The 72,089-nt window shown below is 37.0% G+C and overlaps 1 long non-coding RNA gene across 2 annotated transcripts; it reads right to left on the bottom strand.

Moving 5' to 3' along the window:
* Positions 1 to 25,056: 25,056 nt before the first annotated feature.
* Positions 25,057 to 41,060, bottom strand: LOC116421375. 2 transcript variants are annotated; one of them, XR_004231717.1, is made up of 3 exons: positions 40,953 to 41,060; positions 26,925 to 27,320; positions 25,057 to 25,565 (listed from the first exon to the last, which is right to left on the bottom strand). It is a non-coding gene; the product is annotated as an uncharacterized LOC116421375 (long non-coding RNA). The 2 variants fall into 2 exon arrangements; XR_004231718.1 differs by having other exon boundaries at positions 25,546 to 25,565; positions 27,104 to 27,320; positions 40,953 to 41,053.
* Positions 41,061 to 72,089: the final 31,029 nt, after the last annotated feature.

Raw genomic sequence — 72,089 nt, 5'->3', positions numbered from 1 at the left:
TGATCTTACTCCTTCACCATCTACATGACATTTATTACAAGAACAAAAAAAGGCAATTGAGAAAAGATCAGTAACTACCAAACTATATGCCTATGTTCCCATCTCTAATATTCATGTCAAAAGAATGAAAAGAAGGGCTATTACAAGTTATATTCTACAAATGATATTTCTGTTTCTGTGAAAGACATCATCATTACCTTCCAGTATTTTTCTATACTCCTTTCTTTCTGTCATACCATATATCCAATCAGTTGCCAAATTTGCTATTTCTTTCTTCACATCGTTTGTAGCTGACTTCTCTCTATGCACACAACTACCACCTTAGTTCAGAATTTAATTACCATACAATTACATTATTGAATTGGTCTCCCTATCTCAAGTCTCTCTCTAGTTCTATTCATCCTCCACATAGCTGCCAAAATGATTTTTCCTTAAGTTCAGATATATCATGTCATCCCCTTAGTCAGTCTTTCTAGGAAAATAAATATATCTGTTTAACTTTCACAGTCTGCCCCCAACTTATCTTTCTAGAATAATTTTATAGTATCTCTCCTCTACTTTATGATCTAACCTCTTCCCCTTCCCAGCTCCCTAGTTTCTTAAATGCTAGTGTGGAAAAAGTTTAAGCCAGGCTTTCTCTATGTTCCAATTACATATCATTCCCTTATCTATGTTAAATTGCACTGGCTGGCCCCTCTGCTTGGAAGGAATACCTTATTCATATCCAACCCATGAAATCCTTCTCTTCCTTCAAGACATGGCTTGGGGATCAACTCTACACAATATTTTCCCTAATCCCTCCATTTCTAGTGTCTTCCCTCTTTAATGGCTTTGTATTTGTCTACTTTATATTTATTTTTTATGTATCACTTCTCTCTTTAAGATAGACTTTTTTCTTCCTCATTAGACTATAAGTTCTTTGGGTGTGGAGATTGTTTCATTCTTTAAGAAGTATTTGAATCCCTAGTGTCCAGCTCAGTTTCTGACATAAAGTTGGCACTTAATAAATGCTTGTCGATTGGTTTATAAAGGCAACTACAACTTTCCAGTCACTCAGGTGACTAAAAGGAACAGAGAAGACAAAATCCTACAATACTTATTGTTTGTGGACTTAGAATCACATCTTTCATTGAAGCAAAATGCCACTTAAAGGCTATCAGCCAACAAGGTGTTTGCCATGCATATGTTAAAATAATACAAGATTCCTTGAAAGATTCAACAACAGAAAGGACTTTGTTCAGTTTCCCTCTGATTATTATTATCAACTGAGGCATAAAAAAGATGTATTTTTGCCAAAAAATTTGTCACTGCTATAGGAGATATGACACAAAATCCCAATAGAAGAGGGATTTTCTGGATATGGTGAAATCCTCTTATTTATAGACCACACTGGGATAATTGCACTAAGTCTTAGAACATTGAAACTTTCCCTAAAAGGGATCCAAATTCCTTCAAGAGACTTCAACTTTCCACATGAGAAAAAAAACTAAGGAAAGGAAGAATGTTTATTGTTTGGTCAAGTCATCAAGCATTTATTTGATATTTACCATATTTAGCATATTTTTATGTTAAAAAACTAGGGATATGAATAAGAGGAAAAAGAAAGACAGGTCTATCCTAAGGGAGCTCATTTTCTAATAGAGAAGACAACACATAAAAGGAAGCTGAAAAATGGGAGAAGGGAGGGATGAATTATTGGCATTGGAGCATGATGGTGAAGTCAGGAAAGTATATCATGGGTAGTTTGGGACTTTTCTCAAAATGAAAGTTAGGGGAGGAACCCTACAATGGGAAGAGAGGATCATAAGGGCAGAGAGACTAAGCCTAGTCTTTCATTACATATATCTTAGACAAATAGTTCAGATAGTCAATGAACTGAACCAAAATTGATTAAGAAAATGAGAATAACCAATTGCTTTGGGAAATTTCTCAGTGCTTTTTAATGACCTCCAACTTCTCTTTGGAACAAAATTTTTAACACCACTATCTGCCTGATGATGGCATATGGCCATGTGTAGAGATACATGGCTCTTATGAATAGGCTACAACATAATAGTAACATAGTCTTCAAGGGAAGTAATATAAAAGATATGAAAGAAATATATAGGAAATAGGGTAGTTTTGATCAAGAGTGGAGAATAACTGATGCATAATAGGCACTCTCAATTGATATCCATTCAATGTCAGATGTAGAGAAAGGCCACCAACACATTGGGTAGCGTAGTTCTCTTGTAGAGGTTTTATGAGAGAACATGGAGAAAAGCCATATGGGATGGAGAAGTTATGGGTGGGTTAACTGTATTGCCAGAAGGAGAAATCACAGGAGATCATAGATTTATAAAAGCATGGTTCAACACTAATATTTAAATACTTAGATGGAGCTATGGTCTTACTATTATAAATGTGATCCATTGGTACAGATTGCAACCTTTTTTTTGCCATCTCAATCTCTGTGATTCTTGTATATGTCTTAGAAAACATTCAATTCTCTAGAGGGTTTTTCTGGCTTTTTTAAGATCTTGGGGATTCCACTGGTAGCCAAGAAGGCTAATGGATATCAGATTTTGGGTACTTTGAAGGGTATATAGTTCAGGACCAGTACTTGACAGAAATAAGGAAGTTTGGAAGAAGTGCAAATTTGAGGGTGGGGAAGATAATGAATTCTGATTTGGCCATGTTGTTTTTAGATATGTGGAACATTCAGTGTGAAATGTCTAATAGGTAGTTAGTGATGCTCAGCTGGAGCTCAGAAGAAGGATTAGAATGCACTATAGTTTTGGGAGTAATCTACATAGAGGTGATAATTAAATCTATGGAAGCTGATGAGATCATCAAACAAGAGAACATATAGAGAAAAGAGGGCTAAGGAGACAATTGTGAAGTGGACTCATAGTTAGGGAATATACTGTGAATGATGAGATGTCAAACAGGTAGGATGAGAAACAAGAGAAGAGGGTCATGAAAACCCAAAGATGAAAGAATATCCATGGAAGAGGGTAAGCTACAATATCAGTTGCTGCAGAGATGTTGAGAAGAATGTGGATTGAGAAAAACAAAACAAAACACTGGATTCATCAGTTAGGAGATTATTGCTAACCTTGGGGAAAGTAATTTAAATTGAGTGATGAGATAGGAGACCACATTGCAAAGAGTGAAGAAATGCTAAGAGGGGAGGAAGTCAATTATATAAATGAGTTTTTCAAGGAATTTGCCTTTAAAAAAGAGGAGGGATATAGAATAAGTTGAGGGAATGGTAGGGTCTAGTGGGTTGGAGCAGGGAAGAAGGAAAAATGGGGAGGAACAGAAGGGAAGGAAGGACATTTTGCTGCACAAGTTGAGAAAAAAATGGGCTCAATGGTGCACATAGTGCAGGAATTCTTAAGCTTATTTTTGTCTCATGGACCTTTTTTTTTAGTAATGAAATGAATTCAAAATATTCAAAATAATGTTTCAAAATGCATAAAAATACATAGAATTACAGAGGAAACCAAAGTTAAGTAAAAAATAAAGATGTAAAATTTCCCCCATCTCAGTTCATGGGTTCCCAAGTTAAGAACCACTGATTACAGGAACAGGAGAAAGACAAGCAGCAGGAGGGAACTTTTCATTTGATTGAGGTTGGGAAGAAGAAGGAAAAATGGGAAGGGAATCCTCTCTTATAGAGACAAAATTACCAATGAGATTCAAATGGAAGGGGATACATTAATACATTCCGATCTTATTATTGTCAAGTGGCCAATGATATTCACCTAGGCTCACTGATTAGGAAATCATTTATATTAAGGAAAGGGTAAGAGAATTTAGGAAAATCTCAGTTATCAGAAGTAAAAAAAAAAAATCTACATTTAAAAAGTTAAGGGAATTGATAGATGAGAAAACATGCAAGAAATACTTAGTTCAAGAGGAGAGATCATGCTAGGCTAACCAAGGTATACAGCATGTTTCAAAAGTCAGTGCAGTTTAAAGTTCTAATCACTTAAGACTGGGGATTAAGACTTTTGGGACACATTGTATATGTCTTATTGGCTAATTGTGTATATTTTAAAATAGATATTAAAACTTACTTTCATTTTGATCATTGGCTTATAGAAAATATGACAAAGATGATCTGTTCCCTTAGAATTACTGAATTATATAGGCTATCAACAATAATCCCCAAATAATTAATACATATAAGCAGATTCATCTGGTATTTGCTGCCCTGTCTAGTTTCAACTCTGGGGAACAAGATGGCCTTCCCTGGTTAAGTTCATCAGTTCTAAACTCACCACCACACTGCTACTTTCACCCTTGATTGACTTTGACTCTCCTTTCCCTTCTGTATGGAGTGGTGGAGTATGGAGTACTAGATTCCTCCCAATATCTTCCTTTATAGAAGGCAGAAATTGTACTCTCAGAGTGTTTCACTTTGTATTTGTTACTTTACCTGGTTTCAACTTCATAGAACAAAATACCCTGATTCTGGGTCTTCCTGGTGTCCCATTCTATCCCACTCCTCTGTTTTCCTTCTGCCTTTTATATATTGTTTCTGCCTTTAGATTGAAATCTCCTGCCTTTCTTTTTGTTAATTTCATCCTTACCACTTTTTATAATGTCTGATGTGATAGGTACTTAATAAATGTTTATTGGATTCCATTGGATGTGCATAAATGATTTGAATTTGATGGTGGCCTTGGAGTTTTATTAATACATATAACTAACTAAACCATTTAAAACCAAGATACTCCAAATATGTAATAATCAAAAAAAAAAGATTGCTTAAAAGGTTCTATCTGCTCCAAATTCTAGCATAGAAGACTGCTAAAACTAATCACACAGAATGTAATAGGTGTGATTTTCTGGTAACCAGAGGAAGGACTTTTGATTGGAGTGATATAGTATATAAACTTCTGGATCTGGAGTCAGAAAGATATGGGTTCAAATACCACCTCTAATTAATTTTATGAAGTTACTTAATCTTTCTGAGTCTCTTTTTTCCCCTCATCTTCAAAATGAGATAATAGAACTGTTCTATTTGCCTCACAGTGTTGTTACATAGTTCAAACAATTGAATACAGATGAAGTACTTTACAATATGAGGTTATATAAATATCGAGTATTATTATTTCCTTTATGTGTTATAATATTATATTTTTCACTTCCTCTTACTATTTCCTTTTCCTTTGTTTATATTCAGAAGAGCCCATTGGTCCTGGGATTGGTCCTGCTATTATGCTTTTATATTTAGTATTTAGCAAACTATCTTATAGGTAGATTAAAGCAATTGATCTTTGGAAATTGACTCAGTATAATAATGATTCAGGTTTCTCTGTAGATTTCCTGAAACCATCTTTGGGATAATGCCAGTAACATTCAAGGAAGCAGGAATGATGTCTACCTTTTCCCATTCATACATAGTTTTGACTTCTGCTAGTCTTCTATATTTTGAGGACCTTTCATTTGATGTGATTTGAACATAATGAGTGTCTGATATAGAGTATCTATTAATTCCATTACTACCTGCTACCACCAGTACCACAGCCTCTTCCACTTCCATGTTACTAAGAAACAGGAATTTTTCAGCTATTGTCCTAGAGGTCTGAAAGAAGTGATACATTTTCTCAAAGCACCAATGTCAAAAGATGTTGACATATTGGAATGTGACCCCAGGACAGCTAGGATGGTGAGAGGATTAGAAATCGCATCATTCAAACACTGATTGAATTAACTGGGGAGGTCTAATTTGGAGAAGGTAAAGGAGACATGATTACAGTCTTCAAACTTTGTGAGGAGATGTAATGAGGAGCAGGGATTAAATTTATTTTCTTTAGCCCCAGAGGGCAGAACTAGAAGCACTGAATATATGTCTAGGAGAGGAAATTTAGGTCTGATGTCAGGAAAAAAACCCCAAAACAAAACTCTCTGTACTACCAGTAGGTCTATACCCAAAAGAAATCAAAGAAAGAGGAAAAGGCCCTTTATGTATAAAAAATATTTATATCAGCTTTTTGTAGTGGCAAAACCCTGAAAATTAAGAGGATTTCCAATAAATGAGGGAAGGTTGAATAAATTGTGGTAGATGAAGGTCATGAAATGCTCTTGTGCTATAAGAAATGAGGAAAAGAATGATTTTTAAAAACCTGGAAAGACCTATATGAATTGAAGCAGAGTGAAGCAAGAAGTATCAAAGGGATGATTTATACAATAAGATCAATATTATAAAAAATGAACAATTTTGGAATCTTTACAAACTGATATATGAAGAGAACCAGAATAGCTTATACAATATACAACCTTATAAAAGCAAATAAGTTTGAAAGCTGTAAGAACTATGAAGAACATAAAAATCATGCATGATTCCAGAGGCCCAATGATGAAAATATATTAACTGTAGAGGTGATGGTTTTGAGGTACAGAATAAAACACACACAAATATGTGTATGTATACACACATCATGCAAATATGTTTATGTACTTATATGCAATAAAACTACCCCATTGTGCATATATGTACATACACATTTAAAAACATACATACCTATAATTTCAGCCACTGGGATTATTTATTTTGCTTGATTATGCATATTTATTATAGGATTTTTTCTTTCTTTTTTTCTTCAATTGAAGTAGTAGAGAGAGAAAATAGATTTCTGCTAATTAAAAAAAGTAAAGGTGGGGGTATACTTATAGATGTGAAATATTGTATGAACTTTCAGATGAGATCACTGTACTATTACTTTTACTTAACTGTTTTACTGTGTTATAGAAGACCGTTCGCAAAATAAGAGTAATCTGAAAATGAATATACTGTAACAACAAAACTCAATAAAACTTTCAATAAAACTTTCAATAAAAACTTTTCAATAAAACCAAAAGTGACAAAAAAGAAATGATCTAATAGGTTAGTGGAATGGGCTGCTCTGGGAAGTGATAGATATTTTCTTTACTGGATAATCACTTGTCAGAAAGTTTATCAAGGGGATTCTTGTTCTGATATGGCTTGCATTGGATGACCTCTGAGGTCCTTTCTATCTCTGAGATTCTTTGATTCAGTGATCTTACTCTCTTTGGTCTTAGCAAGGCTTCCAAGGATCAGGATGGATCCAAGATGAATTTCTGCCACATAGCTGCCAAGGTGGCATTTGAAGGACTACAAAGGGATATATTGGAATATATAGGTCTGGCAACTGCCTGTCTTCAGTTGGAAAGGATATAGATCCAATATCTCTAATGAAGAATAGCAAGTTGTGGCCACTCCCCAAATCTGTACCTGTCAGAGAGAGGTTGGCAACCTGTGACAGGTATAATCTGATTCCCACATGTCTCATGCAGAACCAGAAGGAATGAATCACATCAAGATGAATCACATCAGCAAGACAGTCAAATGTCAAGAGATTCACCTTGCAGCATGAAGACACTGAGAAATGATGTGGGGGGTAGAATGAAGAGGAAGGGGAAAAAGAGTATTCAAAGTTGCCTCTTAAAAATATACACCACACTGAAGAACTAAACAGGGACAGTGGTCTGTTAACTGTTGGCAGGTACCAGCTGTGAAGCAGTCTTACATAATGACACCCCCATCCCCAATACCAAGCTTCCCTTAGCTCCCACTGACCTGACTCTTCCTGATGGTGTGTGTGTGGTTAAGTCTGTTACAGCTGGAGGGACTTGTGTGTTTGTGCTGTGACAGGCAGGACCTGCTGTCCCTGCTTGGGTTTTAGTGACAGGCAAAAAGGAAGAGGGCTGGTGTTCTCAGTTCAGATAATCAACCCCAAATTTGGATGCATATTTGAACTGTCAGCACCTCTTGAGGCTGCCAGCTTGGGCTAGAAATTTTCTGAGAAACCAAACAACTCTTGGCATGTTGGCAAGATCCCTTAGCAAGAGGATCAGAGGCAGAACTTAATTCAGGTAACCTTTTGAAACCAAAAGGAACCCTTGGTTCAAAGGAAAAGGTTTGATTTGTATGGAAGCTCTAATTTGCTAATTGGGATCCATGTAGACTTCTTTCCTCCAATGCTTCACTATTACTATGTAATATAGTCCTGCACCACAATAAAACAAAAGAATCGAGCTTCCTAAGTAGACTTTCTTAGGACTGAAGCCACACCTGATTTAAAAAGAAATCTCTTAGGAAGCTGGATTCTTTTGTTTTAATGCTTATCCAGTGCTCCATTAGAGTAATTATGATGTTGTCCTTTCTATGCAAAGATGATGGAGTTGGCCCACTATTCCCAGACTAGATGCTTGGGATTGTTTTTTCAGGAGAGTCAGGGAAGCTTACACTGATCCATCTTCTTTCTCTCAATCTCTCCTGTGACATGTCATGTGTGAGAATGCTGCCTGGCAGTTAGTGTGTGATTTTTTGACCATAAATGATTCCAAAAAAGTCATTTACTTTGTGCAAGGTACTAAGATTACAGATACAAAATTGAGACAATCTTTGCCCTTAATTAGCTTACAATTTATTAGAAGGAGTGGTAATGACCTATTCAAGAGAATTTTGGTCTAGGGAGTCACAGAGTGGGTGAGTAGAACTATAAATGGATATTGTCAGTCCCTTTTTAGAAGTGTTAATATTTTACTACTATGTTGTGCTGTAGGAAGCTAATAAGTTGATGCAGCAATTAAAATCATGACCTTTAGTATTCATTCAAAAGACATTTATTGAGCACTTGTGTGTTGTTTAACGTGTCAGGTACTGGGGGATATATAAAGGTTAGATAAGCCATAGTTTTTGACCCTTGTGAAGTTTACAATCCGGTAGGGAGATTGAGGCATAGAACTACAACACACACCATTACTTTATAAATCTGATAGAAAGTTGCTTAATGAAATTTAACATTGAGAGCTGACCCAACTGGGCCTTTATGGAATATAAACTTGAGTGCTCTGGAAACATAAGGGATGAAGGTACTCAACTTGAAGCTAGGGCTAGCTGATAACTCGAAGAGATCTAAGCTGTTACCTCCAAAACAGCTTCATCTCTCCTGTGTTGGGTTAGGTTGACTTTATCCCTCAGGAAGTCTCCCGTATTCACAAACCTCCGGGATGATGCTGACTTTCATGCCTGCTTCTGACACAATCATGGTCCCTCTGGGGACTTGTCAGAGGGAAATTCAGCTTGTGTTCAAGCCTGTGTAAGGGGCTTCCCCTTTCATCTTTGGGAGGCCAAACTCCAGTGACTGCTTTTGATGAAACCAAATCCTTCCGATTTCTGTTTGATTTGGGGATTTAGTTCCGTGGTAGAGGCAGCAGTGGGATACATTTTTTGTTTTCTTTACTTTCTATGTGACCCTGACTCACTTTGTGAGTCTAAAATTGACCTTCTGGGGAAAACAATAACTTCTTTTGACCCCTTTTTCTCTGCCTCTAGAAATATTGGGTGTATTCTCTAAAAAATACCCAACACAAACACACACTCTCCCACCAAAATCTTTCCAATTTAACTCAACTCAATAAACTGTTATTCAGTTGTATTCTGTCCAAGACTCTAACCAAGCAAGGGATAGGAGCCATTTGTTGCTGAAGAAACATGAAAGTAGCTAATTATCTATATAGCAGATATAAATTCAAATTTATAAGAATAAGAGCTATTTCTCCAATTGATAAATGGTTTAAGAATATGAACACACAGTTCCAAAGGGCAGAAATCCTGTGGATCTATAACCATATGATAAATTGTTTCAAATCACTACTAACTAGAGATAGAAAAATTTAAGTAATTTTAAGATTCTATCTCTTACCCATCAGATTGCTGAAGAGAACAAAAATAGAAAACAACAAATGTCGATAGGACTGTGAGAAAACAAACAAACTGAATACACTATTGGTAGACCTGTGAATGTGTGCAGCTGTTCTGGAAAACAATTTGGAACTATATACACAAAAAGTAAATGCATATTTTAAAATCCATCTATACTAGCTAGGTCTATATCTCCAAAGGATCAAAGAAATAAAAAAAAGTTTAATGTATACAAAAATATTTATAGTGGTTCTTTTTATGATGGCAAAACTCTGTTAACTAGAGGCATGATCACCACTGAGGGAGGGCTCATGTTGAGGTGGGAGACTATGATGGATTGCTATTGTGCTTTAAAAAATGAGGAAATAGACAATCTCAAAGAGACATGAAAAGACTTATATGACCTGATGCACAGTGAAGTAAGCAAAGGAAGAACAAGCCTTTGATACCAACCTTATATGAGTGAACTACTGTGAAGATTTTTATAGGCTGATGAAGAATGAAATGAACAGAACCCAGGGGAACAGCTCATACAATAATAACACTGTTGAAACAAAACCAAACCAAAAACTCTGAAAGCTGTATGAACTTTGATCATTAAATATAGTGAGTATTCATGATTCTAGAGGACTGTGGATGAAACACTACATCCATCTCTTGATAAAAGAATGATAGATTTAGGGTACAGAATGAGATGTTTGTGTACAGTCAATGAGGGAATTTATTTTGCTTGACTATGCACATTTATTTCTTAAAAATTGTCTTTTTGTTCTTTTCTCTCCTCCCCAAGGAAATGAGGAGTGATTAGAAAGAAAGAAACTAGTTTTCTGTTAATTAAAAACGAGAACAATTAGGTAGAAAGGTAGGGGATGCTATAGATTTGGCATATTGTATGAGCTTTCAGATGAGGTGTTGTATCTTAGTTTTGCTTAATTTAAAAAAATTTTTTTTCTATAAGCAATCAATCATGATGTAAGGATAATTTCTAAATGTTTGTTATATTGACACATTTTAAAGTGAGCTAATTAGCCCATGACAAATTATGGAGCTGCCTCTTCTCTGAATCTATGTATTATTGGGATATGCTTCTGTCCTGCTTAAAGTTGTCATCCTCTAGCTTAGTCTGCCCACTTGCCAGAGTGCCAGGCAGGCAATTCACTTTGGAAACTGAAATTATAAGGGCAGCCTAAGGACCACTGGATTTGTAACCAGAAGACTTGGATTCAAATCCTCACTCTGATATTTGCTACTGGTATGATGAACAGGAAGTGTTTGTTTCTCTTTAAAATGAGTAGGATTCTAATTGGACTAACTTTCTCATAGGCAGGGGCATAGGAAAGAAAATTCTCATACAGTTGAAAAAACACTAGTTTTCAAGTCAGAGAACCTGAGTTCAACTCCTGCCTTTGGTCCTTACTTGTGTGATCTTGGGCAAGTCATTAACTTCTCTAAATCTCTTCTCTTGTAAAATGAAGGGATTGGACTACATATCATCTAAGGTCCCTCCCAGCTCTAGATTTGTGATCCTAGGATTGCTAAAGCTCCATGAAGTAGACAGAAATCTCATTCCTTCTATTGTTGTTTCATTGTTTTTCAATTATGTCTAATTCTCTGTGACTCCCTTTTGAGGTTTTCTTGGCAAAGAAAGTAGAATGGTTTGCTGCTTCCTTCTCAGTTTATTTTACATTTGAAGGTTAAATGCCTTGCCCAAGGTCACACAGCTAGTAAGTATTTGAGGCCAAATTTGAACTCAGGAAAATGAATCTTCCTGACTCCAGACCCATTAAAATAAGCTACCCCACATTTATTCTTCTGTTCATTTTGCTCTGCTCCTTCAGTTCCTGGGCATTTTCTGGCTCCTACTATTTGGCTAGGTTTCTATCCACCTTTGGTATTTGTATCTCCTATGTTCCTCGGTGCCTATTCTGACCCATACCTTGACCTGGTTTCTGGTATTCATGTATGTAACCCTTTTTCTTGTCTGCCTTTTTTTTTTTCCTGATTTATTTCTTTCCCTTGACCTTGAACTCAGACATCCTTCTGGGTTCCTGACTGCCAGCCTGATTGCTGACCGAGTCTGATTGGGAGTCATAACCCTGACTTGCTCCTGTTTTTTCTTCTTCTAAATACCTTTCTGATCCATATGACCCACAGCATCCCCACAGTCCCTGTACTATCATTGAGGAAAGGAAGGTTATTTGTTTGTTTGCTTAAACTTGGTTTTGACTGTTTTCTGTGTGATGAAAATGACCCTTCCCTTCTTGTGGAAATTGTATGTGTTTATTACTGTATGTGTGGTATTGTAAACTTGTAAGAGGCTTTGGGCCAGCCCCTCTCTCCTCCCCGCTTGCTGTAGGGACGCGAGCCATGACTCACCAATCTGAACCTGGGGAAGTAGATGGAGCCAGCAGCAGGGCTGAGACAAGTGTGAAATGTTTAATTGGATCCAGCTGGTGTCAGTCTGGCCTATCCCAGCAAATGTGGAGACTAATGAAGCCTGGAAGCACTGACCCCAGAAGTTGGGAGGTGGAGCCAGAAAGGGTGTGAGGTGTGGAGCAAAAAAATAAAAAATAAGCAACTCTAGGATGGAGCCCTAGGTTGGGGGAGGTGCACACTGCATTTTCTCCAAAGATAGCATGGCCATGTGGTTTTGGATTCCAGGCCAGGAGTGAGAGTGTAAGCATGGTGACCACTCTTCCAGGACATTTTCCAGGACAGTTCTGATATCATGAAAAAAAAGTTTCCTTTATAATAAGACTTTGCAAAAGGACTATCCTTTAGCAGAGTATTTGATCCAGTTCAGGTTTCGAAGATCTTTGGTAACCACTGTAAATATAAGACCCTAATAACAATCAAATGACCAGTTTTGTAACCCTACTTCCCTAAATAATACTCTTTATTTCATTTTGTTTTTTTGGATTAAATTTTTATCTTTTTCAATAATAAGCACTTATTTTCTCTATTTTCCACTCTTCTTCCCTCCAAACCAAAACCAAAATCTTATAGCATATATGAATAGTCAAACAAATTTCCACATTGGCCATGTACAAAAATATACATTTCCTTCTGAATATTTAGTTTATCAGCTCCTTTAGAAAGTGGGCAGTCTATTTCATGATCATGGTTGATCACTGCATTGATAAGAATTCTTAAGTTTTTCAAAGTTGTACATATTTATAATGTTGTTATATAGATTATTCTCCTGGTTTTACTCACTTCAGTTTGCAACATCTCTTTCTTTGGCAGCAAGGAAATTGAAATTAAGGGAGTGGTTGAACAAATTATGGTATATGAAAATATGAAATACCAGTGTATTATGAAAAATGATGAATGGGGTGGTTTTGCAGAAACCTAAGAAGACTTGTTTAAATACCCTTCATTACAATACTGAAGAAATGTATGTAGTTGAAATCAGAAGAAATTTTAGAGATAATTTAATCCCAATCTCTCAGTTTTACAGATGAGAGAATTGAAGCCTAAAATGAAGTGTCATGGTGAATAAAGGCGACCCAGTTAGTAAATTGTAGGTCTTGGACTAAAATTCAAAGGTCTTGACTCCTAGGCAATCCTATCTTTCATGTTTTAATTTCTGGTGCATAAGAGAGTATAGTCAATGCCAGAATATCAGATTCCATTTAGGTGATGGCTCACCCCTGCTCTGTGCTTTCGTCTCCTTATGCTACTATGTAGCTCGTTAGCACCTTCTCAGAATGGCAGGCAGGGAAGGAGAAAGAAGGTGAAACTCTTAATTAGTCAATTTGGCTACTTGGTAGTAGCTCTGGTGGAAGGTTTGTCATAGGGGAAGGTTGCAAATCATGGTTTGTGGTTTGCCTATCCCTCATCTTGCCCCTTTTTTTACTATCAGAATTTCATAGCTGAATACATACGCAGCATCTGCCTGCGTCTGCCTGCTTCCCAAGAGGAGAAAACTGGAGATTCTCTGAAATCTCATTTGATATAAACTATGTTTGCTGCTAAAAGGGCCTTGCTTAGAAAAATTGTGAAAGAGGTGAAATTTGTCCTGGGTGCCTTATCTACTCCTCTTATAGTTCCTAAGCTCTAATCCCTAGATATCCAGAATTCTAAATTACCCAGTATTTCCCATGAAAACTTTCCACTACAAAATGAATTTTCCAGGGCTTTGTCATAAATTTGTAGTCTATCTCTTCCTTCATTAAAAAAAAAAAAACCCTATGTGATATTTCTCCTTTTCTAATCTCTTCTTTCTCTAAGATCTTTAAGGCATCATAGACAATAAGCAGCTCAGTAATCACCTCTTGTGAATCTTTTAGTCTCTTGGGATATAGTTTGTCCAGGACTGATGATTTGAAATCCTTGAAAGCAGCAAGGTGCTTCTTTTATCATCTATTTTATTTTATTTTGACTTTAACTTTCTGTTAATCATTTCTTGTTCAATCCTTTCCAGGCTGGGGATAAAAAAGCTGGCACACAAAACCAAAAGTAAAATACGAGTTAAATTGTTTTAGCTTTTCTCTGGGGTTCATTATCTTCATTCCCTCTTCTTGAGCATTGTTCCTTACTATTTTTGTCTTCCTCTTGGCCCCAACATAACTCTTTTCTATGGTCCTCTGCATTCATCACTTACCGTACTGTCTAGAGAGTTGTAGAAGGTCAATCAGAAGTTCTGATTCTTATTATTAGTGTTTCCTATTGTCTGTACCCATAGTTTCTCCATTGGTAGAGACAATGGTATTGAAGGAATGTGTGAATTATAGGACTTCCTCTTAGTTATTGTTAAGAACTAGAGTTCTGTAGGGAGCCAAAGTTAAGAGATGCTTGGCAACTTTTCTCAGTTTTTCATATCCATAGGGGATTTTAAAATTCCCAGTAAGAATATAATGATAACAGTAGCATTTATATTACTCTTTCAGGTTTGTAAAATACTTCACAGATGTGATCTCATTTTATCACCACAAAAATCCCAGAAATGTGCTGTTTTTATTTCCATTTTATAATTGGGGAGGCAAGTTGAAGTAACTTGCTCAGGATCACACAGCTAGTAAGTGCCGTAGTCCAGATTTTAATTCAAATCTTCTTGATTCTGGGTCTAGTGCCATATTACTAAGCTTCCTCCAGCTTATTGAGGACAAGGTAATATGTTTTCTATTTCTTCTGTATCTAATAATGCCAAAATATCCCAAATTATTCGTATATGGCACTTACTATATGACGAGCATTATGCTAAGAACTTCACAATTATTTCATTTGATCTTCACAATAACCTTAAGGAATAGGTGATATTATCTCAATTTGCAGACTGTGAGGTGAAATCTCAAATTTGTTTTGAGACAAAGATTATTACCCCTATTCAACCACTTCCCTTCTTATCCTAGATGTATTAATGTCTGTACAGAAGTTTTTTAGTTTCAAGTAATCAAACTTATCCATTTTATTTTTTGTACTTGCCTTTATTTCCTGCTTGGGAAGAATCTATCTCTTACTCATAACTGTGAGAGGTACATGATCTGGTTCTCTTTTAATTTTTTTATAGTATGACTTCTTTTTTATATTAAGGTTATATATCCATTTTGAAATGTATTGTGGGATATATTATGAGATAGTATGAGCCTAAATATTACCATACTGTTTCTAGGTTTTCCCAGCAGTTTTTTTTTCATCGAAGAAGTTTTCCCCTAGGTATCAAGTTTTCCACTCTATCAAATATAAAGATATTGAGTTTTATTGTTTCTGAATCTCCATTGCCTGGTCTGTTCCATTACTTTATCTCTCTGTAAAAGGGAAACAACTTGGTGTGAAGATAACCAAGATGTTGTTCCAGATGAGAAAAAGTTCTTTTATTTGGGTTTAGAGAAGCCATGAATGGAATCCAAGTTAATGGTGGAGGGAAGAGGAAAATTATGGCCAGAGCATAAATATCATGGTTGGAAGAAGGTTAGGAAATGGATCATAGTACAATTAGGTGAATTTAAAAGTGGTTGAATGGCTTGATCCAAGGATCCACTATTTTCAGATTGATATCAATCTGGATGATGATCTCCATTGCACTACTCTATAGATTTGTCTTTGTTCTGTGCAGTTCAGCATTTTTAAATCAATTATTTTAATGAAGGCATGGATGACCTTTGTCAAATTGACAATATCAAGGGAGGAGGAATAGACATCTTGTTGAATATAGTCAGGATGACAAAAAAAAAAATCTTGAACAAGCTTGAGTGATTTGTTGTTGTGCAGTCATATCTGACTCACTATGACCCTATTTTGGGTTTTCTTGGCAGAGATACTAGAGGGTTTACCATTTCTTTCTTCAGCTCATTTTACAGGTGAGATAATAGAGACAAACAGGATTAAGTGACTTGACCAGGGTCACACAGGTAAGTGTCTAAGACTGAAATTGGACTCCAGGTATGGCAGTCTATCCACTGCTATCTAGTTGGCTTAATGGTAGAGAATCTAATAAGATGGTGTTAAATTGTTATAAAGTCCTTCACTGGGTTTGAAATAATAATTGCACAGGTATTAAATGGGAATGCATGACAAGCAGTCTAGGGACTTTAATACACTCTAAGTTTAATATGAGTCAACAGTATGATGATGCAGCCAGAAGAGTTCAGGTTAATATTAAATTGTACTAGTTTTGAATACATTATTTTTACTTAGTCAACTAGTTACTCCTTGTTGATCAGAATTAGGTACAGACTAGCAGTTACCCTGGATACTGCCTCTATCCTGAAAGAATGAAATTATCTTAAGTCAAGAATGTATCAGTTTCTTTCCCTTTAATAAAGATTTCCAGCAGATCTAAATAATTTAGGTCTCACATTGATACTATCTCATGCCTTTATGCCAAGCAGACATTTAACAAATGTTTATTAAATTGAACTGAAAAGTACTTGATATATTTCTTCAACTCATCATTCATTTCTTCCTTCTGTTTGAATGGTTTGTAGAATATAATTACCATAATATCACTTTTCATTCTTCTACCCAAATTCTTCCTATCATCCTTCCTCTTCTGATCTTTACAGTTTCTCATATTTTTGATATTTAATGCTTCTTTATCACCTCTTACAATATCTGTGTATTTTATTCCCTTCAAATAAGAAATAGTTTCCCAAAGTTATTTTCCTTTCATGATTCATATCTCATTAAATTTCAGTGAGGTTGAAGATGCATCCTTGTATTAAGATTTCTATTTCAACTGTTTTTCTTAGAGCTTAAATATTGTGTGTATGTATTCTTTCCTCAATGAGATTTAAAGTTAGGGATCAAGTTTTAAACATCTGCCCAAAGAGCCTAGTAGAGTAGCTAGCACATAACAGACACTTAATAAATACTTGGTGATTAATTGACAAAATTATTTTGAATGATATTTCCAAGATGTCTCTTCCAGATTGCTTCATCTGGGTGCTTCTGGGTGCAATTCATGAATGGGGATGTTCAGGATGAATCATTGTTCCACAGGGAATCACATTTTGAGACCACTGACTCTTTGTCCCCTGGCTAGTGAGTAGCTGTCAGCAGCAACAACTTTTTCTTTTACTATCCTGCTTGGGATTTGAACTGCTGACTTTTCCATTACTAATGTGTCAGATTAAAGAGAAGAAGTCTTACTTGCATATCCAGACTTTCAGTATATAATTAGCTATGAGTTACAATAATAATGATGATGATATGAGGCGCTCAGGGGCCTTTGGAATTTGAGGCCTATAAAAATAAAAATTATTATTATTATCATCATCATCATTACTATGGTAACGAATGAATACCTGAATAAAAAGACCATTTCTTAGTAGTAGATCATTATATAATTTCTTATAATAATTAAAACCACTTAAATATATTTTTATTCTATCCACTATCCAGTTAACTTCTCTAGTACCATCTCCTTTCTCTATACATGTTCTCACTGGCTCCTATTAAATGGCTTATAGGTACTGGGCCCTTGGCACTTTGTTTTGGAGAAAATACACTAGAGAGAACTGTTTTGGAAAAAGGAAATCACCTATAAAGTATAATCACCCTATAATAGCATACCTACAATGAGCATGTTATGGGATAAGAAATGTGTTTGGGGCCATGCGTGCTGTACCTGGAGAGAATCTTCTATGAAGTAAGGGCAATTTTATTAGCCAAGAATGCAGTAAAATTCTAAGCCAATATAAAGGGCGTGTATTCTAAAGGGGTGGATATCATAGTCAGTCATGAAGCACTTTGAGAGTTGATTCTGGATTGAAACTGGGATGTTCTTTCTTCCCTTTTTTTTTTCTTCCCCCTTTTCACTTCCCTTTCCCGCTCTCCATCTAGGTGGCACAAGGGCTTAGACCACTAAGCTTGAAATTAGACAATCTAATAGTTAGGCAGTAAGCATTTATTAAATACCCATTTTATGCTGGGTGAGGCAGCTTGATAGCTCAGTGGATAGAGTTCTAGGCCTGGAGTCAAGAAGACTTGAGTTCAAATATGGCCTCAGACATTTACTAGCTGCATGACTCTGGGCAAGTCACTTAACTCCATTTGTCTTAATCCACTGGAGAAGGAATTGGTGAAGCGCTCCAGTATTTTTGCTTTGAGGTTATGAAGAATTGGAGATGACTGAACAATAGCAACATGAGGTACTATGCTAAATTTTGACGATATAAAAAGAGGGAAAAGACAATCTCTGCCCCCAAGGAGTTTACAATCTAATGGTGGGGGGGAGCACAATAAGCAAACAAATATGTACAAACTATATTTAGGATAAAAACAAAATCATTAATAAAGGGAACGACTAGGATTAAGAGGGATTGGGAAAGTTATTTTATGAAATGTGAGATTTTGGTTGGATTTAAAGTTGGCCAAGGGGGTCAGTTGGCAGAAATGAAGAAGAGAGAGCACTGGGGATGCAGTCTGTGAAAATGTCCTGAGCTGAGAAATGGAGTGTTTTGTTTGTGGAATTGCCAGGAGAGTGGTCACTGGACCAAAGAGTATGTGATTGGAAATAAGGTACAAGAAGACTGGAAAACCGGAGCAGAGGGAAGGTGATAAGGTTATAAAGGGCTTTGAACACCAAACCAAGGTTTTTATACTTGATCCTACAGATATGGGTGAGAATGATGAATCTTCAACTAGCCCTTCGTTTACTGTTGTGGTTATTTAATCATTTTCAGTCATATCCAACTCACTGTGACCTCATTTGCGACTTTCCTGGCAAAGATACTGGAATGGTCTGCCATTTCCTCCTCTAGATCATTTTACAAATGAGGAAATGGAGACAAGGTTAAGTGACTTGCTCAGCATCACATACCTAATAAGTATCTGATGTTGAATTTGAACTCAGGGCTTCCTGATTCCAAAAACAGCACTCTATCCACTGAGCCATGTACCCCTTTTTATATACTACTGTATATAATATTCCTCCCCTGCCTATTACTATCTTACTCTGTTCCACCAGCTTTCATCTACAAACCAAAGAATGAACCAGCTAAAATAAACTTCAAGCCTAAAAGCTTGAGAAGATCTCTTTTCAAAACTAAAAGCTGACTCCAGGAAGACATTGTAATTCTGAGGAAAAGAGGATATTTTAGTTAATACATAAGCAGTAGTTTTAGTACCTGAGGGCTTTTGAAGGAAATGAAGCCCAAAAAAGGAAAGGTTTAGTTATCAAAGGCTGTGATCACTGTACAAATTGTCCCTTTAGCAAAAGGTTACTCATTTAAATGATGTATTAAAAAGAACAGACTTGGTGATGAAGAGAAAGCTTGGCTAAATGAGTAGACAAAGACTTGAGAAACTCATGGTCTGTTCCTAGCTTTAAAAAAAAAATAACAACAATATGATAGTATTGAAACTTTCTCATCTAACTATGTGCCCCACTTTCATTATTTGAAAAGGAAGATTAATGCACACAATTTATCTTCAAGTACTTTAAGGAGTCATAGGAATTCAGGTAGGAAGCCCTCTCATCCTGTTCTTTGAGAGGTACATTGCTGGGACACTTTGTGATGTTGAGGTCACCCTGGAGAAGATCCTCTCTTGACTAAACTAGGCTGGTCTTCAGAAATGAATATAAAGTTTAGTATTTGCCCTCTGTATGAATTGTTCTGATTTTAGGAGACTCTTAAAAGCCAGGGCTGGAGGAATTTATACTTGATGGAACAGGTAGTAAAGACAACCTTTCTAGGTTGGTAGAACCCATTGGACCTCATAAAACACCAACAAAGTGTTTGAGAACCCATCCACCTCCATGACTATTGAAGCATCAGAGAAGGACACTAATACATAGACACATGTATATACATATTCACATACATATACATATGCACACATATATGCATACACACTTATGTGTATATGATAGATGAGATATTTTTGCTTTAGCTTCTTCTTGGATAGGGGTCAGATCCTTAACATAACTAATGTATAATTAAGTAATTTTAAAAAATTGAATAATATTTAAAAGATAAAAGGAGAAAAAATTCTGTTAAATTGATCATTTGATATCATATTGAATTTAGGAAACCAACTGCCTAACTACACTCACTTTTTCTCCTACAAGTCAAATTGGTTTCCATATGTAGTCAGCCATTGAAGTAAATGGACTCAGGAACATTCTTTAAGGGCCTTATAAGTAAAAAATTCATCAACTATTGTCTCTACTGCCTATTTAGCCAAGTATAAATCTCTCCACCTTTGGTTTTAAGATTTTCTTATAATCAGAGCAATTCATATAGAGGGAAAACACCACAAAATATGCCTTGGGCAAAAGCAAATTTAAGAGTGAATTGGTGGGAAACCATGGGAAAAAAATCTCATAGGACAAAAAGTCCTATGAGAGGAAAGAATTTAGATATTATCCTTTTGATGGGGATACAGAAACAGACATAGACACAGTCAGATAGGTACACTCAGAGTCTGCTGCTAGGAAGGCCATTTACCCAGGGAGAAAATAATGCAGCTTGGGTTGGGATAGAGCTCACCTGGTATTAAAGGGAGGACAAAATGAAATCATATTTGTAAAGGGATTTACAAACTTTAAAGTACTATACAAATACTAGTTATTTCTACTACTACTATTGTTACAACACTGTTGTTAATATTATCACTGTCTCCTGAATATGCTATGCTCATTTCCACAACTATGTTTTCTTTTACTCATGCTAATTTGCCTTATTGGAATGTCTAACCTGCCTGAATGCCTCAGTTTCTTGATTTGCATAAACTCATTCTAAGTAAAAGTTTTTTCTCTTGACATTGTGTGTGTGTGTGTGTGTGTGTGTGTGTGTGTGTGTGTTTCAGGGGCTCATTTCTAATTTTTGTTTTTAAAATTTTTTCTAAGTTCCGTTCAAATCTATAGTTCTGATGAAATTTCTCTCAATAACTTTAATAGAGGAGATAAGGATCCTATTTTTTAAAAATGAAAATTGAATCAGTTATTTATTTAGCAGTTGTTATGTGCTAGGCACATTCTGGGCATTGGGAATGCAGATACAAACAGAATGAAAGATAATTCCAACCTTTGAGGTTAGTTTCCACCATTCCAGTCTTGTGTTTTCTTTTGCCCCAGGAATATTTTATGGTTCTTGACCTGTACTTGAATTGATTATAGGAGAGCCCTAAAAGCAAAGAGTGGAAGAATTTATACTGAAATGGGCAATAGAGATAATATCCAGTGAATTTTACTTAACATAGGCCCTGAAAGAGTGTCCCTGAATCCATTTATTTCAATGGCTGTGTATATGTGGAAACCAATTTGAGGGCCCTTAACTGCCCTTAGCCTGCATGGTAAAACTGGATATTTTTGTTTCAGAGCTCCCCACTTTCTCTTTGACTTTTTCTCCAAAATGCCCAGGGCTCTCATGTTGCCCTTTGCCATCCATTCAATAAGGAACTTATATTGTGGGAAAATGAGCATAAAAGAAAGCTGAAAGGAAAGGGGGAGAGAAGAAGGTGTTATACAAGCACCTGGTAAAGGAAGGAGAGGAATAACATTGTATGAGAATCTCTAGTCAAAAAGGACTTTCCAGAGAGATGACTGAGTAGATTGATGATGTTTGTGTATAAAAGGAGATAACGATGAAGTTTCTGTTGGTGAAGATAGTGCTGATGTTCCTCAGTGAAGGGATTCCTCTGGATATTAAGAGCTGATCAGTTGTTATGGGTGATCCCTAAGATCAGGTGCTATATTTTCTCCTCTACAAGGTATTGATGGTGAAGTTAGTAATTAGAAATGGAACCAGGAAGACTGAAGTTTAAATCCAGTCTTAGACAACTTATTTGATTTGTGACTATGGACAAGCCACTTAACCATTGTCTGCCTCAGTTTCCTCATTTGCAAATTGGAGATAAAATAGTAGCACCTTCCTCACAAAGTTGTTTTAGGGATCAAATGAAATAACATGCAAAAGGCTTTGCAAACCTTAAGGTTTATATAAATATTAGTTGTCATTTTTGTTGTTATTGTCATTACATTGCATTGTTAGACAATACTCATTAAATGAGGTGTGTGTGTGTGTGTGTGTGTGTGTGTGTGTGTGTAAATATGTATGTGTGTGTACCATAGGACAAAGCCCAAGAATTTTGGGATCAACAGTGAGGATTATGTAGAGGGAGAATAGCAGCTTCCTACTTCTTCCTTCCTCTAAAAATATAGTGTATGGATGAAACACATACCCTGGGCAATTTCAGCTCATTCCTTATTCAATTTTATTGCCATATGCTGCTCCTTAGAGGAATTTTTCCTTCTTTTTTTATTTTTATGTTCGACTAACACTCAATAATTCCCCTAGACGTTACTCAGTTCTCTCACCCAATGGCACTAAAACTCAATTTTGTCCTAGACATCTATTCTTCTGAATCTCCCAGGAAAATAGACTTGAAGGGTAGGAAGGACCCCTTCCCCCAACACAAACAACCTATAGATTGAGGTGAAATTAATAGTTATCCAATTAATATAAGTTGTTTCTGCCCAAGGTCTCTTTTTAGAGGCAGCTAGTTAGCGTGGTGGATAGCATGTTGAAAGTCCTGGGTTCATCTTCTAGCTATTTGTACTAATTAAGTCATTTAACCTTGCTCTGCCTCACTTTCTTTATCTATAAAATGGGAATAATAATAGCACTACAATTGTTATATGGGTCGAGATAATATTTGCATATTATTGTATAAAACAAAGTGCTATATAAATGCTATTATTAATTTTTATAAAAGCCATGTTCTCTAAACCACTCCTCTGGGAATGGAAGATGAAGCCACTGTAAGGGTGGCAGAGAATGAATTGAGGCCCACAGCTATGAGGTGATTTCTCCATGTCATCAGTATTTTCTTTTGTAGCAGCTAGATAGTATAATGGATAGAGTGTAGGCTTGGAATTAAGAAAACTAGAGTTAGTATTTGCCTTCTCAGACATTAGACTTTGGGCTAATCAGTCAATTTCTGTCTACCTCAGTTTCCTTAACTGTAAAATGGGAATGATAGTTGTACTTACCTACCTTTCAGGGTAGTTGTGAGGATTAAATGAAAAAATCTGTTTCGCATAGCACCTGTCACATAGTAGACATTTAAATGCTTATTTTCTTTCTTCCTTCATCAACATCATCATTTGTAATTTGCCTGCTGCTCCTGTTAAGAAGGAATAGCCTGGAGTTGGAAAAAACTGAGGTTTGTGATCTGGACAATTAGGAAGTCTCAAAAGTCTTAGTGGCAGTTATAAGCTATTATTTTGGGACACCCTCTATGATAAAACTGGGTATATTTTTTCTTACAGTGCCTAACTTTCCATTTCTTTTGTCTTTTTCTTCCAAGTTCCCAGGACTTGCATGTTGCCCTTTAACCCTCATATCAATCAATCGACAAGCATTTATTAATTACCTCCTGTGTGCTTAGGCACTGTGCTGTGGCATATGGGAAAATCAGAGCAATCTCTGCTGTCAAGAAGCAGGCATTATGTGGGAGAAAACCACATGTACATGAATAAGTAAATTCACAATACATACAGAATTAATACAAGGAGATTTCCAGGGGTATGTGGAGAAACTAGTAGCTAGAGGCATCAATCAGAAAAGACCTTATGAAGTATAATTGGCACTTCGCAGAGCCTTGAGGTAAGCTAAGGATATTGAGAGGTGGAGGGTAGGAGGAAACACATCCTAGGCATGAGAGACAACCTTTGCAAAGGTCCAGAGGTGGGAGATGAAACGACCTGTATAAGAAACAGCATGGAGGCCAGAATGACTGGACTGCTGAGCACATTAAAGGGAATGATGTATAGTAAGTCTGTAAGGTAGACTGGAACCAAACCGTGAAGAACTTTAAATGTCAAAGGGAATATTTTGTATTATGTTTGAGAGGCCCCAGGGAATGATGGGAGCTTTTTGAGCAGAGGAGTGGAATGGTCAGTATTATGCTTTAGGAATACCACTTGGTATAGAGGGATTAGAGAGGGCTGGTATTTGAGGTAAAGAAGTGAAAAGGCTGGGAGACCAATTAGGATGTTATTCCAATAGTCCAAGAAATTAGAGACGGTGTCACACTAATTTATTAATTCTTTGACTCACTCTAAGAGAATGTTAGGGACAAGTAGTTATTTCTCTAAGGATTTTTGCATTTAAGAGAAGACTCCCAGAGAAAAGAGGCACTTAAATTACCTTAATTCCTTCCAATTGTGGAATTTTAGGCAACTTTACAGATTGATGGGTGAGATCTTTGTTAGAGGGAGAAGCCTTCCTATAGCAATTGCTATTATTTTGGCCAGAAACACTGAGAGTCTTCCCTTCTCAAATTAATTTTTGACTAGATAAAAGAGGCCATTTTTTGCCTCAAGTTTTACCTAACCTTAATCACCAATGGGTGTTGCCTCAGTCAAATTGAGACCTCTTAACTCAAAAAGGCCAAGGCCCTCCACAGCATCCAGGACTATCTCCAGCCATTCTGAGCTATATCTTGCTAGTGGAACTAGATGGCTCCAGAGGAGACAATGAGGCTTGTGACTTAGCAGAGTGTACCGTCACCTAAATCCAAATCACTTGCATGTCATGGTATCACTTCTCTGATGTTGTGGTCCTCTTTGAGAATAAAAGACAAACAATCATAACAATAAATCACAACACACAGGTGAATATTTGCTTATTTTAGTATTCACAGAGCCTGTATTTTGGGGAAATATTGTCTTCATTCAGCGCCAATAGATTTCCTCCTCAAAAACTGAAATTTATAAAACTTAGATTCTTGTAGCTTCCACTCTCACAAGGAGAACAGAAAATGGATAGATTGATTTGTATATAACTAATTTGAGAACTTGTTTTTCTTAAATATGTGTGTGTGTGTGTGTGTGTGTATTTGTTACAAGGGCTTTCTTTTCTTTTTTTATGGAGGGTGAGGTTAGAGGGGAAAAAAAGGCAGATTTTGACTAAGTAAAAAAATTAACTTAAAAAAAATACATCTTCAAAGAGCAAAAAGTTTCTTCTTGTTGATAGCTACATGACCCTAAGTAAATTACTTAGCCTCTGTATGTGCCTTAGTTTCTTCGTCTATAAAATGAAGGGTTTAAACCCTCTGACCTCATCCTTATTTCTAGCTCTTCCACTGACTAGCTGTGTGGCCTTCAGTTTCATTCTCTGTGATGAATAATTGCTTAGGTCCTTTAGAGCTCTTTATGCAGCATGCTCTGGGAATCTTGGCTAAGTCACAACCCATCAAACAAAATGTTTCTCTTAAAAAGGAAGTAAACTTGAAACTCTGTAGTAGCTTTCTATAGTTGTCTGTAAATCCACATTCTGTAAAACTCAGTATATCTTCTTTGCTGATCGTGGTTGAGGGTGGAATCCCATGCTACTTTGTAACATCCAAACAGATGTCGTCTCTTTTTGTCTACTGTGTAGTCTTGTTTCTGGAAAATAAAATATGGAATAGTAGTAGATTTTAGAACCCTTGGAGAAATGTGTGATTTCCATTATGGGAAAGATCTTTCTGTCCCAATCACCTCCCCTTCTTCTCACACATATAACTCTATTGATTACATAGGGTCATGGATTTAGAATTAGAAGATATTTTAAAGGTAATCTAGTTCCGTATAGGGCTTAGAAATGTAGAGAGCTAGAAATAAACAGAAGTTAAGTGACTTGACAAGGATCATACTGCTTGTAAATGTCTGAAACCATATTTGATTGAAGGTGGGTCAATCTATCTACTGCCACATTAGGTGCCTCCAAAGGAAGATGAGAGGGATCTTTAAACTTCTTGTTGTTGCAGGGTAGCTGTAACTCCAGATTCTTTTGATATACTAAATTGATAATTTTGACAACAAAAGAAAATGAATCTTGCCTGGTCTGCTCTTTTTCAGATATAGCCATACTGACTGTTGGTCATTTCTGATTCCTTTTCTAATTAATCACTAATCATCCCTTTAATCCTCCCTTTTAGAATTACTCATCATTCTCTGAACTTTTAACAAGGGGGTGGGGAATTAATTCATTCCAGAATTAGCTATTCAAAGTCTAAATTGCCAAATGACTGGGATAATTAAAACATAGGATGATCATATTTCAGTCCAAGAACAAATGACGACATTAGATCCTGCCCTATTTTGAGAGAGACAGTGGAGTGGATAAAGAGCTGGTTTCAAGAGCCAGGAAAACTTGGATTCAAGCTCTGCTTCTGATGTATATTGACTTTGTGACCCCGGACAAGTCAAGTAACCTCTCTCCCAAACTCTAGTTCACATCTCCAACTGCCCATTAGATATCTTGAAATTCAATATGTCCCAAATTGAACTCATTATCTTTCTTTCCAAAACCTTTCCCTCTTCCTAACTTTCTTGTTCCTGTCAAGATTCCTGCTTGCCCAGGTTTGCATGTAGGTGTCAATTTCCACTCTTCACATTCTCTCTCACTCCCTATATTTAATCACTTGTCAAGTTCTGTTGTTTTTACTTTCTTAATTTCTCTTCACCTTCTTTCCCTGATCCTGCTACCAATGTAGTGCAGGTTCTCATCTCCTCATGCCTGGACTACTGCAATAGTTTACTGGTGGGGTTACCTGCTTTTAAGTCTCTTCCTATTCCAGTCCATCCTACAAATTATTTCTAAAGTCATTTTTCTTAAATACCCATCTGAATCTGTCACTCCTGTACTCAATCTACTATAATAGTTCCCTATTGCCTTTAGGATCAAATATAAAAATTTCTATTTAGCTTTTAAGGCCTTTGTATTTTGACAGCACCTCTCTTTCCATCTTAATTGAACATTACCCTCCAGCTCTGGCATTTGCAATGGACTTCAGAAAGAGGCAGGTCTCACACCAACACTCTTTTAGCTAATGTTCAATTTTGGGACAAAATGAGAAGCTCAGAAGTCATTGAACAAATGATAAAAAAAAAAGTTTATTTTGTCCTAATGCAGCAAGACTATACAACAAGGATACAATGACCTTCATCTTCAGTTTTGATAGATACTATCTCCCTTGATTCATGATCTTGTGCCATGGGCAGGTCATCAGGTGATTCCAGTGATCTCAGGGTTTCAGCAAGTCTGAGAAGTCAGGACTTTCTCCATAAAACAGAAAGCAATCAGGTTTCAGTAGATAGTCTTCACTTGTTGAAGGGAAGGAGGAGAGGTCTGGGTTTACTCTGTGGTAGGAGTGAGAGCTGAAAAAGAAACTTGGGTCAGTGAAGTCCTAGTACTATATTTATCCCTCTTTAGGAAAAATTAATCATTATTGGACACATACACACACACACAACACACACACACACACACACAAAACCACATACTTATTGTCTCCTTTATTAGAACATAAACTCCTTGGGGCTCCTCACTGGCTAGCAGAATACTTGGTATATAGCAGAGTCACTTAGTACCTATTTATTGATTGATTTCTGACTACACAGTCTATATCTTTTCTCTTTTTCTTTTCTTCTTCCCCTTCTTCTTTCTTCCTTCCATCTCTCCATGTCTCCCATTTCTTTCTTCTTTTTTTTCCCTTCATTTTCTCTACCAGATGAGAAGCTATTACTTCCAGATGTATTGTTAGATTAATGCCATAATTTATTAATTGTCTTAATGTAGATCTATCCATCTAGGTGATGGAGTAGATAACATGCTAGGCCTGGGATCAGGAAGACTTGTTTTCTAAAATTTAAATATGGCCTCAGACACTAACTAGCTGTATGACCCTGTACCAGCCACTTAACATTGTTTGCCTCAGTTTTCTCAACTGCAATATGAGTTTGAGAAGGAAAAGGCAAACAACTCTAGTATCTTTGCCAAGAAAACCCCAAATAAGGTCATGGAGAGTTGAACAGGACCTGAAGAATTGTACAACAAATAAATAGTACACAAGTTTTCTTCTTAAACATTGGGAGATCATTGCTCTAATTGAGCAGCCAAGTAAGTTAAATGAAAACCAATCTCTAATGTGAAAAGAAAGCTGCAAAGAGAAGTTTATTGTATTTAGAGCTTTTAAATAATTTCCCTGCAAGTGGATATATAATTTAGTTGAAATAAATAAATGCTAAGGTTATCTCAGAGCATCAAATGAGAAGCTAGCATTAAAGCAAAAGATATCAAGGTTTGAATAATTATGTAGTTAACATTATTCACTGAAGGAGACCCTTTGAAATGTGCCTTTGTATGTTTGAAGGTGGTTACAAAATGGTCTAATTATAGCTGACCCTGGAAGCTTCTATGTGGAAGCTAGAGTTAGAGATCATTGAATCCTAGATCTAGATAGAACCTAGGAGAGAGCTCAGGGATCTTTTAGGCCACTGCCCCCATATTTTACAGATGTGGCCACTTGGGCCTCAAAAGTGAAATGATCTAAGGCCACCCAGCTAGTAAGTATAGAGTAGAATTAGCCTGATACCCATTAATCAACTGCCATGTCCTCTGACTCTACATACAATATTCTTTCCATAGAGCATTTCCCAATGTTCCTTCCTTCCTTCTTTCTTGGATCTGTTGAGATGTTAATGGTGCTTTGACATCCTTAGAAGAAAGACATTTTTCATTTCAAGATGTTCTTTTCTTTTTTGTTTTATTAATATGTGGGGGAGAAGAATCTTTAGGGAAGGATGGAGAAAGATATGGGTTGAACAAAGTTCTTTCCATTAGCAAAATTAACTTGCAGCCCCTAGGAATCTGATTTCTTCAGGGTCAAAGCATCCATCCATCAGTTATAACTAAAAAGAAGCCACAAACTGATCAGGATGGGAGGGAAAACACCAGTACGATCAAGAGGCGTGGACAAGATAATGTGAGGTGAGGTTAGAAGTTTTATGTTATTGAAAAACATTTCCAAAATTCACAAGATATCACGAGACACCATAAGCTCTGGGATAAAACAGCCCATGTACTTTGAATTTTCATAGAGCAGGTATGAATGAAGTTATAATATCTTATGTATGCAAAGCAATCTGAGGCAAAGCAATATTAGGGGTTAACAGGGCTTTTTTCACTTTTCTTCACTTTTCCCCATTTGATATTTAAAAACCTGAAATGGGGGGAACTCATCTTCAGGATAATAGTCCTTTTGACCTCAATGATATGACTTAGAAAAGAAAATTGAAAGAAAGGGAAGGATTTTAGGGGAAAGCAAAGTAACAGCACCTATTGATTCCACCACAAATCATATAGATAAAGAGAAAAAACAGGTGGTCAAGGCTAGCTCTGTAGGAGCCTAGAGACATAAAGACTTGAAGGAAGTTCAAAGGAGTCATAATTTCTGCAAGATATATTGAAGCTTAAGGAAAGAATTGTTGGAGCCCAAATACAGAAACAGCTTCCTCACTGATAGATGTCATATGAAATGATGGCTGTTGAGGGGAAGGTAATTGTGGACTTGGAACTGGAAACATGAGATGGTTGAGTCAGGACACTGGGGAATCCTATTAGTTTCAGGAAATAATTCCAACCCAGTCCTATCTCATATGTGACATCTGTGTTAGCCTACAGATAAATTCAGAAAAAAAACATTCCTCATTTGTATTTCATTCTACTTTTTTTGGGGGGGAGGGGCAGAACTTAATTTTGTAAATTTTTACCAACTTTCCAGTTTTTTCTCTTTATTTTTTCCCTTTCTCCATTCCTTCCCTCTCTTCCTTCCTTTTCCTTTTCCTTTTTCTTCTCTCAAGCTAATATGACTACTACCACTAGGTATTCCCTATTGTGTACTTTTTAGTATCATAATACCAGCTTACCAGGTAATCACTATTCATGTCATTTCGCATCTATGCATTTGTGAGGCGTTACTCCACATTTCTTTTCTCTTTGAGAGCACAGCTCACCCTCTCAAACAAAGCCTTTCCTGATCTTGTTCTACTAGCATTTTCTTCCTCATGAAATTATTTTGTAAATAATTTGAATTTACTTACCTATATAATGTTATAGCCTCCCTTCCAACTTGCTTCCCACCCCCACCCCCTCCCAACCAGGAGAATATATTCTCTTTGAAGACAAGAACTGCTTGTTTTTGTCTTTGTGTCTCAGTCTTATAGAAAAGAGCTTTGCAAGTAATAGATGCTTGTTAAATTGTTAAACACACAAACCCAGAGCACATTGTGGAAATAGATATATGGGATAAAGAAAGTTCTCACTGCATTAACTGCCTATCGGTTCTGGAATGTCTGGATGAGACATCCACTCAGAAATTTGGCCACCTAAAACGACAATACTTTGCTAAGGCAGCCAAGACACTAATTAATATGACAAGGTATCAACACTGAGAAGGTATGGTCCAATGGGGTATGTCTCAGAATAATAGGATAAAGCTGAGAGAAGGGGAAATTGGGTTGAATATCAGGGAAAAAAAACTAAAATAAAGGCCTATTATGCTGCAGAATGGTCTCTCAAGGGGAATGATGGCAGGGCCAGTACTGGAATCATTTACAAGTAGGCTAGCAAAAGCCCCTGAGAATATGCTGTGGGGAACAATTCTATGTTGACAAGAGGGTGGACAAGATGACCTTGCAGGTCTTTTCCATCTTTAGTGTCTATGATTCTGTGATCGTACTCCTTTCACTGAAACACTCCAGCTCTTGCTACTCTCCAGGGCCTAAAACCTAGGAAATAATTGTTAGTAAGATAACTGGCCATGAAACATTTTTGTACAACTTTCTGTTCCTTAACCACCTTTTTCCATTCAAAGTCTAGCCAAGGAAGGGGAAAAATAATAGAGGAAACGCGGGCATTATGCAGTCATTGCAAATGAATGAAACTGACATTATTTTGGGCCACACATTAAATGCAAGGGTTAGTGTAAAAAGACCACTCGATTTGGAACTGGAACACCAGGATGTGGATCCCAAGTCTGCCCCTGATTGCTTGTGACCCCCATACAAGTAATTTCACTTCTGGGTCTCAGGTTTCCTATTCTATAAAAAGGGGGAGTGGTCTCAAGGGCCTTCCTAGCTCAACACACTATGAATCTTGTTATTTAAAAACAACAGGTTGTACTTCAATTTAAATTGGGGGGGGGGTTTGAGTACCAAACCGCCAATTTTGTTATATTTAGAATTTTTCCACATGTGGTTTTGGTGTTTATTGGGAGAGCCTTAAAATATTTCTGTGTCCCATAGGTTGTTGAACACAGATGAACAGCTCTGATAAGAGACAATATTCTATCAGCTCCATGGATGAGGCTCCTGTACATTTGCATTGATGTATTTCAGAATTGTTCAGGCAATAAATTATCCAAGATGTCAAGCTCTTGGAGAGAACAGAAATGACCTATTTTAGGGAGATACTGTCTAGTCTGAATCTGACCTTTTGCCTTTTCTTTATTTCTTCGTGGGAGAAGGGAAGTTACAGAGAGCAAAATACTAAGAATCAGGAAGGATTGAGGCGATGAAGATCCCAAGAAAAGGAGATGTGAGTATTATCAGTCCTGAGTTACTCAGCTCCCACATTGGCAGGCATCTGCATTGCTATCCATCTTGCATGCTAGTTGTGAGTACAAAGTGTGGGTGAACTTGACTCTCTGTCCCAACTGATGATTTCCTCTCTTAATTCTAGAGATTTAGAACCTTTAAAATTGGAATTAATCTTAAGGTCCACCTTATACAATCTCTTTTCCCCTCCCTCTTGCTCCCCCAAGGCCAGTCCTTAATAGAGTCCTTGATAAAGCCTATACTTGACCACTTCCAGTAACAGAACAGGCAGTGAATCAAGGGGAGGGCAACTTAGTGCCATTCTGGCCACCCCTAATCACTACAAAGATCTTCTTTTCCATACTCATCCAAATCTCCTATCCGTAGGTCTTACTTCTCCCTTCTAGCAGAATGAAATGAATCTCTTTTCCCCCATGACTGTCCTTCAAATATTTGCTCAGGGGTTCTTAACTGTAGGGTCTGGAAACTTGAATTTAAAAGAAAACATTAGGGTATCTAGGTGGGGCAGTGGTTAGAGCTGTAACTAGGAGGCCCTGTGATCAAATCTGACTTTAGACACTTATAACACTTGCTAGCCGTGTGACTCTGGGCAAGTCATTTAACCCCAATTGTTTTGCCAACCCCCCCCCCCCAACTTTGATAACTGTATTTAAATATAATCAGCTTCCCATTGTATTTTATTTTATGCATTTAAAAACATTATTTTGAGAAAGGATCTGTAAACTCTACCAGAACTGATGAAGGGGTCCATGAGGCAAAAAAAGTTTAGGAATGCTTGGATAATCATAGTTCCAGCATTTGATAAGCTAATTAGAGTTAAAGATTTAGATGTGTTTTTGTATGTGATGAAGCAACATTTATTTTGAAGAATGCCTTTTATTCTTATTTTCTATCCAAGAGTCTGAAGCCTTCTGAGGTTTACATTACTAGACTACATAAAACTTGTTTAGATATTAGTCTGACCCAAAGCAACATGTTGTGAAATTTTATCATCCCTTCAGAGATATAAGGTTGCAAAACTGACAGATGCTAAATGAAAACCTAGAAAAGGCAAAAGAAATTCTACCAAAAGATTGCTAAAAAAGATCCAGTTTTCAAAACAAGCAGGTAACTAGAATTACATGTGTTTGGAGACTCAATTAACTAAACAAGCCAATATTCCAAACGTGTATAAAATCTGAAGCATTAGTAAAAATAAATACCAAGCATAAGTTTGTTTTTTTTTTTCCTTCGTTAAAAACACTAACAGCACTAAACATGTTACAATTCAAATTGAGTTTAGAGATTCCATAGATGTACATCAGAGATTTAGTAAGCAGCCATGGAAGCTAACTGTTTTCTGGATTTGAATACCAAAGATATTTATAAAAATTTTTATGAGAGAATCTGAAATGAGTATCATGGCAGGAGGGTATCAAACATTTTTTTAAAATTAAGATTCTTTTCTGAGTCTAGTCTGTAAAAAGAGATGATTCAATTAGAATATTTCTACAGTGTCTCCTAGCTCTGATATTCTCAAATGCTAGTGGAAAGAATATTGGAATTAGAATCAAAAGATTTGACTTTAAGCTTCTGGCATTCCTAGTTATTACATATATGACCTAGAGAAAGTAACTTTATTTCACCGCTCTTCCCTTTATTTCCTTCTATTTAAAATTATGGCCATAGACCGTATGATCTTGTAAGGTTCTTTCTTACTTTGAATCTCATGGCTCTTTAAAAATACACTCTTCATTTTGTGGATAGAAATATTACTGATCATTTACTTAATCTGAGTTGTCCAAGTGGCCAGTGAAAGGGGGACAACAACATCTAAAAATGCTAGTGAATTCCATCTTTCCTCTTAAAAAATATGACATATTTCTGTGTCTATTTGATTTCATTGGTATGGGTACTCCTTCTGGGCAGACAGTAACCTATACAAGCCTTCACGTCCTATGCAATTCTTGTCAATGACTTTCAGTAAATCTTCCATGGAAGATCTACCCAAGACTGGAAACCTTCCTCTATTTCTTTTAATATTTCATGCAGACTAGTGCAACACTCAGCCCATCTGCTGTGATCATTCACTCTCACTATATTCTGAACCTGTCTCCTTTTGTGGTCCTTCATGGCCTGGATGATGTTTTTACAACCTCTCTCATGCACAAGTGAGTGTCAGTAAAATGCCAGCACTCATATATACCCATGGTAGAAATTTTCATTGCTTTTTAGGTTACATGCTTTTATTTTTCATACATATGCACACACATACATATCCAGATGCACAAACATACACAATACACATATGAACTATATGGTATTTGTCATACATACAGGTCTATTCATACATATTTTTACTGGTATAAGAATTTCTAGGCAAATACCTTCCTCTGTAAGTGTGAATTGGCATCCTTACTGCAATGTATACTCTTAGGAAGATGTATCGAGCACTATGAGGGTCATACATTCAGTAGATGACAGGGACAGCTCTTGAAAGATAAGTTTTCTTGACTTTGAGATCATCTCTCTATTCCTTATCCTTCCATGTTGCCATATATGTACATGTGTGTGTGTGTAATCATAACAGCTCACATTTATATAGTACTTTAAGGGTTTACAAAATACTATACAAATATTTCATTTTTATATTTATAACAACTCTGGGAGGTATATTACATCTATGTATTTATATGTATATACATATATTTACCTGCATATACATATTTATATAGTATATATGGGTATGTGTATGGATCTCTGTCTCTCTCTTCTCTCTGTGTCTGTCTTTCTCTCTTCTCTTCTTCCCTTTCTTTTTCTTTCCTCTCCATTCCTCCCTCCCCCTCCTCTATTTGATTTTTTTCTCAAGGGTGGGGTCAAAGCCTGTGTTTTCATTAGTGTAAGGAATTCCCAATGAGGAATCTGTCTCCACCAATGCAAGTCAGTAACTATTCTATAATGTAGAGCCTTAAAGAGTTGTATAGGGCTCTGAGAGGTTGTCAGATCAAATCAACAAGCATTATCAAGTTCCTACAATGATCATACAGCCAATATCAGAAATGGAAACTGAAGCCAGGCTTTCCCTACTTTGAACCCAGCTCTATAGTATAGCTACCATACTACTGTGCCTATAATTTCAGGAAGACTATTGGTATTAAAAGGAAGCAGACGCTTGGGATCATTGAAAGCTCCTTATAATTTATTAAATATTATTTAATTAAGTTTCTTTCTCATTTAATTCTGGGCTCAATTATTTCATTGTGTTTTGTTTGGGTAGTACCCATGTATGTTAAGGGACAGATCAATTCTCTAAGAGCCTCCACAGCTGTGGATCATAACATCTGAAGGAGTTGCAGGGCAGCTTTTGCTGACACAGGTGCTGCAGACTAGGAATAAGATAAATTGGAGGCACAGAGAAGCGGAGAGGTCAGACAATGGCCTCTCGGTCAGAGAGGTCAGAGAACAGCAACTGCCTCTCAGTCTCCTTGTGTCATCTTCTCACAAGAGGAGATTCTGGGTTGGATCTCCAGCAGCTACTGTCAGGTGGCTCCCCCATGTATTCCAACACATGCAAGACAGCTAATTGAAAATATGTAATCAGTTTGGAGGAGATGGGACTAAGCACTTATATAGTGCTATGTGCCAGACTGAGTATAATAACTAACATTTATATGGTTCTTACTATGTGCTGGGCATTGTGCTAAATGCTTTATAATTATTATCTCATTTGATCCTCACAACAACACTTTCAGGAAGATGCTTTTATTATACCCATTTTACAGTTGAAAAAACTGAGGTAAATAGGCTACATGATTTATCCAGCATCACACAATTAGTATTTGAGGCTAAATTCAAATCTTTCTGATTTGAGGCTGAGCACTCTATCCAGTATGCCACTAGCTGCTTCACTAGTTCTTAGTGGACATAGAGAATCAACTATATCATAGCTTAGACATTAACATAAACTAGGAAAGAGATTCAAATTCTAGGGGAACATGGACCCTGTGGATAAAACATTTAAAGAAAGCAATTAGCTGAATAAATAGAGCCTTAGGATAGAAAGGTTATCATTAAAACACTGGTCACATTGGCAGTTTATAGGAGGAATATAGTCCAGTATGAAATTTTAAAATTCCACATGCAGTATGCTTTCCTGATGATATTAACATAGGAAGATGACTTTTGTTTATTCAGGTTCAGGTATTATAGATTAGCACCTGTCGACACAAAATCTTTTCCATGTTAGCCCGGGACAATGGACATTAAAGTGGAGGAATTTAGCTGAGCACCACAACTGAACCCCTTCAGGCTTCTGCCCATTTATGATCTATAGCAAGGGGAATATTTAAATATGGGTAGTGCTGAAGAACAGCACCAATTTGCTTTCCAATGACCCAACATTGGTGATGTCTTGAATGCAATATTAAGAGGACTAAGAGGGTTTTGAGTAAAGCCTGGCTAATGTTTATGTGAGTGGTACAGTGGCAATATCATGTTGGTCAGGGGTTTGGGGGTTTTCTCGGCTTGTATTTTTATTATTTGTGTACCTGGTAACTGACTCCCTTGGGGAAATGAATGGAAGCACATGAGATATGTGCATATTCCCCAGGTTTCTATGTGTGATTATGATCATGTGTAGAATTTAAACACAGTACATATTAATTAGAAAGGGAAGCTGTGTCACAGGTCCAGCACAAGAAGAAAGAGGAGTAATTGGAGAGCAGTTGTTCTGAAAAAAAAAAAATGGTGGTTTTGAACCATCAATGTGATGTGACAGCACCAAAAAGCTAATGTTATATTGAGTTACCTTAAGAAGGTTATCTATTTCTTGGAAGAGGGAGGAGATAGTTCCATTTTACTCTCAATGGATCTCTTTTAATATGTTCTGTTCAATTCTGAGTGCCTTAGTTTAAGAATGATATTGATTAGCTGGACAGTGTCCAGAGGAGAGCAATCAGAATAGTTAAGGGTTTTGTCTATGTCATACAAGGACTGGTTAATAGAATTGGGAACATTTAACCAAGAGAAAATAAGACTTAAAAGGGATATGAATCTTATCTTCAAGTTGAAAGTCTGTCCCATAGAGGAGGAGGAAAAAAAAAACCCACTTGTATTATCTGAAGACTGAAACCAGAACAATCAATGGAAGATGAAAAGAGTCCAATTTAGGCTTGAAGCCAGGGGAAACAAAACAAACAAAATAAAAAAGACAACTGCTGAAAATTTAAATCTGTCCTACAGTAGAATGAGCTGCTGTGTGAGGTGATAGGTTTCCCTTCTTTGAAGGCCTTTGATCAGAGGTGAGGTGGTCATTTGTCTGATATATTATAATGAAAATTTTTTTTTGTACATTGTTTAGATTAGATAATTACACATTTTCTTTTCTATTCTCAAATCTTATGAGACATGAAATAATTGTGTTAAAACAAAAAAATCAAACAAAATATTTAAAATTAAAATAACATTAAAAAAGATCGTTGGATTCACATTTGGGCTCAGTTATGGATTCTGGAAAATTCATTCACCATATTTATGCCTTGTATTCTTTTTAACTTTCAATAAAAGCTCTCTATCCTGTTTCACTAACATAATACCCACAGCAATGGAAAGTTTTGATTCTCTTGGAATGAATATCCCCCTTCTTCATTGTACAGATAAGTCCATTGAGGCCCAGGAAGGGAGCCAAACAATGTATCCAAGATCACAAAGAGTCCTGCTTTCTACAATAGTACTATGGTCAGCTCTTTGTGATCCATTAATGAATTTTCCACTTCATAGATGAGACCTTTTCTTCTCTACTACTCAACTGAGTCTTAGATTTTCAAATTAAATGAATTCAATTTAAGGGAATACTTATTAACTACTTTGTGCAAGGTATTGTGTTGGTGCTAAGTACCTAGTTAAAGATAAAAAAAAAAGTCACATGAGTTTTGGTTGTTTTGCTTTCTCTGGACTTGTGATTTTATGGATATAGAGAACTCTCAGGTGAGGAAGCCTCCTCAACCAATGTATATCTACAACTGCTTAGTAATATATAATCTTAAGCAATTTTCTTGGAATACTAAAAGATTAAATGTCTTGTTCAAGATCACACAGCTAGATGGCACAATGGATAGAGAGCTAGGCCTGAAATCAAGCCAAGTCATCTTCTTGAGTTCAAATCTGGCCTCAGACAGTTTACTAACTGTGTGACCCTGGGCAAAACACTTAACCCTGTTTGTCTGTTTCCTCATCTATAAAATGAGCTGGAGAAGGAAATGGCAAAGCACTCCAGCATCTCTGCCAAGAAAACCCCAAATGGGGTCACAAAGAGTAGGACATGACTGAAAAAACAACTGAATAACAACAATCAGGGGTCACACAGCCAATGTGTGTCTAAGGGGAAATTTGAATCCAGATCTTCCTAATTAGATATCAATATCCTCTGTACTCCCATATCCCTTATTATTATAGTCTTTATTACCAAATGATATAATGTCAGAAGTTTAGATCTGAGAAGGAATTAAGGTACCATTTAGTCCAACCTTTCCATTCAGATGAAGAAAGAATTTCATGCATAAGAAAACTGAAGCCCAGAAAAGGTAGATGTTTTATCCAAGAACACATGGAGAATAAGTAGCATGGTTGTATAATGAAGGTCTCTCTGTCTCCCAGATTGGTGCTTATTCTATTGACTATGTTATCTCATTATGATCCATTAATATATTTTTCCCCTTTGCAGAGGAGACCTTTTGTTTTCTACCATTCAAATGGTTCCTGTGTTTCCAATTTAATCAAATTCAAATCATTAACCAATATTTATTATTAAAGTATTTATCATGTGCAAAATACTTGTTCTATTATTGGATTTACTAAGACAAAATCAAAGATCAGTGTTTGACCTCGTGGCGTTTTCACTCTCATGGGTTTATGATATATAAATATACAAGATGGTTTTGTGATGGGAGAAAGCACAAATTAGTGATATAATGGACTTCATTGAGGATAAAATGCCAGAGATGAATTTTGAAAGAAACTAAGAATTATATGCTACAGAGATAAGGAAAAAGTGAATGCTAAGCAAGGAAGGGAAGGATTTGAAGCTTAATGCAGAAAAGATAATTATCTATTTATCTATATCTATCTTCTGTTCATCTATCTGGAAGTAATTGGGGTTAAATGATGTGCAGAGTTATATAGCTAGTAAATGTCTGAGGCTGAATTTGAATTCAGATCCTCCTAACTTTAGGAATGGTGAAAATAGTATATTTATGAAAACATTATTTTGATAATATTACCCGAGTTAAAATACTCTTTCTTTTTTTTCCTCTCTCCCCCTCCCTCCCTCTGTCTCCCTCTCACTATTCTTCTCTTTCTCTCCCTTTCTCCCTCTCTCCCTCCCTCTTTCCTTCTCCCCCCACTCTCTCAAATAATCTATCTTCTCACTGTACTTCACTGATAGTCCTCCCATGCCTGCCATGTCCTCCCTCTTCATCTTTAGCTCCAGCTCCATCTTCATCTCCTGCCCTCCAGCTAAAATCTCATCTTCTACAAGAAGCCTTCTTTAATTAGTCTTAATGTTAATGTCTTCCTTCTGCATTTATCTTCAATATATCCTGTCAATAGTTTGTCACACAAAGTTGTATTGTCTTGCCTCCCTCATTAGACTGTGAGCTCCCTGAGAGCAAAAATCTTTTGCTTTTCCTTGTACTTAGCACAGCTTTACTCATAGCAGGTACTTAATAATGTTTTTTTTTGACTAGCCTTGAGTTGGTCAGTCATTAACTCTTAGTAAGTAGTTGTGTGATAAATTAAGCATTTGGTTAGTGAGTAAACAAGTAGCTGGACCAGTTTGTGAGTATAAACCTACTCCTAGTGTGTGCAGGTATATTTCCAAGGGAGAGTAGGTAGATGATGCCAGAAGAAGCAGTTTTAAAAAGGGAAGTGAACTGAGGGACACTTTCCTGAGTAGAATCTTTCCTCTGTCATCATGACTCTATCCCATTCCTTCCTCAGTCTCTATGAATTCCTTTTACATTCATGAATCATTTCCTTAACACTTTCTTAGCTCTCAGATTTTAACTTCCTTTCAGAAAGGGTTAGTTAATAGAATTGGTTTGCAATGCCACATTATACCTTTAGGGGCTACTATGTTATATCCATATATTCTAACTTAAAAATTCCTTAATTCTGAGACTTAGACACTATAAAATTAAGAAGTGTACCTCTCTATCACATGAATTTGTATAAATTGTGTAAAATGAATTTATTTCTTAATCTTTGTTCTTATTTGAAATTCTATAGATAGGACAGAATTTGAAATGACTTTAAAATGTTTCATATATCTATATCTATATCTATTATCTATTTATCTATCTATCTATGTAATCATACATCTTGTTCCTGGAGGGCTGTAGATCAACCCAAATCTGCGTAGCAGGGTTTTTATCGGCATTTACCTGGATCTTTTGATTCTCTGTTAAGGGCAAAAAAAGAAATGGCAATATGAAATTGTGTGTTGGAAGTGGCAAAACATGACTCAGGTTTTCACTGTAAAGTGTGGAGAAAATTCAGGGAGAAGAAAGATGTACTGAGAAAGGTCCCTTTGTGACTATGGCCTCTAATTTTGTGCTTTTATCAGACTAGGGATTAGGGCTTTCAGTAGTGAAGATATTTTTAGGGTTTACACATTAGATCTGAAGTAATAACTCAATGCTAAAAACAGTTTGGTGTCTTATAGAAACTTTCAGAATAAAATTTAAGAGATTCAAATGCAATGTTTTATGACAGTATGTGGTTATCAGAGTTGGGAATAATTAGCAAAGTATCACTTGTCCATTAACTCTGAGTGCACCATTGATACCATAAACCTGTTTGTATCTATGACCAAAAAATCCACTCATGGGAAATGACAGAGTTAAGCCTTGAGTTAGAAAGGAAAAAAATTAATGATCATTAAAAAATGGAGCATACTATTTCTTGAAATAGAGATGTGTATATTGAAAGTATGAAGTTTATGGAGAAGAGTCTTTCCTTCCTTTTTTCCTTCTTTCTTTCCTCTTTCCCTCCCTCCCTTTCTTCCTCTCTTCCTCCCTCCCTCTCTTTCTTTCTCTCTCCCTCCCTCTCTTCCTCTCTCCTTCCCTCCCTTCTGAATTCTTTCCTCTCTTTCCCTCCGACCTTTCTCTTCCTACATTGCCTCTCAATGTCATAATTATCTAAGCTTAATGTCTTTTCCTCTCTCCTTTTCTCTCTTTTCTTCCTTTTATCCCTTCATTTCCTTCCTCTTTTTCCTATCTCCCTGCTTTTCTTTCTCCCTTCTTTTTTTTCCTTCCCCCTTCACTTCTAAAAAAATTACTGATTTTAGAAAATCCGTTCCTGTGAATGAAACTCTTCACTTAAGGGTGATATGTTGTGACTTATGAAAATTTGAAATACCTGTTATGGCTTGGCTCTCACTTAGCAGGCCTGTATTTGTCAGTTGATGATTGAAGTTGTAAATCAGTATTCTTAGAACTGGAATTTCCAATAGAGAAGCAAATCGCTGCAAACATCAGTTTTAAGAATAAAATAAAATGAAGCAAGCAGTAATAATAATAAAAAAAAAACCTTGACAGGCAAATTTGCTGTTACACGTTGTGCATTTCTTTTCAGTCCTTCAAACTTTCTGAACACTATAATTTGTTTCTAGTGCAGCATCACTATCATCAAAGATGTTGGACTTTATTAGCTCCACTGTCTCAGGAATGTCTTTTTTTTTTTTTTTATCAGAGAAAGGAATGAATAAGAGTTTAGCCACTTGCGCCTAAGTATAATCACTTTTTCTTAGCAGATGTCTTATTCTTTCTTCAGTGAAAGAAAGGAAAAGAAAGAAGGAAAGGAAGAATAAGAAAAAGGAAAAGACAGGCCTTTTATTCTTTTATAGGATAATTAGAATTGATTTCAAAGTACATTTTATTGATATCTTTTTTTTTTTTCCAAAAATTTCTGATTTTTTTTGGTTTAAAAAAGAAACTAAAAACATTAACAAAAACATATAAACAGAAAGCTTCTTCCTTCATCTAATATAGTGACAACATCTTGCTCTAGTAGACTTCCATCTTTCTGCTCTAAGGGAAGGGGGAGGTATATTTCAGGGGAAATAGATCTGTTTTGTTTTGTTTTGTTTTTTGAAAATAGATCATTTAAAAAAGCAAGTCACCCAGATGAGAATGCTTGCTCAGTTGTTTTACTGAGGTGTTTGAGAGATGGGTTTTTACCCCCTCTAACCACACAAAATGATTAAGAATTAAAGAAGTCACATGAAAAGTGTAGTGTTAGAGGCAATTCAATTAATAAATTGTGTTTGAAACCAAAAAGTTCTTCTTACTGAGCATTTGTTCTTATGTAATAAGATATATCTTCTACTATAGAAAGGGAATTAAGCTGGAGAACTAGAAGGTGAGTTATAGGGAAGCTACTTTACCAATCTGTGTATTGTAATAGGAACAAAGAAGTCTCAGGTAGGAACCACAAGGAGGAAACTCCTTTGAGCAGTGTATACCTGCAAATGTTCTGGAGTTTGTGGTCTTAGACAGTTTTCTGGGGCATTAGTAAAATGGTTTATCCAGGATTACACAGCCAGTATTTACCAGAGATGGATGAGAATTCAAGTACTAGGCTTTCTGAGTCTAAAGCCAGCTTTCCCATTTGCTTTACTACAAAACCTCTCAACACATCATAAAAAATCTAAGCTTAATGGTTAGTCACAAAGTCAAAAGTCATAGACTTTGACTTGGGTCTCAAAACTGCCATGTTAAAAGAAAGTTTCATTTCTATCTGAATACATTTTTTTTCTTGGTTTAGATGTTACATATTCTTCTCACCTTTGGTCTCTTTTAAAGGAATGACTCATTCTTTCTTTTTCTTGAATGCTCTATTGTTTTCTTTGATGATTACGCTCAGGTCTGAGGGACATTTTTTTCTAAATTACAAATGAAACTTTTTGGAATATCATGTTCCAAAATTTCCTTCGATTTCAAGGAATAATGACTTCAAAGTAAGTGAAGTCAGAGTATTCAGACAAATTTCACGTCAGATACTAACCTTATAACATTAGCCAAGCCACTTAATTGTTTGATCCTCAGTTTCTCCATCTGTAAAGTGAGGAAGGTTGAACCAGATAGCCCCTGGGGTCCTTTCTAAGGGTAAATCTATGGATGGACAACAAGGAAGGTAACTAATGCTTATAGTTCTGGTTCAAGAAGGTTCAGGTTCAGGAAGAGATGAGTTCAAATACAGTTTCAGATGCTTACTAGCTGTGTGATCTTGGGCAACTCAACCACTGTTTGCCTTAATTCACTGGAGAAGGAAATGGCAAAACCACTCTAGTATCTTTGCCAAGAAAACCTCATGGATAGTACTGGTATACTATATAGTCTATAGGATCTCTAAATCAGGCATGATTGAACAGCAACAGTAATAATAAAAGTCCAAGATCCAGAGTAAGTTTTTTATAATCTTAAAGAGGAAAATTTTGACAGATGTGCGGAGAGAAATTTACTGGGATTGATACTCTATGTTAATGATCTATTTACTACTAAAACTAAAGACATACCTTTCAACCTTTCCAAAAGAAAATTAGAATGATAAATTATTGTAGCCAGAGGATATGGAGGCCAGCTGTTCTTTTCCCACTTGATAGGAAGAACATACTTTGAGGCATTCTCTCTTTCCAAGGCTCACCCTCATTTTATTCTTTTCTATGGTTCACTCCTCCATGATTCTTTCTACTTAAAAGCAAACAAAACAGAACCTGACCCTAAAGAGTGGAAAGAGCTCTCACCTGGGACTTAGGGATCCTGGAGTCTAGTCCTGGTTTCTACATAGATTATTTTATAATTTTGGACAAGCTACTTGACTTTTCTGTTTGTGAATTTCCTATATATTAAGCAGAATGCCTTTTTTAGCACTAAAGTTCCATATTGAATTACTGAGAAGAGGATGAAAGGTATAAGGGGAAAAGGAGAGTCAATATAAGGCTTTTTAAACCTTCTCTGTGGTCTTAGAGAGTTTTCTGGGTTCACCAAATGGTTAAATGACTTATCCAGGATCACACAGCCAGCCTGTACCAGAGATGGATGTGAACCCAGGTTTGACTGGGTTTTTTAATTCATTAAAATAGTAGAATTATAAAAGAAACCAATTATAGAGAAATATAGCTAGCTATTAAAACATACATATGTACATACACACATACATATGTATATGTATATATATATATATGTATGTATATTCAGTCATTTACAGTCATGTCTGACTGACCACATTTGGGGTTTTCTTGGCAGAGATACTGGAGAGAAATATAGCTAGCTATTAAAACATACATATGTACATACACACATACATATGTATATGTATATATATATGTATGTATATTCAGTCATTTACAGTCATGTCTGACTGACCACATTTGGGGTTTTCTTGGCAGAGATACTGGAGTATTTTGCCATTTCCTTCTCTAGCTCATTTTACAGATAAAGAAACTGAGGCAAATGGGGTTAAGTGACTCGCACAGACCAGCTTATACAGTTAGTAAGTGTTGGAGGCTGAATTTGAACTCAGATCTTCCTGACTCCAGACCCAGTTCTGGATCCATTGTGCCACCTAACCTAACATTGTGTGGCCACATGGATATGTATAGATATATACGTACATACATATATAAACATATAAGTGTAGACATATATATGTTTATACACTTTGAGTTAAGAACCTTTATCTAGATTCATGAAATTTTTATTGTGCCACATTTAGAGGAAGAGCAAAGCCCAGTGATCTTGCCCAGTGGTAATGCTCCTAATTTTGATTTTTTAAAAGATATTTCCTAAATAAATATATGATGATGCCAAGTAGAACTCTTACCCATAGTCCATGGTTTAGAAGGGTAATGCTTTCTATAGTGAGTCACTGAGATAAGCTAAGTCTATGACTTAGTTAAGACATGTAGGAAATTATTCAGGGTGCCCACTTGATCAGAAGAAACCAAGAGTGATGATATCATAGAAAACACAATAGAGGGGCACCTAGATGGCACAGTGGATAGAGCACCGCTCTTGAAGTCAGGAGGACCTGAGTACAAAACCAGTTCAGACATTTAATACTTCCTAGCTGTATGACACTGGACAAGTCACTTAACTCCAATTGCCTCAGCAAAAAACAAAAGCAAAACAAAACAAACAAACAACCCCCCCCCACACACACACACACAATAGAAAGGAAAAGGAGTAGCCAGTGGGCATAGCAGCCAAATAAAGGTTTCTATCTTTATACTGTTAATCATGTCTGGAATGCCATACTGGAGAACTATTTCATCCCCCAACCACCCTGCTCCTCTTTTCTGTACTACCTAGACAATCATTTTTGGATGCACTCCAACCAAGCTTCACCTTACTGCATTGTCTCTTTAGATTCCTCTTCCTTCTCCTTGTTGGCCACATTGCCCAGCACTGTATCCTAGTCCACCCAATCCCCATTCACAAGTCCTCTTTGTGTGTTGTCTTCATTAGAATGTAAATTCCTTGATCATAGGACCTGACTTACTTGCTTGTATTTGTATCCACAGTGTTCAATATCTGGCACATAGAAAGCATTTAATCAATGCTCCTTCCCACCCACCCTTCTTCCATCTCTCTCTCTCTCTCTCTCTCTCTCTCTCTCTCTCTCTCTTTCTCCTTAACTATGAATCCACTTTCCCCATGCTATTGAATTTCTACTTTTTAAAGCCCAACTTTATTGTTGCTCCTCCATGAAGCTACCTTCTAGCTGGATACAACTTTCCTTGGACCTCACATAAGGATATTGTCTTACAGTTCTCTAATGCACTTATATAATTTTGTGTTTTGTAATTATCTGTATATATATACACAACCCTTTTCTCACTACTATACTGTCAGCTCCTTTAGGATAATAGTCATGTCTTAACCATGCTTTATAAATGGGAATAAAAGAGGCCCTTGACGAATGTCTCTTTAATTGTGGTATTACTATAAGGGAGAGGAAGATGATTCCATTTTGAAAATCTTTAAGAAGAAGAGTATTGGCTTTTTGGGAGATTCCTAGTAATATTTTACTAGGAATTATTGTACAATTGTATTATTGTATAATGTGATAAATCATTGTATCATTGTACAATGAATACACTTTATTGTATCTATAATACAAAATTATTGCAGCATAGTATTGTACAGTGATAAATTATTGTATTGAGGGCAGTCTCATGTAGAGCTCTGGGCCTGGAATCAAGAAGACTCAGCTTCCATCTTCAGAAACTAGCTGTGTGATCCTGGCTAAGTGTTTGCCTCGGTTTCCTCATCTGTAAAATGAGCTGAAGAAAGAAAGGGCAAACCACTCTAGTATCTTTGCCATGAAAACCCCAAAAGGGGTCACAAAGAGTTAAGAGATGGTTGAAAAATGATTGAACAAATAAAATAAAAACAAACATCTTAAGTCCTGTCGTGGCCTGTACCTGGATCCATTTGGATCCTTCTCCATCTTGATATGGAGCTTAGAGCCCATCAGAGAATCACAGAATTTCAAAGTTGGAAGGGACATTTAGTCCATCGTGTACTTGGACAGGAATTTTCTCTACAACATGTGAAGTCAAGAAGCCTCTATTTGAATAACTCCCGGTAAGGAGCCCTCAGACCTCCTCCGAAAATCCGTCCTTTTTTGGAATAGCTCCTTATGTTAAGAAGTTGTTTTCTTATATTGAGGAGGCATTCACGGTACCAAGAAAAGAGAAGTGACTCTGTAGTGAGAGACCTTGCTTTCAAACCCTGCCCCTGGTATTCATTCACCTCAGTTTCTTTATCTGGAAAACGAGAGAGTTAGATTCTCATAAAATTTCGGAGGTGCTTCTAGATCTAGATCTATTTTTGTGGTATTAGGAATCTATGGGCCTCAATCTGCCTTTCGGAGACTTTAATTTAACCTAGAATTAGAGAGAAGAATTTCCAAAGAAAGGGGAGAAAAGGTTCTTTCCCACCGCTCCTCCTTGGGGGAAGTGGGAGGAGGAGAGGAGGTTGAAGCTTTCCATTCACCCCTCCTCCTTCCCTCGGGCTCCCAGGATCAGATAAAGGAGGGAGAGGTGCAGGGCAGCCGTTAATGAGGCTGCGTTCCTATTCTTCCCGGGTCCGGTTACAGCCCCTCGGGCGGACAGACACCACAGAGGTGTGAGTCTGAGAGGTAAGGAACCCTAGGAGGCGGTTCCACGGCACTTCTGTCTCCCGGTAGCTCTTCCGCCTACCTTCGCCAGCCCCTCCCATGGGCTTCCCCCTGCGGGGGCTTCTCTCACCTAGTCCAGCCCCCAGCTCCAATCCCCTTCCAAACTTGAGGCTCGTTACCATTTTGTGGCCGGGCCTTTGTCTAGCCGTGAGAACGCGGGGAAGAGACAGAGGGCAGGAATGTGGTCCGGTCACTGTTTCTCAAATCAGGTTAGGCCCTGGCCCCACGGAAAGAAAGAAAGGGCAGATCTGTTACTATTCATTCCTCCAAAGTACAGGGAAGTAAACAGGACGTGAGGAACGCAGGCTATGTCCCCAGGGTGTCCTGGCGGATGGTTTTATGACCCTGGAACTGCAAAATGGACTTTTATGGTTAAACTGGTGGGTGAGGATTAGCTCCTGGCCTCTGGGCTTTCCCGGTTGTCCTTTCCATCACTCTGGGTTCAGAGGGCTTGCTTTGACTCCTGGGGTGACCGAGACTAGAGGATGCTGAGGTTCTCCATTACCGGACTTAAGGTGGCGGGAGCGCAGAATTGGGGAGCGCATTAGTCCTCTGTGCAGGCAGGAGGCTTAAAGCCCTATAGAGGTAAAATGAAGGCCACACAGCAAGTGGTGGAGAATTGTTTCTCTCTTTGGTCCAAATCCAGTGTTACTGTATTACTGTAATATGTAGCATTACATAGGATGGCTATGAATGTGGGGGGGGGGGGGAGGAGAAAAAGAGAAAACCGGCTAGATTAGGTCATTCCTGTACTTTAGGAAACCCTGTGGAGTTAAAGGGAGGAGAAAACTGCCCCTTGACTCCCCCTCTCTTTGTAAGCCAATTGATAGAGGGACCGTGTCCCATTTAATATTTGGCACAATGCCCTTTGAGTGGAGAAAGGGCTCTTAATACATTTTTATTGGTGGATGATAAAAATATTTTGTATTTGATGTTCCTGGAAGAATATAAGGATAGGATTTAGAACTATCCAGGACCTTCGAGATCACTGACTATGATTCCTTCATTTATTTCATATCCTGCAATTAACACATAAATGCCTATCTTATGTTAGTCACTGTGCTAGGTGTTAGAATGAAGAAACATATTCTGAAACATTTTTTAAAATGCCCAAAAAAGATCAGAAGAAAGTTCAGAAAGGGTGTAAATGAGCAGGGTAGTGTTGCTACTGAATTAAGTTTTAACATATTAAAAATTACAAGTTGTTTATAATAATCGTTTCAATTAAAGAGAGAGAGAGAGAGAAACTGAGGTGGAGAACTTTCTATGATCATCCTGGGAGTAAGCAGTAGAGTGGAGATTTAAACTAGGTTCTCTCTCTAAGGCAAAAGGCAATAATTTTTCTGTTGTAATATGGCGCCTGGCATGTTATTTTGATAATCATGATTGCACTTGATCTTTATAATTTTTTGAGGTTATAAGGGATGGGACAGTAAAAAGAACACTGGATTCTGGGCTCAAGTTCTGTCTAAGGGTTAAAAATAACACTCTCGACACTGAAAATCAGATATTAAGAAAAATATAGGTTACAGTCTTTCTGATATGCCCACTACATGTTTCCCTTTAATATGTATAAAACATGCCCCCCTCATCATACATCTCATGTTCAAAAATGGTGGAAAACTCCTCTTGGGATGGGGTTGTTTAATATTCAATTAGCGTATTAAGCAGGTGCACTAGTGATCTGGTCAAGTCAGGTCATTGACCCCAACTAGTGCAACTAGTTTGGGTTGGATGGTCTATTAAATTTATGGTTTTCTCAAAATCAAAAGACTCTTCCTGATTGGCTGAATCCATTTGTGCCTAGCCCCCCAATTTCTTGGTTGCTCATGGCTTCTATTGAAGCTTCTATTGTTCTGTGAATCCTAATATTCCTTAACCTCACATATTCAGAAAATCTCTTAGTCAGGGGTACCCACTATCCCAATCCCACACTACCTCAAAGCTTGCAACACTGTGGAAAACCAATTTTTCAGCATTTCTCACATGAGCTACTTGGGGGTTGTATGATCATGAACAACTCACTTAACTTCCATAAATCCCTGTTTTGCTGCGTGTAAAATAGGGACAAAAAGAGTTCTAGTACCTGCTTCATGGGGGCAACTAGGTAGTACAGGGGTTAGTGTGCTGCATTTGAAGTCAGGAAGCTTCATCTTTATGGATTCAAATCTAGCCTCAGACACTTACAGCTGTGTGATCCTGGGCAAGTCACTTAACCCTGTTTGCCTCAGTTTTCTCATCTGTAAAATGAGCCAGAGAAGGAAATGCCAAAACACTCCAGGATATTTGTCAAGAAAACCTCAAATTGGGTTGAAAAGAGTGAGGCATGACTGAAAATGACTGAATAAAAACAACAGCCTACTTAATAGGGTTGATGTATGCAACAATATTAATTTAGATGTGTATTGTTATTCCTAACCAGGAAAAAAACAAATCCAAGAAGTGACCTGGGGTCCATCTAAATCTAATTTTCTCAAAAGTAAACTATTCCCTTTTGGATAGTCTAGAATCCATGATTCCCTACTTCTCAGTCCTTTAATTTTCATCTCCTTAATTTACTAGAAGGATGGAGAATGAAACTGGATAATTCTTATTTCATTCTCAGATGTCTAGTGGGTGAATCACGATGGGGACCTTTTTCCAGGTTCATAGTCCTTCAACAATGCTTAGGAAGCCAATCTGATCACCTGACAATTTATCTCTGACAGCCTCAGTTTCCTGATCTGTAAATAGGGATAATAATAACGTCCATCTTTCATAATAATGAGGATGAAACAATATTTGTAAAGTGCTTTGCCAAGCTTAAAGTAGTACTATATAAATTCAAGCCATTATTGTCCAGAAAGATAGGCTTGTTAACTAAATACTTTTTATATACCAGGTACCATGCCCCCACAGGGGCTAAAAGAACAAAAGTGAGAATTGATATCCTCAAAGAGCTGATATTCTACTTAGGGGTTACAATATTGTCACAGATAACATAGTATGTAGTATAGGCAAAATAAATACACAGTGCTTGGGGGAAAGGGTCACTAACAAGGTGGAATTAGGAAAGGCCTCTTGAAGAATATGGTGCTTAAAGTTGAGCCTTGAAAAGAGTTGTAGGTTTCAAGAGACAGTGGTGAGGAGGGAAAGTCTTCCAAGAATGGGGTGGGAGAAGGAATGCCATGTATAGGCAACTATGAATAGGCCAGTTTGATTGGAGCAGAAAGTATATAAGAAGGGTAACAGTCCAGAAAGATAGGCTGGAGGTACATTGTGAAGAACTTTGAATGTTTAAAGAACTGGCATTTTACTTTGAAGGCAACAAGTTGCCACATAGCTTTAGTCCTATGCCCTCATCTGAGCCCAATGGAAACTGTGATCCTAAGGGGTTGAGTACTTGCTTAGGGTTTTACAGAGAGAAAATGGTAGTTCCAGAATTTAAATTGAGGTCCTATGATTCTAAAGTCAACATCTTCCACTTTTGTAATGTTGAGAATCAGAGTAGTTGAAGAAAAAAAGATAGGATATACAATAGTAGGATTTTAGAACATGAGGTCCCATCTAGTCCTAAATGAAATCAAGGATGTTATCTCATGTCCCCTAAGCTCTTTGGATACCATTCTGTTCTGCAAAATATATGTGCTTTTGGATAAATTGCACCTCTCCTACACTGAAGTAATCCTTTAAGATATGAGCCTGACAAACTCTTTTTTTTCTCCTCCCTCCCCTAAAACACACACACACACACACACACACACACACACACATTTAAAAAAAAATAACAAAAAGAAATCCATATAATGTCCGCACTTGAGGACCCTTTTCCCCTGTAGGGTTGGGGAAAAAAATAACCTTTTAGTTTGCTCTATATTGCAATCTTCAAGGCTTTGGATAAAATACAATTTATGCTCACTAGCTTGGAGGATATTGTTCACTAGAGGTTGATCCCCTAGGGAACAGTTTCAGGAAGCAGGCATTAAAATGAGTTTCTGGGCCCCCCTCAGTATCCTCTGAAAGTATTGAAGCTGGGTTGGGAGTCACTTTCACACATACCAATTGAGAACAGAGAGCAAGCTCCCAATAACTTCATTAAGATAGTTCTGTTCCTTTTTTAAAGCAGAGGGCAAGTTTTAATTGTGTGTGTGTGTGTGTGTGTTGTGGTGTGTGTGTGTGTGGGTGTGTGTGTGTGTGTGGTTTCCTCCCTAGTTTCAAGGTGAATTATTTGGAACTAACAAAATCTGAGCTGTAAGGCAGTGATTGAAGTGGTCAAGCTATTATCTGTGTAGTAGGGACTTGAGAACTGATTGACATTCTGGGATTTGTAGTTCATTTATAGTTCAAGTATTCCTTCTCAGCCCCCTAAAAGTGATCTTAATCTTGAGCTGTAAACCAGACTTGAATAATACCTGGGAATTTTGCAAAAAGATGCACGGTGTCCATAAAACAACAGACTGACAGAAAGGAGGTAGGATTGAATGAATGGAATGGCAGTGGTGATTGAAAAGATGAAATCTTTTAAAGTCCTTGCTTGGAACCTCACAAGCAAGCCCAGGAGAAATGGCCACACAAAAGCCATAGGTAAGGAGGGAGAAAGAAAAGAGAGCTGAAGGGAAAGGTTCAGGCAGGCCTCTTGGAACAAAGATCTCAGACTGAAGATTGTAGTAATGTCTTTAGGAACTGACAGAAGTTCCAAAAGAATGACTCTTTCTCCAACTTCCTCCATCTACACCTGACCTGCGACAGGTATTATTATATACCTTTATTTCCTGTATAGAAGCATTTCCTGTATCTTCATTTTGCTTCATATAAAAAGCAATTCAAGTTTGCTCATATATATTTTATCTGTTCTGAGAAAAAAAGGAATGGAAGAATCCAGGTAGCAGTTTGTAATACACAAAATTTAAATTTAGTTAGGGAGCCAAATCTCTGTTAAAATGTTAAGAATTCTAGCTGGGGGTTATGAGCTATTTTGACTATAGTGATAATTTTCACTTGCTATAAACTCCATTAGAAACAGAGAAAGGGATCATATAGACCTGAGGGCCATTTTGTCACCTGTAGGCTAAAATTGAAGTAATTGTAACAGGTTACAACCTGTTGGGATTGATTAAATCTCCAGCCTCTGATGTGAGACAAGGATGGGAACAAAAAAGATTACATCATGACCCACTCTCCCTGACCCCTCCTCACTAGATAGATGAGGCCTGGGAAGGACTTAACTCCACCCCTTTCCAGAAAGGGAGAGGGAACAGAAAGGACTGATTAATGTCCAGCCAACTCCACCCCAAAAGTGACATGCCCTGGTTTTATCCTTGCAGCATTTAGGCCCTGTTGCACCTAATCTAACATTCAATTTTAGTTTTTTTTTTTTTTTTTTTTAAATAAAGTTTTGTAGGTTTTTCTTGTATCTGAGTCTTTCATTTCAATGTAACTGAAAGTTTCTTACGGCTTGGGGCTGATCTCCCTTCTGTTCATTATAAGATCTAGCTTAGTTTTAGGCCTGTTGGTATTCCTTCAATTTACTCTTGTTGATTTGAAATGACTTTCTCCTCTAAGTGCCATGATTACCAGACTGGCCAACCAAAAAAGGCCTATGTAGTTAGAGAAAAGCCCTGGTAAATTCACATGTCAATTGTCCTACATGGCCCAGCTCAACTCCCAATCCCTGAGGCCATATCCTCCCACATGGATCTTTTCTTCTGTCTACTAAAGTAATTTAATTTGTACCACTCAGTATTTCTTTTTAATCTTATGTTTTAGTTAAATTTAGATTATAAACTTCTAGAGAACAAGATATATCATATATCATGTATATACATACATACATATATATTTAAATGTCACAGCAGAGTTTCAAATCTCTCAAGCAATATTTAATGAATGAATAACTGGACAGTAAAGAGAAAATTCAAGATTTGGGTTTTTACTTATATAGCCTATCCTTGAAGAATTGGAATTGATTCTTGCCAGAGGCCTTCAAAAGAAGGCCACCATTTAAATTGAGAACTTAAAGCAGCTTGTAAAAAGTACTATGGCTTATAAGGATATTGAATACAATAGGAAGATGGGAGCCTTGGATTCAAATCTTTTTTCTTCCCTTTGGTTTTGAACTAACTAACTAACTTCTCTCTCTCTCTCTCTCTCTCTCTCTCTCTCTCTCTCTCTCTCTCTCTGTTGGTAACAATCCATCTGAATTCCTCTAAGGCTGAGGAGCAGGGGGTGGGTGGGTGGGCAGAAGGAAAAGCAGTAACCAGTGCTTACAAGCACGTTGGAGACCTCACGTGCTCACTCATAAAGGGCCTAGAAAAAGTCAGTGATAATGACTGAGGGGACTGGCGTGATGCTGGTATGGCTTCAGTCCAATCTTCCAGGATGCAAAAGAAAGGTATTACAGTATTCCACCCATCAGAATTGTCCTGCTGGGTTGGAAGTGAGGCGTGGAAAAAACCCCTCAGCCGACACTTGGCAGCTTAGACTAGAATGAGCTTTAATTGAATGGGTTTCGTTTTAAAAGACGTGATCAGGGAACTTTGGGGGGAGCTGAATGTTCACTACCAGAGGCACTCTCCCAGTGGAAGGGTTTGCCTGTCAGGGCTAAAGTCAGCAAATTTTTTTTTCCCCAGGAATTTAGACTGACACTTCATTTATAATCAGTGAGAAACATGTGCTTAGTTGATTCCAGCATAGTGGGCCTATTTGGATTTCTTAGAAAATGGCTTATAGAATGTATTCCCCATTCTCTACCCTATTGCCTTCCTGAAAACTAGGTTAATGTCTCATTTTGCAAAATGGTGGGGGAAAGGTTGTTAGGGGAAAGTTGGGAAGAGGAGAGAAAGGGCAAGGGGAAAGAGAGCTAAACCAAAGTAAAAGCCCTAATAGTTTTTTAAGTTTGGCTCCAAAGAGTACTTCAGCTTCATTTGAGGGTCCTATGAACTTGACCTGATCTTGATAAGTTTGAAAGACTAATCCACTCATTCCAATTCCAAGCTTTTGGGGGTTGACATCTGGTTGACAATGTACATTCTGCAAAGTCACGACCCATTTACAACAGTTTGTTTTTGCACAATTTTGAAGTCTCCAATCGAGGCTATTTCTATTGCTGGTAGAAACTGACTGCAAGCCATCTAGATTCAGGGGAAAAAAATCTCTGATCTTGGTCTGGGCTCAGCTTCTTTGCAACCTTGTTGGGGTCATGGAGGCTAAGCCAGGTAGGTTATTAAGGATTGCCTACCCTCTGCCCTAATTACTGGATCCCTTTAAACCCTACTCCATGGAAAATGAAATGAGTTTTGCAGAAAGAGTAGTTGATTTGGCAATATCTCATAGAATTTTCCCCTGGATTTGCTGAAGGTCTGTTATTCTTGGCCAATAGACTTCATGGTCCTGGGCAACAACTTTCCAGCAGTTTTACAAATTGCTGGTCCATCACAAAATCTTTTTGAATCCTCCATATGGCAGTGGTTCTGTGGACTAATATTTTTGCTAGTCACTCAACTGATCAATTAATTAATGAGTATTTAATAAGTTTGCACTATTCTCTGTCTAGTATACAAGAGAAGTATGATCTCTGCCCTTTGGGAACTTGTTGGGAAGTTAGCAATAACCTATGTGAGGTGAACAGAGAATAATAGAAGATGGTATATGATTAAGGGCTCTTAGTTTGGGAAGCTGGCAGGAGGTCAGAGGAGAGAATGATAATGTGGGTTGCTTTACTCAAGCTTTTTTCATTTTCCTTTCTAAAAGGTGTAAGCTGAAGTGGAAGAGTGGGTTGAGCTTGGATAGGCCTTTCCATTACCTTTTCCCATATCCCCTCTGTTTCTAACATGTGGGCTAAGTCCGTCCTTTATCAGCTCTCAAATAAAAAGAGAACAAACAGGAAAGGTGGATAATTATATTTGTTTTAGAGTGTAGTGTGTTATTTTGATCCAGCAACAAACATTTATTAAGTGTCTACCATGTGCCAAGTGTTGGGAATGCAAAAAGAGGTAAAAGACAGTCCCTATCCTCAAAGAGCTTACACTCTTAATAGGGATCTACAAACAAATATATACATCCACATACAGATATATATATATATATATATCTCTAGATATATATATAGAGAATAGAGAATAGAGAATATGCTTCCTATGTAAGATGGAGTTTTTAAATTGGGACTTTAAGGAAGCCAGTGGGTAGAGATGAGGAAGAAGACTATCCCAGCCATGGTGGACAGCCTGAGATAATACCCTGAGTCAAGAGATGGAATGGCTTGTTCATGGAACAACAATGAGCATTGGATCAAAAAGTTTAAGATGTAAGAAAGCAGAGAAGAGGTGGGAAGTGGCTGGATCATAAAGAGTTACAAATGCTGAGCAGAGGACTTTCTTTGTCCTATTCTGATTGTCATTTGATTTGAGATAGAGATGAACAGGCTAAATTTAGGAGCTTCCCCACATGTCTTCTTTTTAGTTTGTATACTACCATTCTACTTTGATCACTACCACCATGATTACTACTATATCTATCTATCTATCTATAAATATATATCAATATATCTATATCTATCTATCTGTCTATTTATCCACCACAGGATTTCAATACAAATGGGGTGGACTTTATTGAGATAGAAACTTGGAATCAATAAGACCTAAGTTTAAAGTTGATCTCAGATACTTACTAGCTTTGTGACTTTGGGCAAGTCACTTCACCCTGTTTGCCATAGTTTCCTCATCTGTAAAGTGGGCATAATAATCACACCTATCTTCTGGGATTGCCAAGAGAATCAAATGGGATAATAATTGTAAAAACACTTAGCTCAGTGTCTAGTACATATTAAGTCTATGTAAATGCTAGCTATTATTATTACTGTCATTACCTAGTTAAAATGAACATATGATAAACATTTATCTATACTTTAAAATAAATGATATATAGTAGAAATTTGTTTTTTCTTGTTCTTTTTTGTATATTAAAATGTGTCAGGGTTTTGATGATTATTAAATTCACAGTTAAAAAGAAAATTTAATTAAAAAACGATTTGGTTATGTAAAATAGTAACTTAGAAGGTACTGTGAATTACAACAGATACAATCCTGTCTTCATGATCAGAGTTGCCATGGAAAGAGAGGAGAAGCAGGTAATTTAGATGTCTCATCTTAAATCTTAGGAAAGCAGAGTTATAAAGCAGGAAAAGTGTTGAATTTATAGTGAGAGGATCCCAGTTCTTCTATTGATTATAAGTATGAACTTGGACCAGTCCCTTAATATGCCCCAGTTTTCTCATCTGAAAAATGACAAGTTTGAATATTCACTTGATGGCTTATCTTTTTTGTTGTTGTTTTTATTGTTCTTTCATTTATATTGATGAAGTCATTGTGCAAATTGTTTTGGCATATTTCATTTTTGTCAGTTCATATAAATTTTCCTAAACTTTTCTACAGCCATTACATTCATTGTTTTCATACCACAGCAATATTCCATAACTTTTTTTTTCTTCTAACGTCTTTGTTAGCTCTTGAAGATTCTGTGTTTAAGCAAAGCAGAAAGCAGTTTCTCAGTCACTAATAAATCCCGAGGCCATAAACTGTGAGCTTTTTTGAGAGCCAAAACTATTGCCTCACTTTATAATCCCAGACTTGAGCACAGTGCCAGGCACAAATATCAATTAACTGATATCATCAGGACCAACTCTCTGAATTCTTCCAAAAACTCCAGCTTCCTTGGGGGACACCTCCAGCCTGAACCTTTCTAATAAGAAACTTCATATTTTCTTTTGGAGAATAAGGGAGGGAAAAGAGGACCCTTTAAAATTTTCAAACCTCAGCTGAATGAAAAATTGCCACAAGGAGGCTTCTTGCTCTGAGTAACTTTTAGACTTTCTGTCATTTCTTCTTTCTTTTTGGCAATCTGCATTATTTGGTACTCTGTTCCTGTGCCTTTTTATCATTTCCTTTGTCCTTTACTTGGCTAACTAATCTGGGCTGGGTAGGCAGTGAAATTATACCAGAACTGTCCTAATAATGACGTTTTTTTGGGAAACATCCTGCAGATAATCTGGGGCTACATCCATTCAGACTCATCTCACCTTTAGTACTGATAGTGGTGTGTGGGAAGGATGTTTGCTGGAATCAAAGAGATGCATGTACTTCCTCCCTCTAGAGGATCACTCTGGATCCTAATTAGGATGTGGTGGGACAGATCACAGCAAATATCAGGACATTGGGAAAAGAAGGTTTTTTTTTTTTTGGTTTCCCATTTTAATACAGCAGTGTGATATGCACAAATCAGCAAACAGATTTAAATTTTTGCTACGTAAATCAATGTTATCATTTGGCACGTTCTTGGACATGCACATCATCAGTAGGCAGTCTCAGTGTAGTGCTCCTTTATAATTAAATGCTGGGAGGTTTCAGTGGGCCTATTAATATTTTCTTTTATAAACTGACCCATGGGCCCATTGCTGCCCACCTCCCATGGCACCCTACCATGCCATTGGAACTCCACCACTGTGCCAATGGGCTCTGCTTCTGTTTTGAATCTATGAACGCAGGAAACCAAAGAGAATGGAAACAATAGATAGTTACTGAACCAGGGTAATCTAAAGGGAGAACTTGCTGAATTCTTTCTATTAGGGACCAGTTTGAAGAATAAAGAAAATTTTACAATAGCTAATCTCTACTCCTTTATGGATTTTTCTGTGAAGCTAGAGTCCTGATATAAGACAACAGGCCTGCTGTCATTGGGGATGCTAGAATTTGGGAAATTAGGACATTTGCGGGGAACTGGACAGTGAAGTTTATGTCAAGTTGGTATTATTATTGCCACAGTATTTCTTTAAGGAAGAGGGCCAGAGAGAAACTGATTGTTTGAGCCTGAGTGAGTGGGCAAATTTCCCTCCAGTTTCACTGTGGAAATAGAGGCAATTGATCTGGCACTCTGAGCTTCCTGGATTTGATCTACATGTGGGGCTGCTCAAATGGCGATGACATTCTAGGGGGCTGATTGTGGGAATCTGAGCCAAGAGGAGAGATGGGTGAAAAAAAAAAAATTGGTAGCCACTAAATAAAGGAGCCCAGAAGGCCAAAGTAATAACTTTTTAGAGCATATTTACAACCTCCTTTGGTAGGACTTGGCTTAACAAACTAAAGCGGATGTGGCCAAGATAATGACTGGATGAAGCCCCTCGCTAGTCTCTCCAGGGCTCCCGGGACCGAGCAAGCTATTGAAAGGACACCTCCCCATGGAGGACCGGACCGCTGCATCCCGGCCCCTCTCATTCATATGTTGTTTGTGCTACACTGACAAAGAAGGAGGATTTTCTGGTTGTCTCTGCCACACTGACCTTTAGAGTGTTTACTTTTTCAATCAGCTTTGGGGAGGCAAAGCTGAGCTCTCAGTGTAAGCAAAGTCTGGTCCTTCTCTCCTGTTTCTCCCCAAACCATTTGGAGAGATAACACTGGGGTGACAAATCAGCACAAGTTGTTTTTACAGGTGTAAGAACCCAATAGGTCACTAATTGACCTGGGCCTAGGCTTGTGAATCTGTCCAGAGCTGTATTTGAAGAATGCCACAGCATCATTTACACTCACCAATCCTTTGTAATCTTAATCTCTTTGTTGCTTTTATGTTATACTGGCCCCCCAAGGTTAAAGAAAGAGATTTAGACCTTAAACACAAATCCAGCCTTCAAGCTCTGGAATTATCTTTGCCTTTAAATGCAACTGATCAATGCCCATTTCTTTTGAAAATAAAACCCTTTTGAACCTTGAAAGCCTTCCACTGTTGAGCTATGCCTAAGTGCCACATGGGGAAATGGGCAGAAAAAAGCCCATTTTTCCCTTAGTGCTTGCATTAGAGGTCCTAAAGTTCAGTCCAACGCAATCAATTTAATTGGCGCTAGCTCTAGTGACAAATTATGCTGGTTTACACTCCAATGTAGCACAGATTCCTCAAACGCTAGGGAAGAAGGGAGATACACTTCTTGGTCTCTACTTAAAGAGGGCAACAGTATTGGAAAAGGAGCACATTTAATTTATCACTGTCAGAGCAGGTGCAAAGTTTAATTCTAACTAAAAGCATTAAACAATTAACCCAGACAGTCAGGCCTTCTGAAAATGCTCAGTTGCAGGGAACACATGGACCAGATTACCAATGGAAAAGTCAATGCTCGTCTTTTATGCTACTGAATACCTTTTTTTTACTTTTTTTTTTTCTTCTTCGAATAATGAAAAGCTACTACAATAAGGTCATTTCTAAGGCCTTTGGTAGATGCCTGAGATGAAAGTATCAGATAGGGGTGTACAATATACTCAAAGATCAAGGAAGAACTATCTTTTAAGTCTTATGTTGATAGCCAGGAGGGTAGAAATTGAGAGTCACATGCTAATCAAAATTAATGTGATTCTTTATTTTTTGAGTGATGCAATACACTTGAGTGCCTTGCATATTTTTTTGTGTGTGATTTTCAATGTGTGTAAGGAACTCCTACTATGGAAAATCTGATGTAAATTAACTACTCCTCTCAAATTCAAATTCTCAAATTCTCTAATAGAAGGAATTATTAATCTGGGATCCATGGACCTCAAGAGGTTCATGAATTGAATTTGGATGGGAAAATCTTTTTCTTTCTATCTTTATTTTTATTAATTTCTATTTGAAACTGAACATTTTCTTCAATTATTTCTTTTCTTGTGAATTATTCTAAGAAGGGTTTTAAGGGTTTTACCAGACTGCTAAAAGTGAGCATGACACAAAAAAGGAGGTAAAAACTTTTCTTAGAGAATCTCCTGGGTCACTGAGTAAGTATGTATCTTGTTTGCTCACACACAGTAAGAAAGCTAGTATTTATTAGAGAAAGGATTTGAATTCATGTTTTACTTACACTGAGGCAAGCCCTTTCTTCGTCATACCCAATAGTGAGGAGGGACTTAATATTTATTGAATTTTAGTTTGAGCACATGTTTGTTGCACGAATGAATACAAGGTCTTTATTAAACACTTAGTATTGCCAAGCACTAGGGATAAAAAACCAAAAAACGACAAGCTTAAGAAGCTTAATTCTAACGGAAGAGACAACATATGTAAGGAAGGGGTAGAGTGAGAAAGGAATTTTGGTTTGGGAAATAATAGAGATGGTGAGAGCAGTAGGACAGTTGGTTAACACACCCTTTCCAATGAGAATGATGACCATTAGAATTTTCAGAGAAGTTGGAAAGGGGTATTTGTGTGTGTGTGTGTGTGTGTGTGAGTGTGTGTAGGGGTAGGATGAGTACATAACAGCAGCAAGACAAGAAGGAAAATGTGAGAACTTGGTCACAAGGAGTCTAGAATAAAATAGCTTTATTTCTATAATGCTTAGCCTCTGGTGGTCCATTTTAGCAGCCAAGTAAGAGTAGCAAAGTCAATCAATAGTTGACTTTGAATGGATTCTAAGATTAAGCAAGTTAATTAATCTCTTTGAGCCTCTGGGATAAGGCTTGAATTTCTACTCCTTTCCAAATGGGTTAAAGTAAGGTAAGGACAAAACAAGATAGGGATGTGATATACGGTATTATTTTTAAACCTTTCTCAAAATGATTTTTGTGTCATAGGATCATAGCTGTAGAGTGAGAAAGATACCTCAGTTGTCATTTTAGTACAACCTTGTCCTTTACAGTTGAAGAAACTGAATTATTGTGGATTTTCCAATTTCCTCCCTCCACCTTGCCACATCCATTTTGTTACCAAGTCTTGATTCTATACCACAATATCTGTCCTTTCCATTCACATGGCCATCACCCAGATCCATACCAGCCTTTTTGTGACTGTTGTAATAGCCTCCTAATTGGTCTCCTGGCTGGAAGCTTCTCTTCTCTTCAATCTATCTTCCACACAGCTGCCAAATTGTCACTTCCCTGCTCAAGAAGTTTCAATGACTTGCTCTTGTCCCTAGAATAAAACATAAACACTTCTGTTTAGCATTTGAAGTCCGTTACAATCTGGCTCCATCCTACCTTTCCAAGCTTATTGCCCATTACTCTGCTTCATTCATTTCAACTTCTAGCTAAACTAGTCTATTAGCTGTGATCTTTAAACATACCTTCCATTTCTTACCTTCCTCTATATCTTGGGACAGTTGTTCCTCCTTATCTGGAATGAATTCCAGAATTGGAATTAGAAGGAATGGTGTCTTCTTTTAAGGTTCAGTGGAGGTCTCTCCTATATGAACCTATATAAAGTCTCTGGCCATCTCTCCATCCCCTTCCCTGAAATTATTTTGCGTTGACTTTGTATATATCTTTTGCTTACTTATCTGTATATAGTTGGGATATTGGCTGTCCCAAGTGAACATAAGTTTGTGGAGAATAGAGATTATTTTATTCTCCAATTTCTAGCACCCAGTGGATGTTTGATAAATGATTGTTGAATTGAAATTTTATATTTTACATGTTCATTATATATAACTTGCTAAAATAATATAATTTACTTTATTATTTTTCTTTTCAGCAGATCTTATGGAAATAGCATATTTTGAACACAGGTCCCAAAGTTTCCATTTTTAGACCCTCTCCTGGCCCTCTCCTACATCCCCTATCAGGAATGTATACATCTCTATCAGACTATATCTGGAGTAGTATGTTCAGCTCTTAGCATTTTGATAAAGAGACTGATTAAATGGAGAGTGTCCAAAGAGGGGGAACCAGGGTTTGGGAGGACTTTCAGGACATGGTATATGATCTGTTGAAAGAACTGGAAATGCTTAGCTTAGAAAAGACTCAAGGGAAATATAATAGCTATCTTTGTTTAGCAGCAAGCTTTTCCTGTGGAAGAAGGATTAGACTTATTTTGTCTGATCACAGAATATAGAATTAAGAGTAACAGGAGGAAGTTGTAAAGAGGGAAGTTTAAGAATGACATTAGGAAAAAAATTTCCATTATCCAAAAGTGAAATTGTCTACCTTGATAGGTAAAGGTTTCTTCGTAAAAACTAAAGTTTGAAAGGCACTGGAATATTTGATTGAGACACTTTTGGTAACTTTCTTGGAAGATCTGAATTTTAAACCAATATTCCATTTTTACCTTTCTTTTTAAAATTCTTTTTACTAAACATCCTATAGGTTCTATTTCTGGGAATGTTGCTGTTCCGAAATGGAACCAAACTTAGCTACTTGAGAGCTGGCTCCTAGAACAGTTCTGATACAAATTACTTCATGATCTCATGCTAGTCATGTATTTTCTCTGGGCCTCAATTTCCTAACCTATAAAATGAATGATCTAGATGTTTAATCAAAGATTTCTTCCAGGTTATAATTCTATGATTTTTTCATCGCTAATTCTTGTCTTTAATTCTTTGTACCTTGGGTTCCATCCCCACCATTCTCCTCAAAATGACTTGTCAAAAGTCATCTCAATAAGACAGTGATGCTGTTGTCTACTCTCTCCTTGGGAAGGAGCCATCACTTACTCCCTATACTTCTGTGACCTGGCACTCTCCTGATTCTCTGAGCAGTCTAGAGGTTTGTTTGTTTTCTTCCCCCCATTAAACTCACTAAATCCCAGTCTCACAATCTAAAGTCAAGGATACCTGATCTTTGTACTTGGTTCCACACTTTGTGCTGTCATCAGGCACCTACAAAGATGCCTGTTGTCTGACCTGCCCGGTAATAATACAAATACCAACATATGTTTTCTTATGATGGGATAAACACTCAGTAGTGTCATTTGCTGAAACTCAATAACATAAACAAAAATAAACCAAGCAATTTTCATAGTGAGTGTGTGTATGTGTGTGTGTGTGTGTGTGTGTGTGTGTGTGTGTGTATTTAGTAGGTAGAGTATTTCTGGATTGTCATTTAGCAGAAATCTCTAATGAATTTGGGTACATAGAAATTAAATCTCTGTTTGCCTCAACTTCCCCCTTTGTAAAATGGGGACAATAACAGCATTTATCTTACAAGGTTTTAGAGCTCAAATATGATAATTGCATCTTGTAAATCTTGAGGCAAATCTTTAAATGCTAGCTATTATCCTTAGCTATAGTATTGGGCTTGTATGTCAGAAAGATCTGAATTCAAATCCTTTAAAGACTTACTAGCTGTGGGATTCTGGGCAAGTCACATAACCTCAAGACATTCATGGGAATGAGATTCCATAGGCTTTGTGAACCTCTGGAACCTAAAGGGACATTTTTCCCACCTTACCCTTAGATTATTCTTAGATTAGAATAGCCTTAGATTATGGAACCCCTTTTGGGAAAATATTCACTTGTATGTCATCTGTTTACTTTAAAAGACTTGGAAGGATATGTCCATATCAGTTTGTTGGTCTGTTTACTTGTTCTCCATTTTTGTCAAAAGGAAGGACTAGGTGAGGTAGAACATGACTCACTCCAAGTCTTAGTCAGACTACCCCATTCATTTTGCTGGTCGCCAAGAAGTGTGTAATTCAAATTAGTGGTCAGACTCCCAAAGCTCTCATTTATTACATCTAATTGCAAAATAAGAAATCTTACATGCATGTGTCTCATCTCCTGTTTCTCCATTATTTGCTATACTCATTCATCTAGATTTAATTACCATTTCACAGTAGTCTCCATGAAATCTGGTTAAATTGCCAATCGTAGCTATGATTTCGGGAGTCCTCTATAACATAATGATGTTAACAAGATCTATTCCCCTCACCCCTCCCTTTTTCTCTTTGCTTTGCTCCTGGCTTGGTGTCTTCCTCTAGGTCCATTCAAGCCTGGGGAAGCCTGCCCAGACAGCTACTTCTCATACAAACCCTTAGCAGCATGTGCAGAGTAAATCCTAATGTACCAGGTACAAAACCTTCCTGGGAAAGGGTTTTTGAAGGTGAAGGTGGAGCTGAAAGCATTGGTTACTAATACATCTCTGTGACAATTTTAGGCTCTTTAAATTAAGTGCTTTTAGATTTGATGGAAAGGAAGAAAACAGAGTTTTGGGAAGTGGAAAGCTTTTGGAGCTCTCTTTTCCAAAGTGGAGAGTTGTATGAGTGGGTTTGTGAGACTATTTTCAAGTCCCTTTTTATTGCTTTTATCTTTTAAAGGAAGGGGAAAAGATACAACAATAATACAAATACCAACATATGTTTTCTTATGATGGGATAAACACTCAGTAGTGTCATTTGCTAAAACTCAATAACATAAACAAAAATAAACCAAGCAATTTTCATAGTGAGTGTGTGTGTGTGTGTGTGTGTATTTAGTAGGTAGAGTATTTCTGGATTGTCATCAAGCCAGCATTTGTGACCATTTAAAGAAATGAGAATTTTAGTAATAGAAATTTATATACATAATCCATTTTTTGACATGGAACATGGAAAGGAAAGAGGCTACTAATGATCTTTCATAAGGAATGAAATTTTCAGAGACATGAATGTAGATTATGGAGAGAATTGGGCTGTCAATTACTGATCTGAATTTAGCATTCAGTTATCAATTATACTTGTCCAGTTTGGCTCCAGAGGACAGAACTGGTAGCAACAGATAAAAGTCTTAAGCAGGCCAATTTAGGCTTTTTGTGAAGAAAAGAAACAGGATATGGATGGAAGAATGGATGTAGACAGACTACAGAAATTTCATACATCTTAACTGATATAAATCAATTAATATGAAAAGATCAAGTGGAGACATTTGGAGCCAATAGCAATACCATTTTAGAATATAAACCCATTTGTAAAATCTTACAAAGAAAGGATGGTGGAGGATTATGGATGGTTTTGCTTCATAAAGCAGTTGAACTGGAAAGAAAATTGAGTGAGAGACCTAACTAAACAAAGTTATACCAAAGATACAATGATGAAAACAGAACAACAACAGCAAAAGAATAAAAATGGAAAAGGCCTACATTTTTTTTTTTTGTAACAGATACATGATGTAGTAGATAGATTAACAAGTCTGCAAAGTTCAGTCTCTTGTAGTATGAATGTTTCTAGTATGAAAGTTTATATTTTCAATTTTGGCACAAATTATTTATTTTTCATTAGTTTCTCATCAAAAGCAATGCTAATGTGCCATTGATGAATTCTACCAAGTTTTTTTTTTTTTTTCATTTTTGCTTTTGTTTTTAATTTTTCAACAGCAATGAAGGACAGGTGAAGATAATGTCAAGCTAAGCTATTAAGTCAGAAACTAAAGAGTACCTGAGCTGAGAGGACATTTCTGATAGATTCTATTGGTCTCCATCACCATGTAGATTTCATAGATATTAATACAGAGGTATTCAGTCAAGGTAATAAAGTAGCACCCTGCTTTGGACAGATAGACTGAATGAATGGACCAATTCAAATAAATGAACCAATGAAACTTTCCAGAGTAACATATTAATATTCCTTTTTTTTTTTCTTAGTCTGATCATTGATATTTGTAGCTGACATTATGTCTAAATCATGGACCTCAAATATCACCAGCCTTTTCCTGGAATATGTTGAGATTACTGGTTCTACCTCTCCTTACCTTCGGACCTTTAGGTGCTTCTCACCTCTACTTGTACAAGAGCCTCTAAGTTTTCGATTTCCTTTGCTTTCCAAACCCAAGAGGACTCATTCAACATTGGACCCTAATCAGTAGATGACCCCAGGGCTCCATACAGAGCAGTAGAGTATGCTTTTTTGTTCTTTTGTCTTGGCAAAAGGCCTATTGAAAAATTTAAGAACTGCTTTCTTTTTGGCAGTGACATTAGAAATCAGATAGTCTACTCCCTCATTTTATAGATTAGGAAGGGGAGTTTCCCAAAAGCTAAGTGATTTGCCTGAGATCATCCAGAGAGCACATAGCAGAGAAAGAACTTGATGTCTGATGCTCTGATTTCAATGTAGGCAATTTTTTTTTTCATTGCAAAGTTCATTAGAGTCACTATATAAGCTTTTACTGAGAATTTACTAATTATTTATCCTTTGTATACTTTTCCCCACCCTGTGTTCTAGCTTTAGAAAAACTGTCAGGGTTTATGCAAATTTGTTAGCACCAAAAAGGTTTCTAGAACTTGGTTCACTTACTTCCCTAAGAAATATTGTGTTTAACATAACAATGCACTCCCCAACAAACTAAAGTTCAGAAAGTAAATACAATATGTTGGCTTTGCCAAAGAAACATTTGGCTGTAGATTTTCTTATCTCATTGCTCCAGGGAAGCTAATAAGGTAAATAATTCAGGAATCTGGTCCAATCAGACTTGCTGTTTTAGACAAGATCATCTTCATTTATTGAAAAAAAAAATCACTTGAATAATCTAAAATGAAACAGATTAGTGAATCTAGTATATAAGAATGAAGATAATCATGCTATTTGACCAATTAAACTCATCTGGGTCCTAACTGCCAAGGACTATCTTTCTACTTTATCCCTATGATCTTATCTCTTTTCCAATAGCAATTGCTTCAGTTCTTTCCTTCTGCCCTTTTACTACCAGTCTCATATTCACTCTCTCTCAAACACTCTCTCAAACAGAGCAAGTGACTTAGTCTTCCACGGCACTGAGAATATTGAGAACATCTGAAGTGAATTTTTAAGCTTTTCTCCATCCATCAAATCATCTCTGAATCTTCACTCTGTCCTCAGTCTCTCTGGTCCAGAAGAGATAACCACACTACTACTAAAACTTATCTCTCTATCTGAACTCCAAATCCTATTCCATCTCACCTCTTCCAGTATAATGACCCAATTGTCCCTGCCTTTTTTTCACGCATCTTCAATCTATCCTACGCCAATGGTCCTTTCAAATCTGCCTGCAAACAGTTCAGATGTCCTCAACATTAAATAAAAATTTCCCTTGACCCTTATAAACTAGCCAGCTACTACTCCCCTCATCCCCTTAATTGCCAGACTGAAAATAATCACTTGTTCCTGAAGTACCTGCTTTTTCACTACTGACTTTCTGCTCAGATCATTGTGTCTAAGATTCTCTATCAATCTACTGAGACTGCTCCCTCTGTGGTCACTAATGACAGCTTAATCTCTAAATCCACTGACTTTTTCCCTTCTTTAGTGCTCTTTGACATTACCCCCTATTCCCTCTCTCTCTCTCTTTGGCTTCAGAGATATTAAGCCTTCCTGGTTTTCACTCCTCTTGTCTTTGTCTCCTTGTTTGTTTGAACCCTTTTATTTCAGAAATTCCCAAAAGGTCTGTCCCAGGCTCTTTTCTCTTCCTTATTTACAATCAATCTTTCTCTCTCTGTCATCTCTGTCTCTCTGTCTCTCATCTAGTTGCCTCTATCTCTGTCTGCTTCTGTCTCCCTGCCTTAGTTTCTTCTCTGTCTCTGATTCTGTCTCGGTCTCCTCTTCTTCCTCCCTCCCCTTTTCATCTTCTCTCTTTCTTTTTCTCTCTTTTTCTGTCTCTATCCCTCCCTCTTCTTTCCTTTCCTCCTTTTCTCCCACCTCCCATCTCTATTTCTACCTCTCTCTTTTGCTCTGTCTCTTTCTCCTCCCCATCTCTCCCTCCCTCTTCCTCCCTCTCTTTCTGTCTCTTTTCCCTCCCTCTCTCTCTATCCCTTTCTGTCTCTCTCTCTCCTTCTCTCTTCTCTCTCTCCCTTTCTCCTCTCACTTTCTTTGTCTCTATCTCTCTCTCCTAGTCTCTCTGTCTCTCTCTCTGTCCCCTTTGTCTCTCTCTGTGTCTATCTCTATCTCTATCTCTATCTCTCTTTTTCTTGGTCTCTCTGTCTTTTTCTCTCCTTGTTTCCTTTTCCTCACTCTCTTTCTCTGTCTCTGTCTCTCTTCTCCCTCCTTCCCCTGTTCTATTTTTCTCTACCTCTCTTCTGTCTGTCTCTCTGTTTGTCTTTGTCTCTGCCTCTCTCTCGTTCTCTCTTTTTCCCTCTTTGTCTCTGCTGTCTCTGTCTCATTCATTCTAATAGCTTTAACTACCACTAACTTCCATGTCTATATCTCCAGATCCAATCTTATTTCTGAATTTCAGACCAACATTTCTCATCTATCTACAACATATCTCCAGACTTCTCCATTTAAATGTGGCATTCATGACACAAACTTATCAGGTGCTGAACCAACTTTTTTTTTTTTTTTTTAACTTTCCACTTTAACCAGCTTTTCCCTTTTACTTCATTATTTCTGTCTGTTGTACCACAATTTACCTTGTATTCCATATTTGTAACCTTGGATTGTCTTTGATTCTTTCCCATCTCTGCACTCATATTCAATTTACTCTTGGGTCCTATTAAATCATCTCTCTCATCTATTTTCCTCTCTCCATTTTTACAGCAACCATCATAGTTCAAGCCCACATTACCACCTGAACTTTGTTTTTTCAGTATGTTCCTTAGAGGTCTTCTCATCTCTACTTTATCCTGTTCTTTAATATAAGAAGGAGGGGGAGAATAAGCATTTATATTTACTATGTATTAGGCACTGTGTTGTTTTATAAATATTACTTCACTTGATCCTCACAACAACCCTGGAAGATAGGTTTATAACGATCCCCACATAATAGTGGAAGAAAGTGAATTTGAAAGTGGTTAAGTGACATATTTCAGGTCATATTTGAATTCAGTTTTTCCTGATTGTTGACCCCGTACTCCATTCACTAGCACATTTACCTGCCCCAGTAAATATACTATTGCCATCTCAATTTTCTTGTGCATAGATCTGATTATGTTACTTCCTTGCTTAAAAATCTTTAGTAGTTCACTATTTCCTACTGAATAAAGTTTAAACTACTTTGTTGAACTTTAAGATCTTCTATGTTCTTATTTTTCCAGTCTTATATTGTATTACTCCATGTCATTTACTTAATATTTCACCTCAATGTGAAACTCTAGCCTTTGACCTTTGATTTTAGGCCTATGGGTTTTTGCTCACATTTTTCCATATGACTGAAAAACTGTCCAACCTATTCTTAATGTCAAAACACTTAGAAGTATTTTCTGAAACCTCAACAATAATTTTGTTTTGAAATTCTCTTATGCAATTATTTTTCAATGTTGTATTTTTTTTGCTGTGTTGATATTATTGTCTACTAAATTGTCTAATGAGATAATATTTAGTGCAGTGCCTGGCATATAGTAGGCACTTAATAAATTTTTATTTCTTTTCCTTCCTTCCTCCTCCCAACCCTCATACTTAAAATTAGGGACCCTGCCTTATCAAAGTCTTGTGCCTCTTCTATAAAAAATGAACATTGTCACTGTTATTGTTGCCTGCTATTTGCATTTCACTTTCAAAGGCATAGTTGCTTTTACTGGAAATGGGTGGGAATCTTTCTTTAATTTAGGGTTTTGTTTGGTCAATGTCTTCATTTGTAGCTTTACCCTTCTGCCTTTCAAAATATGGACATTTTCGCAGCTCACAATGCAGTCAACTGGGAAAGCATTCCAGAAAAGGATGGAGGCACTGGTTTAGAAAGCCTGCTTCCTATAGTTTTTCTCTATATTTCTATCATCTTCAATGTGAGAACAGATTTCTAGAGAAAAATGAAGCAGTTACAATCCTGACTACTTTTGTTATCGGGACTTCTGAGTTATGAGTCTCTGATTTTTCTTCTTTTTGGAGAATTGATCTGAGACTCCTAAGAACTAAGTCATTTCTCAGAAAAGGGGGGAGGAAATCACTTGGAAAACCTTGGGTTTCTTTCTGACACAGTACTTTTCCCTTATGCACTTGGCTTGGACATCTTCCCATATTGTCATACAATTCTGTGGCCCTAAAAGCTGTATTTTTGCTTTCTAGTAATATGGCCCCTTAAATCACCATGCTGATTCATTTGCCTTCCAGGAAAGGGAGTTGGGGGCAAGTCCCTGGAGGAAAAAGCTGCCTCGAAGTTGAAGACCAAGTCCCAAGATAGACAACAGAACACAGCAAATCAATCTGAGCTGGCAGACAAATCACAAGCCCCAGTCACAGTTCTTTCCTCTGCCATTCATACACCTGTTTTAAATGCCTTGTACTTGTCACTTCACTGTTATCTTGGCAAATGTTTGGGGAGACAGAACAGGTAGTAGAGTGACGGAACAGACGTCTGCCACAGAGTTCACCCTGGCCTTGTTAAAATTAATTGGAAAGTAAACTCTCTCAGAATGGTGACTTTCAGAGCATCTTCTCTCATCTCCACTCACACCAAGTCAGCAGGATGTGTGTGGTGCAGCATCCTGCTACCATCATCCCTGATGTGACAAATTGGTGTTTCCCCTTCCTTGGTATTTTGCTTCCTCTTACCTTTCCCCCCTGGGCACAGACCTCTCAGTTACACTGAAGTGACCCCCCCAAGTAGCCCTTCCGCTTTTCCCTCAATGAGTTCATTGAAGTGGAATTTGAATCTCTGAAGTTTGGGTTTCATTGAAGAGAAGCCTTTAGGTCCACAGGAATGTAGATTACTTAAAAACCCTTTCCTGCTGGTAGCAGGTAAAATAGTATTTAATTAATAAAATAGCAGATTTAAAATGTTCTATCACATTTGGTTAAGCCAAAAAAAAAAAAAAAAAAAGACAAAAAAAACCCCAAAACTTCAAACTATTTCTTTTCTAGAAGATTTAAAATGTCCTATCACATTTGCTTAAGCAAAAACCAAAGCAAAACAAAACAAAACAACAACAACAAATCTTCAAACTATTTCTTTTCTTCTTCTTTTTTCTTAATGGTATTTTATTTTTTCCAAATACATGTAAAGATAGTTTTCAACATTCATTTTTGTAAGCCTTGTGTTCCAAATTTTTCTCCTTCTCTCCCTTACCTCTCTTCCTCCCCAAGGCAGCAAGCAATCTGATATAGGTTAAATATATGCAATGTTTTTAAACATATTTCTATATTTATCATACTATATAAGAAAAATAAAACCAAAAGGGAAAAACTTATGAGAGAAAAAAACAAAATAGGTGAAAATACTATACTTCGATCCACATTCAGTGTCCAATTTCCTCTCTGGATGTGAATGGCATTTTCCATCCCAAGTCTATTGGAATTGCCTTGAGGCACTACATTGCTGAGAAAAGCCAAGTCAGAGTTGATCATCATATAATCTTGCTGTTACAATGTTCTCTTGGTTCTACTCACTTCACTCAGTATGAGTTCATATAAGTCTTCCTGGGATTTTTTTAAATGAGCATGCTCATCATTTCTTATGGAACAATAATATTCCATAACATTCATATACCAACACTTATTCAATTATTCCCAACTGCTGGGTATCCACTTAGTTTCCAGTTTTTTGTCACTACAAAAAAGAGCTGCTACAAACATTTTTCACATGTCGATCATTTTTTCTCTTTTATGATCTCTTTGGGATACAGACCCAGGAGAGACACTGCTGCATTAAAAGTTGTGCACAGTTTGATAGCCCTTTGGCTATCAAAGTTCCAAGTTGCTCTCTAGAATGGTTGGATCAGTTCACAACTCTACCAACAATGTATTAGTGTCCCAGTTTTCTTATATCCCCTCCAACATTTATCATCATCTTTTTCTATCATCTTAGCTAATCTGAGAGGTGTAAAGCAGTACCTCAGAAGTGTTTTAATTCACATTTCTGTAATCATTACTGGTTTAGAACATTTTAAAAATATGACTAGAAATGGCTTTAATTTCTTCAACTAAAATTTTATGTTCATATCTTTTGACTATTTATCAACTGGAGAATGACTTGTATTCTTATAAATTTGAGTCATTTCTCCCTATATCTTATGAGTCCTTTATCAGAAATACTGGCTGTAAAAATTGTTTCCCAGCTTTCTGCTTCTCTTCTAATCTTGGTTACTTTGGTTTTATTTTCAAACGATTTCTTTAGAGAACTTTGGTAAATGAGCTCTCATGAAATTCTGCTTTCCTTTCTTTAATGGAGACACTTAAAAAATCACTGTGGCTGTTGAACCATGGCACAAGCAGTTACCTCTTTGTGGTGATTTAGGAGTGCACTTGTTTCTGCCCAAAACTTTGGAACAGAGAATCTCATGAGATGGTTGATGGCCCTAAATTCTCTGAGCCTGATTGCAAGTTTTTGTATTCCTACTGAATTTCAAAAGGACTTCATATCATTTTAGCTTTCCTGGGGTCAAATATCAAAATATTAAATCAATATTCAATGCTTTGTAGTTGTTGCATTTTTCATTTAATTAGACTAGTCTTTTCAATTAGACTATAAGCTCTCTGAGGGCAGAAGAATCATACTCGCTTTTTAAAATTCCCAACAGTACTTAGCATAGTGTTATATACATGGATATTCAATAAATGTTGAATTCATGTTTCCATTAGGAGGAAAAGCTAGATCTAGTTTCCCTGCTTACTGAGTTGATTGATGCCATCAGATCCCTGACAGATGTCATCCTGCTAATGTCTTGACCTCAACTATAGTCAGGGATGGAAGGACAAAGAACCAATGCTCATCTATTGCCTAGGAAACAGCTCAGTTACAGT

The sequence above is a fragment of the Sarcophilus harrisii genome, chromosome 2 (genome assembly GCF_902635505.1).
Source record: "Sarcophilus harrisii chromosome 2, mSarHar1.11, whole genome shotgun sequence".
NCBI classification, from domain to species: domain Eukaryota; kingdom Metazoa; phylum Chordata; class Mammalia; order Dasyuromorphia; family Dasyuridae; genus Sarcophilus; species Sarcophilus harrisii.
Note: the sequence above shows the minus strand (reverse complement) of the source record. Positions and strands in the feature narration are given on the sequence as shown.